This window comes from Carcharodon carcharias (genome assembly GCF_017639515.1).
Source record: "Carcharodon carcharias isolate sCarCar2 chromosome 27 unlocalized genomic scaffold, sCarCar2.pri SUPER_27_unloc_1, whole genome shotgun sequence".
Classification (NCBI taxonomy): domain Eukaryota; kingdom Metazoa; phylum Chordata; class Chondrichthyes; order Lamniformes; family Lamnidae; genus Carcharodon; species Carcharodon carcharias.
This window is the reverse complement of record NW_024470624.1, coordinates 7164932-7237020: the sequence shown is the minus strand read 5'-3', so window position 1 is coordinate 7237020 and position 72089 is coordinate 7164932. Positions and strand designations below refer to the sequence as shown.

Sequence of the window (72089 nt, the reverse complement as noted above, 5' to 3'; positions counted from 1 at the left end):
TCAGTCACCCACACATTCACGGACACACTCTTTCACTCACCCACACACTCAAACACACACTCTCTCACTCCCCCTCACACTCACGGACACACTCGTACACTCACCATCACACTCAAGGGCAGACTCTCTCACTCCCCCCCACGCACACATGCACACTCTGTCACTCCCCCTCACAGTCAAAGATACACTCTCTCATTCCCCCACAGACTCACAGAAAAACACTCTCACTCCCATCACACTCACAAACACACTCTCTCACTCCCCCTCACTCTCACAGACACACTCTCACATTCCCTCACACACTCACGGGCAGACTCTCTCACTCCCTCTCACACTCACAGACACACATCAATCACTCCCCCGCTCTCTCACAGACACATTCTCTCACTCCCCTCACACTCACAGACACACACTTTCACTCCCCTCAGACTCACAGACACACACTCTCACTCCCCTCATACTCACAGACACACTCTCTAACTCCTCCACTCACTCACATACACACTCTCTCACTCCCCCTCACACTCACAGACACATTCTCTCACTCCCCCTCACACTCACAGTCACACTCTCTCACTCCCCCTCACTCTCACAGACATACTGTCTCACTCTCCCCCACACACACATGCACACTCTGTCAATCCCCCTCACATTCAAAGACACACTCTCTCACTCCCCCTCAGACTCACAGACACACTCTCTCACTCCCCCTCTCTCTCACAGACACACTCTCTCACTCCCCTCACACTCACAGACACACACTTTCACTCCCCTCACACTCACAGACACACACTCTCACTCCCCTCACACTCACAGACACACTCTCTCAGTCCCCCTCACAATCACAGACACACACTATCACTCCCCTCACAATCACAGACACACTCTCTCAGTCCCCCTCACAATCAAAGACACACACTTTCACTCCCCTCACACTCACAGACACACTCTCTCAGTCCCCCTCACAATCACAGACACACACTCTCACTCCCCTCACAATCACAGACAGACTCTCTCACTTCCCCACACACTCACAGACACACTCTCTCACTCCCCCTCACACTCACAGACACACTCTCAAACACACAGACTCACTCTCTCGCTCCCCCTCACACTCACAGACACACTCTCTCACTCCCGCTCACACTCACGGACACACACTCTCACTTGCCCTCACTCTGACAGACACACTCACTCGTCATCTCACTCATAGACACACACTCTCACTTCCCCACACACTCACAGACACAGTCTCTCACTCCCCTCACACTCACAGACACACTCTCTCACTCCCCTCACACTCACAGACACACTCTCTCAGTCCCCCTCACAATCACAGACACACACTCTCACTCCCCTCACAATCACAGACAGACTCTCTCACTTCCCCACACACTCACAGACACACTCTTTCACACCCTCACATCTCACAGACAAACTATCTCACTCCCCCCCACAGACACACTCTCTTGCTACCCCTCACACTCACAGACACACTCTCTCAATCCCCCTCATGCTCACAGACACAGTCTCTCACTCACACTCACACGCACAGACACACTCTCACACTCCCCCTCACGCTCAGAGACATACTCTCTCACTCCCCCACACGCTCACAGACACATTACTCTCACTCCCCCACATCTCAAAGACACACATTCTCACTCCCCCTCACAGTCACAGACACACTCTCTAACTCCTCCACTCACTCACATACACACTCTCTCGCTCCTCCACACACTCACAGACACACTCTCTCACTCCCCCTCACACTCACAGACACACTCTCTTACTCCCCCTCACACTCACAGACACACTCTCTCACTCCCGCTCACACTCACGGACACACACTCTCACTTGCCCTCACTCTGACAGACACAATCTCTCACTCGCCATCTCACTCACAGACACACTCTCTCACTTCCCCACACACTCACAGACACAGTATCTCACTCACCCTCACACACACACACACTCTCTCACTCCCTCTCAAACTCACAGACACATTCTCTCACTCCCCCTCACACTCACAGTCACACTCTCTCACTCCCCCTCACTCTCACAGACATACTGTCTCACTCTCCCCCACACACACATGCACACTCTGTCACTCCCCCTCACACTCAAAGACACACTCTCTCACTACCCCTCAGACTCACAGACACACATCACTCACTCCCCCTCTCTCTCACAGACACACTCTCTCCCTCCCCTCGCACTCACAGACACACACTTTCACTACCCTCACATTCACAGACACACACTCTCACTCCCCTCACACTCACAGACACACTCTCTCAGTCCCCCTCACAATCACAGACACACACTCTCACTCCCCTCACACTCACAGACAGACTCTCTCACTTCCCGACACACTCACAGACACACTCTTTCACTCCCTCACATCTCACAGACACACTATCTCACTCCCCCTCACAGACACACTCTCTTGCTCCCCCTCACACTCACAGACACATTCTCTCACTCCCCCTCACACTCACAGACACACTCTCTCACTCCCCCTCACTCTCACAGACATACTGTCTCACTCTCCCCCACACACACATGCACACTCTGTCACTCCCCCTCACACTCAAAGACACACTCTCTCATTCCCCCTCAGACTCACAGACACACATCACTCACTCCCCCTCTCTCTCACAGACACACTCTCTCACTCCCCTCATAATCACAGACACACACTTTCACTCCCCTCACACTCACAGACACACTCTCTCAGTCCCCCTCACAATCACAGACACACACTCTCACTCCCCTCACAATCACAGACAGACTTTCTCACTTCCCCACACACTCACAGACACACTCTGTCACTCCCTCACATCTCACAGTCAAACTATCTCACTCCCCCTCACAGACACACTCTCTTGCTCCCCCTCACACTCACAGACACACTCTCTCACTCCCCCTCACACTCACAGACACACTCTCTCACACACACAGACTCACTCTCTCGCTCCCCCTCACACTCACAGACACACTCTCTCACTCCCGCTCACACTCACGGACACACACTCTCACTTGCCCTCACTCTGACAGACACACTCTCTCACTCGTCATCTCACTCATAGACACACTCTCTCACTTCCCCACACACTCACAGACACAGTCTCTCACTCACCCTCACACGCACAGACACACTCTCTTACTCCCCCTCACACTCAGAGACACACTCTCTCACTCACCCACACGCTCACAGACACACACTCTCACTTCCCCACATCTCACAGACATACATTCTCACTCCCCCTCACAGTCACAGACACACTCTCTAACTCCTCCACTCACTCACATACACAATCTCTCGCTTCTCCACACACTCACAGACACACTCTCTCACTCCCCCACACACTCACAGACACACACTCTCACTCCCCTTCACACTCACAGACACACTCTCTCACTCCACATTTGACTCACAGATACACATCACTCACTCCCCCTCTCTCTCACAGAAACACTCTCTCAATCCCCCCCCACACAAACATGCACACTCTGTCACTCCCCCTCACACTCAAAGACACACTCTCTTACACCCCCACAGACTCACAGACACACACTCTCACTCCCCTCACACTCACAGACACACTCTCTCACTCCCTCACATCTCACAGACACAATCTCTTAATCCCGCACACACTCACAGACACATTCTCTCACTCCCCCTCACTCTCACAGACACACACTTTCACTCCCCTCACACTCACAGACACACACTCTCACTCCCCTCACACTCACAGACACACTCTCTAACTCCTCAACTCACTCACATAAACAATGTCTCGCTCCTCCACACACTCACAGACACACTCTCTCACTCCCCCTCACTCTCACAGGCACACTCTCTTGCTCCCCCTAACAGTCAAAGACACACTCTCTCACTCCCGCTCACACTCACGGACACACACTCTCACTTGCCCTCACTCTGACAGACACACTCTCTCACTCGCCATCTCACTCACAGTCACATTCTCTCACTTCCCCACACACTCACAGACACAGTCTCTCACTCACCCTCACACTCACAGACAAACTCTCTCACTCCCTCACACACTCACGGGCAGATTCTCTCGCTCCCTCTCACACTCACAGACACATTCTCTCACTCCCCCTCACACTCACAGTCACACTCTCTCACTCCCCATCACTCTCACAGACATACTGTCTCACTCGCCCCCACACACACATGCACACTCTGTCACTCCCCCTCACACTCAAAGACACACTCTCTTACACCCCCACAGACTCACAGACACACACTCTCACTCCCCTCACACTCACAGACACACTCTCTCACTCCCTCACATCTCACAGACACACTCTCTCACTCCCGCACACACTCACAGACACATTCTCTCACTCCCCCTCACTCTCACAGACATACTGTCTCACTCTCCCCCACACACACATGCACACTCTGTCACTCCCCCTCACACTCAAAGACACACTCTCTCACTCCCCCTCAGACTCACAGACACACATCACTCACTCCCCCCACACTCACAGACTCACTCTCTCACTCCCCTTCACACTCACAGACACACTCTCTCACTCCCTCACACACTCACGGGCAGACTCTCTCACTCCCTCTCACACTCACAGACACACATCACTCACTCCCCCTCTCTCTCACAGACACATTCTCTCACTCCCCTCACACTCACAGACACACACTTTCACTCCCCTCACACTCACAGACACACACTCTCACTCCCCTCACACTCACAGACACACTCTCTAACTCCTCCACTCACTCACATAAACACTCTCTCGCTCCTCCACACACTCACAGACACACTCTCTCACTCCCCCTCACTCTCACAGGCACACTCTCTTGCTCCTCCTAACACTCAAAGACACACTCTCTCACTCCCGCTCACACTCACGGACACACACTCTCACTTGCCCTCACTCTGACAGACACACTCTCTCACTCGCCATCTCACTCACAGACACACTCTCTCACTTCCCCACACACTCACAGACACAGTCTCTCACTCACCCTTACACTCACAGACACACTCTCTCACTCCCTCACACACTCACGGGCAGATTCTCTCGCTCCCTCTCACACTCACAGACACATTCTCTCACTCCCCCTCACACTCACAGTCACACTCTCTCACTCCCCATCACTCTCACAGACATACTGTCTCACTCTCCCCCACACACACATGCACACTCTGTCACTCACCCTCACACTCAAAGACACACTCTCTCACTCCCCTTCAGACTCACAGACACACATCACTCACTGCCCCTCTCTCTCACAGACACACTCTCTCACTCCCCTCACACTCACAGACACACACTTTCACTCCCCTCACACTCACAGACACACACTCTCACTCCCCATCACTCTCACAGACATACTGTCTCACTCGCCCCCACACACACATGCACACTCTGTCACTCCCCCTCACACTCAAAGACACACTCTCTTACACCCCCACAGACTCACAGACACACACTCTCACTCCCCTCACACTCACAGACACACTCTCTCACTCCCTCACATCTCACAGACACACTCTCTCACTCCCGCACACACTCACAGACACATTCTCACACTCCCCCTCACTCTCACAGACATACTGTCTCACTCTCCCCCACACACACATGCACACTCTGTCACTCCCCCTCACACTCAAAGACACACTCTCTCACTCCCCCTCAGACTCACAGACACACATCACTCACTCCCCCCACACTCACAGACTCACTCTCTCACTCCCCTTCACACTCACAGACACACTCTCTCACTCCCTCACACACTCACGGGCAGACTCTCTCACTCCCTCTCACACTCACAGACACACATCACTCACTCCCCCTCTCTCTCACAGACACATTCTCACACTCCCCTCACACTCACAGACACACACTTTCACTCCCCTCACACTCACAGACACACACTCTCACTCCCCTCACACTCACAGACACACTCTCTAACTCCTCCACTCACTCACATAAACACTCTCTCGCTCCTCCACACACTCACAGACACACTCTCTCACTCCCCCTCACTCTCACAGGCACACTCTCTTGCTCCTCCTAACACTCAAAGACACACTCTCTCACTCCCGCTCACACTCACGGACACACACTCTCACTTGCCCTCACTCTGACAGACACACTCTCTCACTCGCCATCTCACTCACAGACACACTCTCTCACTTCCCCACACACTCACAGACACAGTCTCTCACTCACCCTTACACTCACAGACACACTCTCTCAGTCCCTCACACACTCACGGGCAGATTCTCTCGCTCCCTCTCACACTCACAGACACATTCTCTCACTCCCCCTCACACTCACAGTCACACTCTCTCACTCCCCATCACTCTCACAGACATACTGTCTCACTCTCCCCCACACACATGCACACTCTGTCACTCACCCTCACACTCAAAGACACACTCTCTCACTCCCCTTCAGACTCACAGACACACATCACTCACTGCCCCTCTCTCTCACAGACACACTCTCTCACTCCCCTCACACTCACAGACACACACTTTCACTCCCCTCACACTCACAGACACACACTCTCAGGCCCCCTCACAATCACAGACACACACTCTCACTGCCCTCACAATCACAGACAGACTTTCTCACTTCCCCACACACTCACAGACACACTCTGTCACTCCCTCACATCTCACAGTCAAACTATCTCATTCCCCCTCACAGACACACTCTCTTGCTCCCCCTCACACTCACAGACACACTCTCTCACGCCCCCTCACACTCACAGACACACTCTCTCACACACACAGACTCACTCTCTCGCTCCCCCTCACACTCACAGACACACTCTCTCACTCCCGCTCACACTCACGGACACACACTCTCACTTGCCCTCACTCTGACAGACACACTCTCTCACTCGTCATCTCACTCATAGACACACTCTCTCACTTCCCCACACACTCACAGACACAGTCTCTCACTCACCCTCACACGCACAGACACACTCTCTTACTCCCCCTCACACTCAGAGACACACTCTCTCACTCACCCACACGCTCACAGACACACACTCTCACTTCCCCACATCTCACAGACATACATTCTCACTCCCCCTCACAGTCACAGACACACTCTCTCACTCCACCTTTGACTCACAGATACACATCACTCACTCCCCCTCTCTCTCACAGACACACTCTCTCAATCCCCCCCACACACACATGCACACTCTGTCACTCCCCCTCACACTCAAAGACACACTCTCTTACACCCCCACAGACTCACAGACACACACTCTCACTCCCCTCACACTCACAGACACACTCTCTCACTCCCGCACACACTCACAGACACATTCTCTCACTCCCCCTCACTCTCACAGACATACTGTCTCACTCTCCCCCACACACACATGCACACTCTGTCACTCCCCCTCACACTCACAGACACACTCTCTCACTCCCGCTCACACTCACGGACACACACTCTCACTTGCCCTCACTCTGACAGACACACTCTCTCACTCGTCATCTCACTCATAGACACACTCTCTCACTTCCCCACACACTCACAGACACAGTCTCTCACTCACCCTCACACGCACAGACACACTCTCTTACTCCCCCTCACACTCAGAGACACACTCTCTCACTCACCCACACGCTCACAGACACACACTCTCACTTCCCCACATCTCACAGACATACATTCTCACTCCCCCTCACAGTCACAGAAACACTCTCTAACTCCTCCACTCACTCACATACACACTCTCTCGCTTCTCCACACACTCACAGACACACTCTCTCACTCCCCCACACACTCACAGACACACACTCTCACTCCCCTTCACACTCACAGACACACTCTCTCACTCCACCTTTGACTCACAGATACACATCACTCACTCCCCCTCTCTCTCACAGACACACTCTCTCAATCCCCCCCCACACACACATGCACACTCTGTCACTCCCCCTCACACTCAAAGACACACTCTCTTACACCCCCACAGACTCACAGACACACACTCTCACTCCCCTCACACTCACAGACACACTCTCTCACTCCCGCACACACTCACAGACACATTCTCTCACTCCCCCTCACTCTCACAGACATACTGTCTCACTCTCCCCCACACACACATGCACACTCTGTCACTCCCCCTCAAACTCAAAGACACACTCTCTCACTCCCCCTCAGACTCACAGACACACATCACTCACTCCCCCCACACTCACAGACACACTCTCTCACTCCCCTTCACACTCACAGACACACTCTCTCACTCCCTCACACACTCACGGGCAGACTCTCTCACTCCCTCTCACACTCACAGACACACATCACTCACTCCCCCTCTCTCTCACAGACACATTCTCTCACTCCCCTCACACTCACAGACACACACTCTCACTCCCCTCACACTCACAGACACACTCTCTAACTCCTCCACTCACTCACATAAACACTCTCTCGCTCCTCCACACACTCACAGACACACTCTCTCACTCCCCCTCACTCTCACAGGCACACTCTCTTGCTCCCCCTAACACTCAAAGACACACTCTCTCACTCCCGCTCACACTCACGGACACACACTCTCACTTGCCCTCACTCTGACAGACACACTCTCTCACTCGCCATCTCACTCACAGACACACTCTCTCACTTCCCCACACACTCACAGACACAGTCTCTCACTCACCCTCACACTCACAGACAAACTCTCTCACTCCCTCACACACTCACGGGCAGATTCTCTCGCTCCCTCTCACACTCACAGACACATTCTCTCACTCCCCCTCACACTCACAGTCACACTCTCTCACTCCCCATCACTCTCACAGACATACTGTCTCACTCGCCCCCACACACACATGCACACTCTGTCACTCCCCCTCACACTCAAAGACACACTCTCTTACACCCCCACAGACTCACAGACACACACTCTCACTCCCCTCACACTCACAGACACACTCTCTCACTCCCTCACATCTCACAGACACACTCTCTCACTCCCGCACACACTCACAGACACACTCTCTCAGTCCCTCACACACTCACGGGAAGATTCTCTCGCTCCCTCTCACACTCACAGACACATTCTCTCACTCCCCCTCACACTCAAAGACACACTCTCTCACTCCCCCTCAGACTCACAGACACACATCACTCACTCCCCCCACACTCACAGACACACTCTCTCACTCCCCTTCACACTCACAGACACACTCTCTCACTCCCTCACACACTCACGGGCAGACTTTCTCACTCCCTCTCACACTCACAGACACACATCACTCACTCCCCCTCTCTCTCACAGACACATTCTCTCACTCCCCTCACACTCACAGACACACACTTTCACTCCCCTCACACTCACAGACACACACTCTCACTCCCCTCACACTCACAGACACACTCTCTAACTCCTCCACTCACTCACATAAACACTCTCTCGCTCCTCCACACACTCACAGACACACTCTCTCACTCCCCCTCACTCTCACAGGCACACTCTCTTGCTCCTCCTAACACTCAAAGACACACTCTCTCACTCCCGCTCACACTCACGGACACACACTCTCACTTGCCCTCACTCTGACAGACACACTCTCTCACTCGCCATCTCACTCACAGACACACTCTCTCACTTCCCCACACACTCACAGACACAGTCTCTCACTCACCCTCACACTCACAGACACACTCTCTCACTCCCTCACACACTCACGGGCAGATTCTCTCGCTCCCTCTCACACTCACAGACACATTCTCTCACTCCCCCTCACACTCACAGTCACACTCTCTCACTCCCCATCACTCTCACAGACATACTGTCTCACTCTCCCCCACACACACATGCACACTCTGTCACTCCCCCTCACACTCACAGACACACACTCTCAGTCCCTCACACACTCACGGGCAGATTCTCTCGCTCCCTCTCACACTCACAGACACATTCTCTCACTCCCCCTCACACTCACAGTCACACTCTCTCACTCCCCATCACTCTCACAGACATACTGTCTCACTCTCCCCCACACACACATGCACACTCTGTCACTCCCCCTCACACTCAAAGACACACTCTCTCACTCCCCCTCAGACTCACAGACACACATCACTCACTCCCCCCACACTCACAGACACACTCTCTCACTCCCCTTCACACTCACAGACACACTCTCTCACTCCCTCACACACTCACGGGCAGACTTTCTCACTCCCTCTCACACTCACAGACACACATCACTCACTCCCCCTCTCTCTCACAGACACATTCTCTCACTCCCCTCACACTCACAGACACACACTTTCACTCCCCTCACACTCACAGACACACACTCTCACTCCCCTCACACTCACAGACACACTCTCTAACTCCTCCACTCACTCACATAAACACTCTCTCGCTCCTCCACACACTCACAGACACACTCTCTCACTCCCCCTCACTCTCACAGGCACACTCTCTTGCTCCTCCTAACACTCAAAGACACACTCTCTCACTCCCGCTCACACTCACGGACACACACTCTCACTTGCCCTCACTCTGACAGACACACTCTCTCACTCGCCATCTCACTCACAGACACACTCTCTCACTTCCCCACACACTCACAGACACAGTCTCTCACTCACCCTCACACTCACAGACACACTCTCTCACTCCCTCACACACTCACGGGCAGATTCTCTCGCTCCCTCTCACACTCACAGACACATTCTCTCACTCCCCCTCACACTCACAGTCACACTCTCTCACTCCCCATCACTCTCACAGACATACTGTCTCACTCTCCCCCACACACACATGCACACTCTGTCACTCCCCCTCTCACTCACAGACACACTCTCTCACTTCCCCTCACACTCACAGACACACTCTCTCACTCCCGCTCACACTCACGGACACACACTCTCACTTGCCCTCACTCTGACAGACACACTCTCTCACTCGTCATCTCACTCATAGACACACTCTCTCACTTCCCCACACACTCACAGACACAGTCTCTCACTCACCCTCACACGCACAGACACACTCTCTTACTCCCCCTCACACTCAGAGACACACTCTCTCACACACCCACGCGCTCACAGACACACACTCTCACTTCCCCACATCTCACAGACATACATTCTCACTCCCCCTCACAGTCACAGACACACTCTCTAACTCCTCCACTCACTCACATACACACTCTCTCGCTTCTCCACACACTCACGGACACACTCTCTCACTACCCCACACACTCACAGACACACACTCTCACTCCCCTTCACACTCACAGACACACTCTCTCACTCCACTTTGACTCACAGATACACATCACTCACTCCCCCTCTCTCTCACAGACACACTCTCTCAATCCCCCCCCACACACACATGCACACTCTGTCACTCCCCCTCACACTCAAAGACACACTCTCTTACACCCCCACAGACTCACAGACACACACTCTCACTCCCCTCACACTCACAGACACACTCTCTCACTCCCTCACATCTCACAGACACACTCTCTCACTCCCGCACACACTCACAGACACATTCTCTCACTCCCCCTCACTCTCACAGACATAATGTCTCACTCTCCCCCACACACACATGCACACTCTGTCACTCCCCCTCACACTCAAAGTCACAATCTCTCACTCCCCCTCAGACTCACAGACACACATCACTCACTCCCGCACACACTCACAGACACATTCTCTCACTCCCCCTCACACTCACAGACATAATGTCTCACTCTCCCCCACACACACATGCACACTCTGTCACTCCCCCTCACACTCAAAGACACAATCTCTCACTCCCCCTCAGACTCACAGACACACATCACTCACTCCCCCCACACTCACAGACACACTCTCTCACTCCCCTTCACACTCACAGACACACTCTCTCACTCCCTCACACACCCACGGGCAGACTCTCTCACTCCCTCTCACACTCACAGACACACATCACTCACAACCCCTCTCTCTCACAGACACATTCTCTCACTCCCGCTCACACTCACGGACACACACTCTCACTTGCCCTCACTCTGACAGGCACACTCTCTCACTCGCCATCTCACTCACAGACACACTCTCTCACTTCCCCACACACGCACAGACACAGTCTCTCACTCACCCTCACACTCACAGACACACTCTCTCACTTCCCCACACACGCACAGACACATTCTCTCACTCCCCCTCACACTCACAGTCACACTCTCTCACTCCCCCTCACTCTCACAGAAATACTGTCTCACTCTCCCACACACATGCACACTCTGTCACTCCCCCTCACACTCAAAGACACAATCTCTCACTCCCCCTCAGACTCACAGACACACATCACTCACTCCCGCACACACTCACAGACACATTCTCTCACTCCCCCTCACTCTCACAGACATAATGTCTCACTCTCCCCCACACACACATGCACACTCTGTCACTCCCCCTCACACTCAAAGACACAATCTCTCACTCCCCCTCAGACTCACAGACACACATCACTCACTCCCCCCACACTCACAGACACACTCTCTCACTCCCCCTCACACTCACAGTCACACTCTCTCACTCCCCCTCACTCTCACAGACATACTGTCTCACTCTCCCACACACATGCACACTCTGTCACTCCCCCTCACACTCAAAGACACACTCTCTCACTCCCCCTCAGACTCACAGACACACATCACTCACTCCGCCTCTCTCTCACAGACACACTCTCTCACTCCCCTCACACTCACAGACACACACTTTCACTCCCGTCACACTCACAGACACACACTCTCACTCCCCTCACACTCACAGACACACTATTTCAGTCCCCCTCACAATCACAGACACACACTCTCACTCCCCTCACAATCACAGACAGACTCTCTCACTTCCCCACACACTCGCAGACACAGTCTTTCACTCCCTCACATCTCACAGACAAACTATCTCACTCCCCCTCACAGACACACTCTCTTGCTACCCCTCACACTCACAGACACACTCTCTCACTCCCCCTCACGCTCACGGACACACTCTCTCACATCCCCTCACTCTGACAGGAAAGGTTTCTCACTCACCCTCACACTCACTGACACACTCTCTCACTCCCCCACACACTCACAGACACAGTCTCTCACTCACCCTCACACGCACAGACACACTCTCACACTCCCCCTCACGCTCAGAGACATACTCTCTCACTCCCCCACACACTCACAGACACATTACTCTCACTCCCCCACATCTCAAAGACACACATTCTCACTCCCCCTCACAGTCACAGACACACTCTCTAACTCCTCCACTCACTCACATACACACTCTCTCGCTCCTCCACACACTCACAGACACACTCTCTCACTCCCCCTCACACTCACAGACACACTCTCTTGCTCCCCCTCACACTCACAGACACACTCTCTCACTGCTGCTCACACTCACGGACACACACTCTCACTTGCCCTCACTCTGACAGACACACTCTCTCACTCGCCATCTCACTCACAGACACACTCTCTCACTTCCCCACACACTCACAGACACAGTCTCTCACTCACCCTCACACTCACAGACACACTCTCTCACTCCCTCTCACACTCACAGACACATTCTCTCACTCCCCCTCACACTCACAGTCACATTCTCTCACTCCCCCTCACTCTCACAGACATACTGTCTCACTCTCCCCCACACACACATGCACACTCTGTCACTCCCCCTCACACTCAAAGACACACTCTCTCACTCCCCCTCAGACTCACAGACACACATCACTCACTCCCCCTCTCTCTCTCACAGACACACTCTCTCACTCCCCTCACACTCACAGACACACTCTCTCAGTCCCCCTCACAATCACAAACACACTCTCTCACTCCCCTCACAATCACAGACAGACTCTCTCACTTCCCCACACACTCACAGACACACTCTTTCACTCCCTCACATCTCACAGACACACTATCTCACTCCCCCTCACAGACACACTCTCTTGCTCCCCCTCACACTCACAGACACACTCTCTCACTCCCCCTCACTCTCACAGACATACTGTCTCACTCTCCCCCACACACACATGCACACTCTGTCACTCCCCCTCACACTCAAAGACACAATCTCTCACTCCCCCTCAGACTCACAGACACACATCACTCACTCCCCCTCTCTCTCACAGACACACTCTCTCACTCCCCTCACACTCACAGACACACACTTTCACTCCCCTCACACTCACAGACACACACTCTCACTCCCCTCACACTCACAGACACACTCTCTCAGTCCCCCTCACAATCACAGACACACACTCTCACTCCCCTCACAATCACAGACAGACTCTCTCACTTCCCCACACACTCACAGACACACTCTTTCACTCCCGCTCACACTCACGGACACACACTCTCACTTGCCCTCACTCTGACAGACACACTCTCTCACTCGTCATCTCACTCATAGACACACACTCTCACTCCCCTCACACTCACAGACACACACTCTCACTCCCCTCACAATCACAGACAGTCTCTCTCACTTCCCCACACACTCACAGACACACTCTTTCACTCCCTCACATCTCACAGACAAACTATCTCACTCCCCCTCACAGACACACTCTCTTGCTCCCCCTCACACTCACAGACACACTCTCTCACTCACCCTCACGCTCACGGACACACTCTCTCACTCCCCATCACACTCACAGACACAGTCTCTCACTCACCCTCACACGCACAGACACACTCTCACACTCCCCCTCACGCTCAGAGACATACTCTCTCACTCCCCCACACGCTCACAGACACATTACTCTCACTCCCCCACATCTCAAAGACACACATTCTCACTCCCCCTCACATTCACAGACACACTCTCTAACTCCTCCACTCACTCACATACACACTCTCTCGCTCCTCCACACACTCACAGACACACTCTCTCACTCCCCCTCACACTCACAGACACACTCTCTCACACACACACTCACTCTCTCGCTCCCCCTCACACTCACAGACACACTCTCTTGCTCCCCCTCACACTCACAGACACACTCTCTTGCTCCCCCTCACACTCACAGACACACACTCTCACTCCTGCTCACACTCACGGACACACACTCTCACTTGCCCTCACTCTGACAGACACACTCTCTCACTCGTCATCTCACTCATAGACACACTCTCTCACTTCCCCACACACTCACAGACACAGTCTCACTCACCCTCACACGCACAGACACACTCTCTTACTCCTCCTTACACTCAGAGACACACTCTCTCACTCACCCACACGCTCACAGACACACACTCTCACTTCCCCACATCTCACAGACATACATTCTCACTCCCCCTCACAGTCACAGACACACTCTCTAACTCCTCCACTCACTCACAAATACACTCTCTCGCTTCTCCACACACTCACAGACACACTCTCTCACTCCACCTTTGACTCACAGATACACATCACTCACTCCCCCTCTCTCTCACAGACACACTCTCTCAATCCCCCCCACACACACATGCACACTCTGTCACTCCCCCTCACACTCAAAGACACACTCTCTTACACCCCCACAGACTCACAGACACACACTCTCACTCCCCTCACACTCACAGACACACTCTCTCACTCCCTCACATCTCACAGACACACTCTCTCACTCCCGCACACACTCACAGACACATTCTCTCACTCCCCCTCACTCTCACAGACATACTGTCTCACTCTCCCCCACACACACATGCACACTCTGTCACTCCCCCTCACACTCAAAGACACACTCTCTCACTCCCCCTCAGACTCACAGACACACATCACTCACTCCCCCCACACTCACAGACACACTCTCTCACTCCCCTTCACACTCACAGACACACTCTCTCACTCCCTCACACACTCACGGGCAGACTCTCTCACTCCCTCTCACACTCACAGACACATTCTCTCACTCCCCCTCACTCTCACAGACATACTGTCTCACTCTCCCCCACACACACATGCACACTCTGTCACTCCCCCTCACACTCAAAGACACACTCTCTCACTCCCCCTCAGACTCACAGACACACATCATTCACTCCCCCACTCTCTCACAGACACATTCTCTCACTCCCCTCACACTCACAGACACACTCTCTCAGTCCCCCTCACAATCACAGACAAACACTCTCACTCCCCTCACAATCACAGACAGACTCTCTCACTTCCCCACACACTCACAGACACACTCTGTCACTCCCTCACATCTCACAGACAAACTATCTCACTCCCCCTCACAGACACACTCTCTTGCTACCCCTCATACTCACAGACACACTCTCTCACTCCCCCTCACACTCACGGACACACTCCCTCACATCCCCTCACTCTGCCAGACACACTCTCTCACTCCCCCTCACACTCACTGACACACTCTCTCACTCCCCCACACACTCACAGACACAGTCTCTCACTCACCCTCACACGCACAGACACACTCTCACACTCCCCTCACGCTCAGAGACATACTCTCTCACTCCTCCACACGCTCACAGACACATTACTCTCACTCCCCCACATCTCAAAGACACACATTCTCACTCCCCCTCACAGTCACAGACACACTCTCTAACTCCTCCACTCACTCACATACACACTCTCTCGCTCCTCCACACACTCACAGACACACTCTCTCTCTCCCCCTCACACTCACAGACACACTCTCTCACTCCACCTTTGACTCACCGACACACATCACTCACTCCCCCTCTCTCTCACAGACACACTCTCTCACTCACGCTCACACTCACAGACACACTGTCGCACTCCCGCTCACTCTCACTGACAAACTATCTCAGTCCCCCTCACACTCACAGACACAATCTCTCAGTCCCCCTCACACTCACAGACACATTCTATCACTACTCCTCAAACTCACAGACAAACTCTCTCACTCCCCCTCACACTCACAAACACACTCTCTCACTCCCCCTCACTCTCACAGATGCAATCTCTGAGTCCCCCTCACACTCACAGACACACTCTCTCACTCCCCCCACACACACATGCACACTCTGTCACTCCCCCTCACACTCACAGACACACTATCTCACTCCTTCACAAACTCACTGACACACTCTCTCACACCCCCTCACTCTCACAGACACACTCTCTCACTCCCCCCACACACACACATGCACACTCTGTCACTCCCCCTCACACTCACAGATACACCCCCTCACACCCCCACAGACTCACAGACACACACTCTCACTCCCCTCACACACACAGACACACTCTCTCACTCCCTCACATCTCACAGACACACTCTCTCACTCCCAGACACACTCGCAGACACACTCTCTCACTACACCTCACACTCACAGACACACTCTCTCGCTCCCCCTATCTCTCACAGACACCCTCACTCACTCCCCCTCACACTCACAGACACACTCTCTCACTCCCCCACACACTCATTGGGCACACTCTCTCACTCCCCCTCACACTCACAGCACACTCTCTCCCTCCACCTCACACTCATGGGCACACTCTCTCACTCCTCCTCACACTCACAGCACACTCTCTCACTCCCCCTGACACTCATGGGCACACTCTCTCACTCTCCTCAGACTCACAGACACATGTTTTCACTCCACTCACACTCACAGGCACACTCTCACTCCCCCTCACACTCATGGGCACACACTCTCACTCTCCTCAGACACACAGACACACTCTCTCACTCCCCCTCACACTCACAGACACACTCTCTCACTCCCACTCACACTCATGGGCACACTCTCTCACTCCCCTCACACTCACAGACACACTCTCTCACTCCCCCACACACTCACGGGCACACTCTCTCACTTCCCATCACACTCACAGCACACTCTCTCCCTGCCCCTCACACTCATGGGCACACTCTCTCATTCCCCTCACACTCATGGGCACACTCTCTCACTCTCCTCAGACTCACAGACACACGGTTTCACTCCCCTCACACTCACAGGCACACTCTCTCACTCTCCCTCACACTCATGGGCACACTCTCTCAGTCCCCCTCATACTCACAGACAAAATCTCTTATTCCCCCTCACACTCACAGACACACTCTCTCACTCCCCCTCACACTCATGGGCACACTCTCTCATTCCCCTCACACTCAAAGCACACTCTCCCACTCCCCCTCACACTCACGGGCACACTCTCTCACTCCTCCTCACACTCACAGCACACTCTCACACTCCCCCTCACACTCACAGACACACTCTCTCACTCTCCTCAGACTCACAGACACACACTCTCACTCCCCTCACAATCACAAACACACTCTCTCACACTCCCTCCCACTCACAGAGACACGTTCTCACTCCCCCTCAAACTCACGGGCACACTATGTCACTCCCCCTCACATTCACGGACACACTCTCTCACTCACGCTCACACTCACAGACACACTGTCGCACTCCCGCTCACTCTCACTGACAAACTATCTCAGTCCCCCTCACACTCACAGACACAATCTCTCAGTCCCCCTCACACTCACAGACACAATCTCTCACTCCCCCTCACGCTCAGAGCACACTCTCTCCCTTCCCCTCACTCTCATGGGCACACTCTCTCACTCCCCTCACACTCAAAGCACACTCTCTCACTCCCCCTCACACTCATGGGCATACGCCCTCACTCCTCCTCACACTCACAGCACACTCTCTCACTCCCCCTCACGCTCATGGGCACACTCTCTCACTCTCCTCAGACTCACAGACACACTCTCTAACTCCCATCACACTCACAGACACACTCTCTCACTCCCACTCACAATCACAGACACACTCTCTCACTGCCCCACACACTCACAGACACACTCTCCCGCTCCCCCGACACTCACAGACACACACTCTCACTCCCCCTCATACTCACAGAGACACGCTCTCACTCCCCCTCAAACGCATGGGCACACTCTGTCACTCCCCCTCACACTCACGGGCACACTCTCTCACACCCCCTCTCACTCACAGAGACACATTCTCACACCCTCTCATACTCACGGGCACAATCTCTCACTCCCCCACACACTCACAGACGCAGTCTCTCACTCCCCCACACACTTACGGGCACACTCTGTCTCTTCCCCTGACACTCATGGACACACTCTCTCACTCCCACTCACACACGGGCACACACTCTTACTCCCCCTCACACTCACAGACACACTCTCCCACTCCCCACACACTCACAGACACACTCTCTCACTCCCGCACACACTCACAGACACACTCTCTCACTCCCCCACACACTCACAGACACAATCTCTCACTCGCCCTCACACTCAGAGACATACTCTCTCACTCCCCCACACACTCACAGGCACACACTCTCACTCCCCCTCACACTCACAGACACACTCTCTCACTCTCCTCAGACTCACAGACACACACTCTCACTCCCCTCACAATCACAAACACACTCTCTCACTCTCCCTCCCACTCACAGAGACACGTTCTCACTCCCCCTCAAACTCACGGTCACACTATGTCACTCCCCCTCACATTCACGGGCACACTCTCTCACGCCCCCTCTCAGTCAGAGAGACATATTCTCCCTCCCCCTCACACTCACGGGCACACTCTCTCACTCCCACTCACAATCACAAACAAACTCTCTCACTCTCCCTCCCACTCACAGAGACACGTTCTCACTCCCCCTCAAACTCACGGGCACACTATTTCACTCCCACTCACATTCACGGGCACACTCTCTCACTGCCCCATCACTCACAGACATACTCTCTCACTCCCCCACACACTCACAGACACACTCTCTCACTCCCCACACACTCACAGACACACTCTCTCACTCCCCCACACACTCACAGACACACTCTCTCACACCCCACACACTCACAGACACAATCTCTCACTCCCCCTCACACTCAGAGACATACTCTCTCAATCCCTCTCACACTCACAGACACACACTCACACTCCCCCACGTTCTCACAGACACACTCTCACACTCCCCCTCACACTCACAGACACACTCTCTCACTCCACCTCACACTCACAGACACACTCTCTCACTCCCCCACACACTCACAGACACAATCTCTCACTCCCCCTCACACTCAGAGACATACTCTCTCACTCCCTCTCACACTCACAGACACACACTCTCACTCCCCCACATTCTCACAGACACACTCTCTCACTCCCCCTCACACTCACAGACACACTCTCTCACTCCACCTCACACTCACAGACACACTCTCTCACTCCCCCTCACACTCACAGACACACTCTCTCACTCCCCCACACACTCACGGGCACACCCTCTCCCTCCCCCTCACACTCACAGCACACTCTCTCCCTCCCCCTCACACTCATGGGCACACTCCCTCACTCCTCCTCACACTCAAAGCGCACTCTCTCACTCCCCTTCACACTCATGGGCACACGCCCTCACTCCTCCTCTCACTCACAGCACACTCTCTCACTCCCCCTCACACTCATGGGCATGCGCCCTCACTCCTCCTCACACTCACAGCACACTCTCTCACTCTCCCTCACGCTCATGGGCACACTCTCTCACTCTCCTCAGACTCACAGACACACTCTCTCACTCCCCTCACACTCACAGACACACTCTCTCACTCCCACTCACAATCACAGACACACTATCTCACTGCCCCACACACTCACAGACACATTCTCCCGCTCCCCCGACACTCACAGACACAAACTCTCACTCCCCCTCATACTCACAAAGACACGCTCTCACTCCCCCTCAAACGCAAGGGCACACTCTGTCACTCCCCCTCACACTCACGGGCACAATCTCTCACTCCCCCAAACACTGACAGACGCACTCTCTCACTCCCCCACACACTCACGGGCACACTCTGTCTCTTCCCCTGACAATCATGGACACACTCTCTCACTCCCCCTGTCACACACAGACACACACTCTCACTCCCCCACGTTCTCACAGACACACTCTCTCACTCCCCCTCACACTCACAGACACACACTCTCACTCCCCCACGTTCTCACAGACACACTCTCTCACTCCCCCTCACACTCACAGACACACTCTCTCACTCCACCTCACACTCACAGACACACTCTCTCACTCCCCCACACACTCATGGGCACACTCTCTCACTCCCCCTCACACTCACAGACACACTCTCTCACTCCACCTCACACTCACAGACACACTCTCTCACTCCCCCTCACACTCACAGACACACTCTCTCACTCCCCCTCACACTCACAGACACACTCTCTCACTCCCCCACACACTCACGGGCACACTCTCTCCCTCCCCCTCACACTCACAGCACACTCTCTCCCTCCCCCTCACACTCATGGGCACACTCCCTCACTGCTCCTCACACTCACAGCACACTCTCTCACTCCCCCTCACACTCATGGGCACACTCTCTCACTCTCCTCAGACTCACAGACACACAGTTTCACTCCCCTCACACTCACAGGCACACTCTCTCACACCCCCTCACACTCACAGCACACGCTCTCACTCCCCTCACACTCACAGACACACTCTTTCACTCCCGCTCACACTCATGGGCACAGTCTCTCACTGCCCCTCACACTCACAGATACACACTCTCATTCCCCCTCACACTCACAGACACACTCTCTCACTCCCCACATACTCACAGACACACTCTCTCACTCCCCCACACACTCACAGACTCACACTCTCACTCCCCCACATTCTCACAGACACACACTCTCACTCCCCCTCACACTCACAGACACACTCTTACTCCCCCAGATTCTCACAGACACACTCTCTCACTCCCCCTCACACACTCACGGGCACACTCTCTCACTCCCCCTCACACTCATAGGCACATTCTTTCACTCCCCTCACACTCAAAGCACACTCTCTCACTCCCCCTCACACTCACGGGCACAATCTCTCACTCCCCCACACACTCACGGGTGCACTCTCTCACTCCCCCTCACAATCATGGGCACACTCTCTCACTCCCCCGTCACTCACAGCACACTCTCTCACTCCCCCATGCACTCACGGGCACACACTCTCACTCCTCCTCACACTCACAGACACACTCTCTCACTCCCCACACACTCACAGACACTCTCTCTCACTCCCCCACACACTCACAGACACACTCTCTCACTCCCCCACATTCTCACAGACACATACTCTCACTCCCCTCACACTCACAGACACACTCTCTCACTCCCCCTCACACTCACAGACACACAATCTCACTCCCCCACGTACTCACAGACACACCCTCTCACTCCCCCTCACACTCACAGACACACTCTCTCACTCCCCCACACACTCACAGACACACTCTCTCACTCCCCATCACACTCACAGACACAGTCTCTCACTCCCCCTCACACTCATGGGCACACTCTCTCATTCTCCTCAGACTCACAGACACACGGTTTCACTCCCCTCACACTCACAGACACACTGTCTCACTCCCCCTCACACTCACAGCACACTCTCTCACTGCCCCTCACACTCACAGACACACTCTCTCACTCCCCCTCACACTCACAGACACACACTCTCACTCCCCCTCACACTCACAGACACACTCTCTCACTCCCCCACACACTCACAGACACACTCTCTCACTCCCCATCACACTCACAGACACAGTCTCTCACTCCCCCTCGCACTCACAGACACATGATCTCACTTCCCCACACACTCACAGACACACACTCTCACTCCCCCACATTCTCACAGACACACTCTCTCACTCCCCCTCACACACTCACGGGCACACTCTCTCACTCCCCCTCACACTCACAGACACACTCACTCCCCCACACACTCACAGACACACACTCTCACTCCCCCACATTCTCACAGACACACACTCTCACTCCCCCTCACACTCACAGACACACTCTCTCACTCCCCCTCACACTCACAGGCACACTCTCTCACTCCCCAACACACTCACAGACACACACTCTCACTCCCCCACACACTCACAGACACATAATCTCACTCCCCCACGTACTCACAGACACACCCTCTCACTCCCCCTCACACTCACAGACACACGATCTCACTCCCCCACACACTCACAGACACACTCTCTCACTCCCCATCACACTCACAGACACAGTCTCTCACTCCCCCTCACACTCACAGACACATGATCTCACTTCCCCACACACTCACAGACACACTCTCTCACTCCCCATCACACTCACAGACACAGTCTCTCACTCCCCCTCACACTCACAGACACACTCTCTCACTCCCACTCACATTCACAGGTACACACTCTCACTCCTCCTCACACTCACAGACACACTCTCTCACTCCCCACACAGTCACAGACACACACTCTCACTCCCCCTCATTCTCACAGACACACACTCCCACTCCCCCTCACACTCACAGACACACTCTCTCACTCCCCCTCACACTCACAGGCACACACTCTCACTCCCCCACACACTCACAGACACACACTCTCACTCCCCCACATTCTCACAGACACACTCTCTCACTCCCCCTCACACACTCACGGGCACACTCTCTCACTCCCCCTCACACTCACAGACACACTCACTCCCCCACACAGTCACAGACACACACTCTCACTCCCCCACACACTCACAGACACACAATCTCACTCCCCAACGTACTCACAGACACACTCTCTCACTCCCCACACAGTCACAGACACACACTCTCACTCCCCCTCATTCTCACAGACACACACTCTCACTCCCCCTCACACTCACAGACACACTCTCTCACTCCCCCTCACACTCACAGGCACACTCTCTCACTCCCCCACACACTCACAGACACACACTCTCACTCCCCCACATTCTCACAGACACACTCTCTCACTCCCCCTCACACACTCACGGGCACACTCTCTCACTCCCCCTCACACTCACAGACACACTCACTCCCCCACACAGTCACAGACACACACTCTCACTCCCCCACACACTCACAGACACACTCTCTCACTCCCCATCACACTCACAGACACAATCTCTCACTCCCCCTCACACTCACAGACACACGATCTCACTCCCCCACACACTCACAGACACATTCTCTCACTCTCCCACGTGCTCACAGACACACTCTCTCACTCCCCCTCACACTCACGGGCACTCCCTGTCATTCCCCGACAACTCTCACCGATGCTCTCTCCCACTCACGATTGAGCTATTCACCAGCAAGCGGTGGAGAGAAGTTGCATGTGCGCACCCTCAGGTCGATAATGTTCTCAGGGCAAATTGAACTTATTTCTCCTGATGTATCAATTGCTGTAGTCGTTTGATATTTGGCATTCTTGCGTTTGTCCTGATGAGTGCAAGATGAAAAACTTCAGTAACAAGTCTCTCTTTTCAGCCATATGAATAGGACATCTGAATAAATTCGTACTTAAATTCCCATCCTTAAGTGACACTAATAACATGAAACTAGTTTTTTTTTTGTTGCAATTCTTCACATGCTATTTTTCCAGATGTGTATTCTTGTGCCGTTGGGCTCATAACATTCCTTACAGATGAAAACGGGAAACGTTTTCCTCCAGCAATGGGAGCTATGAAAATGAAAAGGGTTGTGAAAAGTACTTTGGCTGCTGAAACACCAGCTCTCGCAGAGAGGGAGAAAATGGGTACCTATTTGTCAAAGATTTTATGTAAGATTCTGCACAATCGGCATACTGGAAGGGGTACATCCACTGAACGTTACGCACGTAATCATTCATTGTGGGATAATCTACAGATTCAGAAAACTGCGAGGGAGAGCAGGTTGTGAAGTGATGTTGGCTGCATTGAAGGGAATGCTGGAAAGAAAGGGTATCTCTTAAATAGGGGAATGGCAAGTCATCGATCAGCTGGTTGTTTAAAAAAAAGACAGATCACATGTGCAAAGAAATTGTTAGGGGTTCCAGATGTGCAGAATATGGAAGTTTTTGATTTAATTTGTTTTGAAATTTTTGTTCTAAAAATAAACTCTATTTAAAGAGAGAGAAGGGGATTTGCTAGTTGTGTATTAATTGTATTTAATTATGAGTAGGTGGTAAGCATTAACTGGAAACTCACACGTGCCCCTACAAATAAACAGAGACTAAAACTATGGCTGTTGGGTTCGGAGGCGCATGCTTGTAGTGTCTAACTCTGTGAATAAATGCTCAAAAAAGCAGGTAAAGTTTGACTCTAGTTCTCTCCCTCGCCAGCTGCGGGGGGAAGGGGTGAGGTTTTCCAGCCCGACCCGCCCACTCTCGGGATTGTCCACTCCCACCGAAAGTCAGAGGGCTTTAGGCTGGCCCGCCACATCCCTCCCCCAACCCCATCCCCAACCCCGCTGGAGAATCCCGCCACGGCAGGGCTGGAAAATCCTGGTCTCGCTTTCTGGAATACGACATGGGGTGTGACGGGACGCCAGGGGTGAGTGCAGCTCCACCAGCGCTCGAGGAGCTCGACGCCAAACGGGACCGAAGCAGCCCCGCTTGGCCAACACCCCACCCAAGGCTTTGAACATCCGCCTCCCCTGCCACCGGTGTGCACCGTGGTAGCGGCATACACACAATATGCCAAGATAGGAAAGCAAGTAAGTGGTGAAGAGGGCATAAGGAGCCTGCGAAGGGACATAGGCAGCTTAAGCGAGTGGGCAAAACTTTGGCGGGTGGAATATAATGCGGGGAACTGTCGCTCACTTTGACAGAGAGACCAGAAGAGCAGAGTACCGTCCAAATAGAGAGAGAGGCTGCAGAGCTCTGAGGTGCGGAGGGATCTGGGCGTTCCTCTTCATGCGACGCTGGCATCATCGACAAGGCCAGCGTTTGTTGCCCATCCCTAATTGCCCCTTGAGACCTGAGTGGCTGGCTCAACCATTTCAGAAGGGGGCAGTTAAGAGTCAACCATAATCGCTGTGTTGGGGGCCGGGGGAGGTGGGGGTGCAGGTGGGGGGGTGGTGGCGGTTGGGGGGAAGGGGCCTGGAGTCACACGTAGGCCAGACCGGGTAAAGAGGAACATGAGCGAACCAGACGGGGTTTTACGGTCACCATCGATGAGTCTGAATTGAGTTTAGATTCCACCGGCTGCCATAGGTGGGATTTGAACCTATGTCCATTGGCCTGGGGCCTCTGGATTACTAGCTGTTACAACCACACCACCATCTCTCCGTACAAGAATCAGGTAAGGTTAGTATACAGGTACAACTAGTGATTAGGAAGGCAAATGAAATGTTGGTGTTTATGGCGAGGGGAATGGAACATATAAGTAGGGAGGTTAAGCTTTAGTTGCATAGGGCACCGGTGAGACCACATCTGGAGCACTGTGTACAGCACTGGTCTCATTGTTTAACGAAGGATGTAAATGTGTTGGAAACAGTTCAGAGAAGGTTTACCAGACTCACACCAGGGATGGGCAGCCTGTCTTAAGTGGGAAGGTTGGACAGGCCGGGCTTGTATCCGCTGGAGTTTAGAAGAGTGAGAGGTGATTGGATTGAAACCTTTAAGATCCTGTGGGGGTCTTGACAGGATGGATATGGGGAGGGTGTTTCCTCTTGTGGGAGAATCTGGAACGAGGGTGGTGGGGGGAAGGGGGGTCATGGTATAAAAATAAGGGGGTCGCCCATTTAGGACGGAGACGAGGAGAAATTTTTTCTCTCAGAGGGTGGCGAGTCTTTGGAAATCTCTTCCTCGAAAGGCGGTGGGAGAGGAGTCTCGGAATATTTTTAAGGCGGAGCGAGATAGATTATCGATAAGCAATGGGGGGGTGGGGTGAAAGGTTATCGGGGAGATTGGCGGGAATGTGGGGTGGAGGTGACAGTCAGATCAGCCGCCATCTTATTGAATGGCAGAGCAGGCCGGAGGGGGCCTAATCCTGCCTCCTAACTCGGGCGTTCCCACCTACTGCAGCAGACCTTCGAAAGTGAAGTAAAATCAGCCAGTCCGTCCCTCTCTCTCTCTCTCTCTCTCTCGTCGAGCAGGGAGGCGAGGTTAATCCCATTAAGACCCTGTGTGCGGCTGCTGCTGAGTGCGTCCCCAATGCCTCCAAGTGGTTGCACTCCCGACGGAATTGGCTGCCGTTTCTTAACCTAGGCCTGGAAATGACGGCCCTTGACGTTATTTCTCAAACATGGCACAGTCCACAGCGTTGGAGGTGGCTGGTGGAGGGAGGAAGGTGGGGGGTGGGGGGGGGGGGGGGCGGTGGTGAGAACAGATTACCCCCATAGTGGCAGAGACCACTCCCACCACCCCCGCCCCCCCCACCACCACCCCACCCACCCCCCCCCGCCCCCGGCTCACCCCTCAGTTACAGGGAGTGGGGGGGAGGGGGCGGGGGGAGATAGACAGAGGAGGGGCTGCTCTGCTTAGAGGTGAGCTCGTGAAGGGGGGAGGCCTGACAAAAGGCCCTTTGGAGTTGCGAGGGTTTTATTTTAATGGCCGGCGTGAGGTGGGATCGGGGTTGGGGGGGGAGGGTGGGTGGTGGGGGGGCGCTTCCATTTTGAGGGAGGGTCCGGGGAGCGGTGGGACCTCATAGCCCCCTCCCCCCACTATGATAGGGGAGGGGGCAGTCCATCCTGGGGCAGGGTGGGGGGGGTTCTGGCCCCAGACCCTCGTCCAGGTGTTGGACGGGTAAAAGATTTGGCCCACTTGAAGAACAGGCTGATGGGCCTCAGGAGGCCACTTGGGTATCACAGGGCACTCACAGCCTGGGCAAGAGCCCTCCCTCCGCCCTAACCCCTGACTGCCTCCATACCCAGCTCTCCCTCAATGTCTGACTATATCTCTGTCTTTCTCTCTCAGTCTCTCTCTCTCTCTCTCTTATCCCCTCTGTCTCCCTCTTTCTCGGCCTCTCTGTTTTTTGTCTGCCTCTCCCCTCTCCCTCTGTCCAACTATATCTCTCTCCCTTTCTTTCTCTCCATCCCTCTCTCTCTTTCTCTCTCCTGCTCTGTCACTCACTCTGTCTTGCTCTCTATCTTTCAGTTCTCTCTCTGTCTCTCCCTCACTGTCTCTCCCTCTCTGTCTTTCTCGCTCTCTTTCTCTCATTCCCTTTCCATCTCTCTCTCTCCCTGTCTTGCTCTGTTTCTCTCTGTCTCTCTCTCTCTCTGCCTGTCTCTCTCTCTCTCTGCCTCTCGCTCTCTGTTTCACTCTGCCTCAATCCCGCCCTCTCTCTCTTTCTATCTATCTCTCTCCCTCTCTGTCTCTCCCTCTCTGTCTTTCTCGCTCTCTTTCTCTCATTCCCTCTCCGTCTCTCTCTCTGCCTGTCTTGCTCTGTTTCTCTCTGTCTCTCTCTCTCTCTCTGCCTCTCTCTCTCTCTCTCTGTCCCTTGCTCTCTGTTTCACTCTGTCTCTCGCTCTCTGTTTCACTCTGCCTCAATCCTGCCCTCTCTCTCTTTCTATCTATCTCTCTCCCTCTCTGTCTCTCCCTGTGTCTTTCTCACTCTGGTTCTCTCATTCCCCCTCTATTTCTCTGTCTCTGGCTCTCTGTTTCACTCTGTCTCCGTCTTACCCTTTCTGTCTCTTTCTATCTATCTCTCTCCCTCTCTGTCTCTCTCTGTCTCTGTCTCACTCTCCATCTCTCTCTATCTGTCTCTGTCTCCCTCTCCATCTCCGTCTCTCTCGCTACCTCTGCCTCTCTTGCTTCCTTCCTGTTGTGCTCTGTCTATCACTATGTCACTCTCCATCTCTCAGGTGCCCTGGTGAAAATGCAAGAACCTTCCAGAACGGGAATCAGACCGCTTTGCTTGTCTCATCAAATAAACACAGCCTTGAGGGACCCAGCGGGTGGGGATGGGGGTGAGGTGGGGTGGGGTGAAGTGGGGGTGGGGCTGGTTTGGGTGGTGAGGGCAGAGAGGGAGACTCCTGCTCGATAGCATCACTCAGGAATATCCCCGTCTATTGAACTGATAATGCCATCCATCCAGGCGCAGCCTCTGTTATGTGTGACATGATGAGAGACCAGGACCCCTCCCTCACAGTCCCTCCCAGCCAGCTGCTGCTTCCTCAGTATGAGCTCAGTGCTTGACACTATCAGCCTCGTTCCCCTCCTCCTCAGTCAACAAGGGATCATTTTAAACCAGTTCCAAATCCACAGCACCGGGTGCTGGCATTTATTCCAGGCGAGAGAGGCTGACTGAGAGGATTGGGATTCGCTGGAGCTGTGCAAGTAGGTACAGAGCCGTGAAACGTGATGTGGAGGCAGCAGTGAATGCTGACTCTCCTTAGCTTTCATTCATTCCTCTCCCTTCCTTTTTAATTGTATCTCTATCTCATTCTGTCTCTCCCTGTCTTTCTGTCTCATTCTGTCTCTCTCTCTCCCTGTCTTTCTGTGTCATTCTGTCTCTCTCTGTGTCTCTGTCTCTCCCTGCCTTTCTGTCTCTCTCTGTTTCATTCCCTCTCTCTCTGTATCTCACCCCGTCTCTCTCTGTGCCTCTGTCTGTCTCCCTAGGTCACTCCCTATCTCTCTCTGTCTCTCTAAGTCATTCCCTGCCTCTCTGTGTCTCATTCTGCCCCTCTCTCTCTGTCTCATTCTGTCTCTGTGTCTCATGCCGTTTCTCTGCCTCTATCATTATGCATATGTCTCTCTCTCTGTCACTTAAATGATTTATCTCCCTGCTTCTCTCCTTGTTTTTTCCTTCACCTCTGCCCTCTCTGTCTGACTGCCAGCATCTTGCCTAATGCAGTCACTTAGTCACTTCAGCCCTCTCACACTGGGTCTGGCTGTGTCTGTGTGACCCATCTATATTATAAACATGTATGTGTGTGTATGCACATATGTGTGTGCATGCACGTATGTGTGTGCATGCACATAAATGTGTGTATGCACATATGTGTGTGCATGCACGTATGTGTGTGCATGCACATAAATGTGTGTATGCACGTATGTGTGTGCATGCATGTGTGTGTGATGCATGTGTGTGTGTGATGCATGTGTGTGTGATGCATGTGTGTGTGTGTGTGATACACGTGTGTGTGTAATGCACGTGTCTGTAATGCATATGTGTGAGCTATGCACATGTGTGTGAGTTATGCATGTATGTATGTTGTACACATGTCTGTACTGTACATGTGCATGTTTGTGTGTAATGTATGTGTATATATGATACATTCGATTGTGTGTGTTACGCACATGTGTGTGTGTATGTTATGAACTTGTATTTGTGTATTATGCACGTGTCTGTTCGTGTGTTATGCATGCATTTGTGTGCTATGCATGCGTCTGTGTTTGTTTGTGTGTTATGCATGCATCTCTGTGTGTGTGTGTGTGTGTTATGCACATGTCTGTGTGTGTGTTATGCACATGAGTGTGTCTGTGTTGTGTGCACATATGTTGGTGTGGACATGTGTGTGGTGTGCAGCAGTGCACATGTGTGTGGGTGCGAACATACATGCGTGTGCAGTACAAGTGTGTGCATGTCTGTACTGTACATGTGCGTGTTTGTGTGTAATGTATGTGTATATATGTTACAATCGATTGTGTGTGTAACACAATCGTGGGTGTGTGTGGTGCACGTGTATGTAGCTCATGTGTAGTATATGTGTGTTATGCACGTTTGTGTGTGTGTATGTCATGCACCTGTGTGTATCATGTAATTAATGTGTTATGCATATGTGTGTTCTTTATGTACATATGTGTACTGCATGTGTGTGTGTTATGCATGTTTGTGTGCATTATGCGTGTGTGTGTTCCAATCACTCAGGGAGATATCTATACACTGACTGGTGTATCTCAGTCCCCTCTCTCTCAGGGAGATATCTGTACACTGACTGGTGTCTCTCAGTCCCCTCTCTCTCCCTCAGGGAGATATCTGTACCCTGACTGGTGTCTCTCAGCCCCCTCTCTCACAGGGAGATATCTGTATACTGACTGGTGTCTCACAGCCCCCTCTCTCACAGGGAGATATCTGTACACTGACTGGTGCCTCTTGGTCTCCCTCTCTCTCTCAGGGAGATATCTGTACACTGACTGGTGTCTCTCAATCCCCTCTCTCTCAGGGAGATATCTGTACACTGACTGGTGTCTCTCAGTCCCTCTCTCTCTCAGGGAGATATCTGTACACTGACTTGTGTCTCTCAGTCCCCTCTCTCCCTCAGGGAGATATCTGTACACTCACTGGTGTCTCTCAGTCCCCCCTCTCTCTCAGGGAGATATCTGTACACTGACTGGTGTCTCTTAGTCCCCTCTCTCTCATCGAGATATCTGTACACTGACTGGTATCTCTTGGTCCCCTCTCCCTCAGGGAGATATCTGTACACTGACTGGTGTCTCTCAGTCCCCTCACTCTCAGGGAGATATCTGTACACTGACCGGTGTCTCTCAGTCCCCTCTCTCTCAGGGAGATATCTGTACACTGACTGGTGTCTCTCAGTCCCCTCTCTCTCAGGGAGATATCTGTACACTGACCGGTGTCTCTCAGTCCCCTCTCTCTCAGGGAGATATCTGTACACTGACTGGTGTCTCTCAGTCCCCTCTCTCTCAGGGAGATATCTGTACACTGACTGGTGTCTCTCAGTCCCCCTCTCAGGGAGATATCTGTACACTGACTGGTGTCTCTCAGTCCCCTCTCTCTCAGGGAGATATCTGTACACTGACTGGTGTCTCTCAGTCCCCTCTCCCTCAGGGAGATATCTGTACACTGACTGGTGTCTCTCAGTCTCGTCTCTCTCAGGGAGATATCTGTACACTGACTGGTGTCTCTCAGTCCCCTCTCTCAGGGAGATATCTGTACACTGACCAGTGTCTCTCAGTCCCCTCTCTCTCATGGAGATATCTATATACTGACTGGTGTCTCTCAGTCCTCCTCTCTCAGGGAGATATCTGTACACTGACTGGTGTCTCTCAGTCCCCTCTATCTCAGGGAGATATCTGTACACTGACTGGTGTCTCTCAGTCCCCTCTCTCTCAGGGAGATATCTGTACACTGACTGTGTCTCTCAGTCCCCACTCTCTCTCAGGGAGATATCTGTACACTGACTGGTGTCTCTCAGTCCCTCTCTCTCTCAGGGAGATATCTGTACACTGACTGTGTCTCTCAGTCCCCACTCTCTCTCAGGGAGATATCTGTACACTGACGGCTGACCCTGATCACTTTCTCCTACCTGTGTTGCCATTCCTTTGCCTGTTGCCTGCTTTCGCTCTCCACCTACCCCCCCCCCCCCACCCCCCCACCCCCCCACCACCGTGGTGGTTTGTGTGTGTCGTTCTCTAATTGTCGCTGGTCTCTCGCGCTCTCTCGTCTCCTCTCCTTTGCCTGTCACGCTCCCTGTCACCGCCGATCACGGTGACTCTGGGCTGGCGCTGGGTGTCAGGTACCCGCTCCCCCCACCCCTCCTCCCCACCAGTGCCCACAGCCCGTAAAACCGTGCACCGGCACGAGCACGGCCCCGGCGGCAGAGAACCCTGGGGGGGGGGTCTGTGCTTCGGCCGCAAGTGCCGGGTTGACCTATTGGGTCGGCTCAATTGCCTCAATTCGGGTGGGGTGGGCTCTTGGCTCTGTGTCAAGGTGGGGGCCGCAGGCTTCGATGCCCGGCCTGGGGGTCTTGACCACCCAGGCCGACGTTCCCCCCCCCACCAACAACACCCCCCCCCCCCACAACCCCGGGCTTCGCCCTGAGGGTCTGCGGCACCGCCGCCGGTGTTGTGGGGTGGGAGGGGGGTGGCGGGTGGGTGGGGGTCAGTCGGACTAGGCGGTAAGCTCGAGGCCCCCTGCTTGGTCCCCATTCTCCCCCGCCTGCCCACGATTCCAGGGTCCCCCCGCCAGACAGCATTCCGGAGCGGAGCGCGCCGAGCCGGTTTGGCCTCCGCGTTTGAAGGGAGGGGTCGGAGCGGTGGGAAGGTTCATTCAATGGGTCAATGGGTCATCAGGGTGAGGGGTGGGAGGCAGGGGGTAGTGGAGGAGGTGGGGAGTGGAGGGGGTGGGTTGTCCTGCGCTGAGAGGCTGAGTAAAACCGGGCTCGGATTCTCCGGGAATCGAGGAGAACGAGAGGCGACCTCGTTGGGACCCGCGCGGTTCTGAGGTGGGAGGGCGGGGGTTCGAGAGGGCGGACGCCCAGACATCGTTCCCCGGCTGGTCCCGGGGAATCTAAAACACCCGGGAATGGGGGGGGGGGGGGTGGTGGTGGTGGGGGGGTTGTGGGTGGGTGGTGATGGGCAGAGTCTCGGGATGAGGGGGCCGGACATTTTGGGGATCGACCGAGACGAGGAGGAATTTCTTCACTCGGAGGGTTTGGCGTGGCTCGATGGGCCGAAGGGTCTACTCTTGCCCCACCATCCCACCCGCGCCCTGTACACCCCACCCCCCCCCCACCCCCACACCCCCCGCGCTTGTGCTCATTGTGACTAACCAACGCCCCGCCAAACAATTAGCCGGCTCGTTCACCTCAGCGCTGCTCATGGGATCTTGCTGTGTGCAAACCGTGCGCTGCCTCCAGTCGGCGCTTTGAAGCCCATGGGCTGTGGACATGTTCAAGGTGTCAGCAGGGGACACGCGGGGGTGGGGGTGGTGGGTGGGGGGGACGAGGGCCGATGTCTGTCCAGCAGAGCGCGCAGCCCGACACAACAGAGACTTTGCCCATTCCATTGCACTATCAGTCAGTCCACTGAGTGACCGCATGTAGAACGAGATTTACTCTGTATCTAACCCCGTGCTGTACCTGTCCTGGGAGTGTTTGATGGAGACAGTGTAGAGGGAGATTTACTCTGTATCTAACCCCGAGCTGTACCTGTCCTGCGAGTGTTTGATGGGGGGAGTGTAGAGGGAGCTTTTCTCTGTATCTAACCCTGCTGCTCTACCTGTCCTGGGAGTGTTTGATGGGGACGGTGTAGAGGGACCTTTACTCTGTATCTAACCCCGTGCTGTACCTGCCCTGTGAGTGTTTAGAGGGAAACTGTAGAGGATAATTTAGACAGTTTTGCTCCCTGAATTTCTGCCTCTATCTTGCATTGGCTTTCCCATGCACCGTCACTGTCTGTTGCACCCTCTCTCTCTCACTCTCAAACCCTCTCTCTCACTCACTCTCACATCCTCTCTCACTCACTCTCGAAGCCTCTCTCACTCACTGCCGAACTCTCTCTCTCTCTCACTCACTCTCACACCCTCTCTCTCTCGCTCACTCTCACACCCTCTCTCTCTCGCTCACTCTCACACCCTCTCTCGCTCACTCTCACACCCTCTCTCTCTCATTCACTCTCACACCCTCTCTCTCTCGCTCACTCTCACACCCTCTCTCTCTCACTCACTCTCACACCCTCTCTCTCTCGCTCACTCTCACACCCTCTCTCTCTTGCTCACTCTCACACCCTCTCTCTCTCGCTCACTCTCACACCCTCTTTCTCCCCTGCTGTCCCTTCCTTTCCCTTCACCTCACATTCATTTCCTATTTCCCTGCCTCACTCTTTATCTCTCTCTTTGCCTCGCCATCTCCCCTGTCTCTGTCTTGCATGATTTGTCTCTGTGCCTATCTCTTTCTGTCTTCTGCTCACTTTGTGTTACCTTCTTTCTCTCTCTCTCTGTCTTGTACTTCCTTTCTCTCTCTCACTCTCTCATTCTGTCTCCTCCTTTCTTTCTCTCATTCTCTCCACCTTGCACTTTACATCTCCCTGTCATCTGCTTTCTTTCTCTCTCACTCTCTCTATCTCTCACTTGTTCTTCCTCTCTCTTTTTTTATTCATTCAATACCACTACACTATCACCACCGCTTTCTGTCTCGCCCTCTCCCTCCCACTCCGTCTCGTGCTTTCTCACTCTCTCTTTCTGTCTCATACTTTCTCTCCATCTCTCTGTCATGTGCTTTCTCTCTCACCCTCTCTCTCTCTCCCTGTCTTGTACTTTCTCTCTCTCTTTCTGTCTCGTGCTTTCTCTCCATATCTCTGTCTTGTGCTTTCTCTCTCTCTCTCTTTCTGTCTCGTGCTTTCTCTCCATCTCTGTCTTGTGCTTTCTCTCTCTCCCTCTCTTGTGTTTTCTCTCTCTATTTCTGTCTTGTGCTTTCTCTCCATCTCTCTGTCTTGTACTTTCTCTTTCTCCCTCTGTCTCTCTCTCTCCCTGTCTTGTGTTTTCTCTCTCTCTTTCTGTCACGTGCTCTCTCTCTCTCTCTGTCTTGTACTTTCTCTCTCTTTTTCTCTCTCTGCCTTGTACTTTCTCTCTCTCGTCTTGTTCTTTCTCTCTCTCTCTCTCTCTCTCTCTCTCCCCTTTGCTGTCCCCAATGGCCCCACAATGAGATAAGGTTGAATTTTTAGTCTAACCCTGCCCTGTCCTGCCCTGCCTCAGGCAAGATGCTTGTAGTGAGTTGCTGACAAGCAAATTTTGTTGTTGTCATCGCCATGGCTACAAGTAAAACACAGCACAACACTAGATGCCAGTTCCCCTAGATACAAGAGAAAAATAACTATTCCTGGTTTCCAGTCGGGAGGGAGTTGCTCCATGAGTCCTCAACATCGACTCTGGACCCCATGAAGTCTGATGGCATCAGGTCAACCACGGGCAAGGAAACCTCCTGCTGGTTACCACGTACCGCCCTCCCTCAGCTGGTGAATCAGTGCTCCTCCATGTTGAACATCACTTGGAGGAGGCACTGAAGGTTGAAAGAATGTACCCTGGGTGGGGGACTTCAATGTCCAGCACCAAGAGTGGCTCGGTAGCACCACTACTAACTTAGCTGGCCGAGTCCTAAAGGACATAGCTGCTAGACTGGGCCTGCGGCATGTGGTGAGGGAACCAACAAGAGGGAGAAACATACTTGACCTCATCCTCACCAACCTGCCTGCCGCAGATGCATCTGTCCATGACAGTATCGGTAGGAGTGACCACACACAGTCATTGTGGAAATGAAGTCTCGCCTTCACATTGAGGATAGTCTCCACCATGTGGCGTGGCACTACCATCGTGCTAAATGGGATAGACTTCGAACGGATCCAGCAACTCAAGACTGGGCATCCATGAGGCACTGTGGGCCATCAGCAGCAGCAGAATTGAACTCAAACACAATCTGTAACCTCATGGCCCAGCATATCTCCCACTCTACCATTACCATCAAGCCAGGGGATCAACCCTGGTTCAATGAAGATTGCAGGAGGACATGCCAGGAGCAGCACCAGGCATACCTAAAAATGAGTTGCCAACCTGGTGAAGCTATAACACAGGACTACATGCATGCCAAACAGCATAAGCAGCAAGTGATAGACAGAGCTAAGCAACCCCAAAACTAACGGATCAGATCTAAGCTCTGCAGTCCTGTCACATCCAGTCGTGAATGGTGGTGGACAATTAAACAACTCACTGCAGGAGCAGGCTCCACAAATATCCCCATCCTCAATGATGGAGGAGCCCAGCACAGCAGTGCAAAAGATAAGGCTGAAGCATTCGCTACAATCTTCAGCCAGAAGTGCCGAGTGGATGATCCATCTCGGCCTCCTCCGGAGGTCCCCAGCATCACAGATGCCAGTTTTCAGCCAGTTCGATTCACTCCATGTGATATCAAGAAATGGCTGAAGACACTGGATATTGAAAAGGCTATGGGCCCTGACAATATTCCGGCAATAGTACTGAAGACTTGTGCTCCAGAACTTGCCACGCCCCCAGCCAAGCTGTTCCCGTACAGCAACAGCACTGGCATCTACCCGGCTATGTGAGAAATTGCCCAGGTATGTCCTGTACACAAAAAGCAGGACAAATCCAACCCGGCCAGTTACCGTCCCATCAGTCTACTCTCCATCATCAGTAAAGTGATGGAAGAGGTCATCAACAGTGCTGTCAAGTGGCACTTGCTTAGCAATAACCTGCTCACTGATGCCCAGTTTGGGTTCTGCCAGGGCCACTCAGCTCCTGACCTCATCACAGCCTCGGTTCAAACATGGACAAAAGAGCTGAGCTCCCGAGGTGAGGTGGGAGTGACTGCCCTTGACATCAAGGCAGCATTTGGCTGAGTGTGGCATCAAGGAGCCCTGGCAAAACTGGAGTCAATGGGAATCAGGGGGAAAACTCTCCGCTGGTTGGAGTCATACCCAGCACAAAGGAAGATGGTTGTGGTTGTTGGAGGACAGTCATCTCAGCTCCAGGACATCAGTGCAGGAGTTCCTCAGGGTAGTGTCCTCGGCCCAACCATCTTCAGCTGCTTCACCCATGACCTTCACTCCCACAAGGGTGACTACACAATGTTCAGTTCCCCTTGTAACTCCTCAGCTGGGCCAAAATCCTGGGGAAGCTCTCTCCCTAACAGCACAGTGGGTGTACCTACACCACAGGGACTGCAGCGGCTCAAGAAGGCGGCTCACCCACTGCCACCTTCTCGAGGGGGCAATTAGGGGGATAGGGCAATAAATGCTGGGCCCGGCCCAGCGAGGCCCACATCCTGGTGAATGTTCAAAACAAGGAAAGAGGGAGGAGCCAAGCAGCAAGACAACAGCAACAGACTTGACAATTATGTGTGGTCATGCAGCCTTGATCAGTTTCAGCCATGGAATGTCGTGCAACAAAGATCTATAAGACCAGAAGAATGAGGAGCAGCAGTAGGCCATTCGGCCCCTCGAAGCTGCCTCCCCCCATTCGATAAGATCGTGGCTGACCTGATTGTGGCCTCAACTCCACTTTCCTGCCTGTCCCTCCCTCCACCTATAACCCTCGACTCCCCTCATCGATTGAAACTCTGTCTAACTCGGCCTCGGATACATTCAGTGACCCGGCCTCCACTGCTCTCTGGGGCGGGGGGGGGGGGAGAGAATCCCACAGACTGACCCCCCCCCTCCGAGAGAAGAAATTCCTCTTCATCTCCATCTTCAGTAGGAGACCCCACCCCCCCTTATTTTTAAACTGTGCCCCCCCTCGTTCTAGATTTCCTCCCCCCTCCCGATGAGGGGGAACCATCCTCTCAGCATCCACCCTGTCAAACCCCCTATCCCCTTTCATGATGTTAACCGTCTCAATAAGATCCCCTCTCGTTCTTCTAAACTCCAATGGTACCGGCCTAACCTGCTCAACCATTCCCCATAAGACAAACCCCCCTTCACCTTGGGAATCAGCCAAGTGAACCTTCTCTGAACGGCTTCCAGTGCAAGTGTGTCCCTCCTTAAGTAAGGAGACCAGAACTCAACGCAGTACTTCGGCTGCAGACTCGCCAACGCCCTGTCCAGTTGTAGCAAGACTTCCCTACTTTTATACTCCAACCCCACCCTTGCAATAAAGGTCAACACTCCATGTGCCTTCCACATTACTCGCTGTACCTGCATTCTGACTTTTTGTGATTCATGTACCAGGACACCCAGATCCCTCAGTACCTCAGAGTTCTGCAGTTTCTCTCCATTTCAGTAATGTTCTGCATTTCAATGCTGGCAACATCACGTTTTCCCACATTACACCCCATCTGGCAAAATGTGGCCCATTCACTATCTGTAACCCTTTGCAGACTCTTCGTGTCCTCACATCTTACTTTCCTGCCTATCTTTGTATCGTCAGCGCATTTGGCTACAGTACAGTCGGTCCCTTCATCCCAGTCATTAAGGAAAAAGATGCTTTGCTGAAGCTGGTGCATTCTGCATGGCAACGCCACCGCCAATCAGAGTCCACCTGCCGAGCAATCGGCACTCTCTTCCCATGAAGTATAAATTGTTGTTCCCTTTACGTTTGGCATTCTTGAGAATTGTCCTGATGAGTGCAAGACGAAAGGCTTCGACAAAAAGATGTATTTTTTCAGCAATACTCAAGTTCTGTGCTTACCAAATGCCCATTCGTTAATACAAGGTTGAGCTGATCCCAGACGGTGGCGGCACTGAGGTCGATGATCGGCACTAAGCTTAAGTGCCACTTTTGGCACTGGGCATCTCATACTCCCCTTTTACTATAAGGTCGAGGGTTCGAGTCCCCACTCCAGAGACTCGAGCCCCCTAACCCATGGCCGACACTCGCCGTGCCGGTACCGAGGGAGTGCTGCATGGTTGGAGGTGCTGTGACACCCCGGCGAATGAGCCATTAAACCCAGGGGCCCCGCCTGCCTTTATGGATGGACAGAAAAGATCCCACGGCTGCTTTTGGGAGAGGACCTTTGGGGAAGGATCTCCTCCCCCACACTGCCTACGCACCCCCCAAACCCCCAACCCTATCCGCCTACTCCCACTCCCCCGGGGCCCATATCTAATCCCTCGACCAGCCCAGCGAAAGGAGAATGACCTGGCCTCTCCCTCATTGCTGACGGTGGGATCTTGCTGTGCGTAAATTGGCCGCACCATTCGCTCGTACTATGCCGAGGGCCGCGTTTCGTAGGCTTCCCGTTGTCTGTGGAGAGCCCTGGGGATGTGACATATCGTATAAGTTAACCTGTTTGAATCTGGCATGATTCCCGGTGCCTTATGCTGGCGTGTCAATGGGACAGGCTGCTGATGGCAGGCTAGGGCAGGTTTAATCCCGGGACACCCTGGTCCATCACCCCCTACTCCTCAACCCCCTCCTATGGCACCACCCCATGCCCACGCAAAAGATGCAACACCTGCCCCTTCACTTCCTCTCTCCTCACCGTCCAAGGACCCAAACACTCCTTTCAAGTGAAGCAGCATTTCACTTGCATTTCCCCCAACTTAGTCTACTGCATTCGTTGCTCCCAATGCAGTCTCCTCTACATTGGAGAGACCAAACGTAAACTGGGCGACTGCTTTGCAGAACACCTGCGGTCTGTCCGCAAGAATGACCCAAACCTCCCTGTCGCTTGCCATTTTAACACTCCACCCTGCTCTCTTGCCCACATGTCTGTCCTTGGCTTGCTGCATTGTTCCAGTGAAGCCCAACGCAAACTGGAGGAACAACACCTCATCTTCCGACTAGGCACTTTACAGCCTTCCGGACTGAATATTGAATTCAATAACTTTAGGTCGTGAGCTCCCTCCCCCATCCCCACCCCCTTTCTGTTTCCCCCTTCCTTTTTTTTTCCAATAAATTATAAAGATTTTCCTTTTCCCACCTATTTCCATTATTTAAAAAAACCCCCCCACTAGAGCTATACCTTGAGTGCCCTACCATCCATTCTTAATTAGCACATTCGTTTAGATAATATCACCAACTTTAACTTTAACACCTATGTGTTCTATTGTACTATTGTCGTTGACGTCTTTTGATGATCTGCTTCTATCACTGCTTGTTTGTCCCTACAACCACACCCCCCCCCCACCTCTCTCTCTCTCTATCTCTCCGCCCCCCACACACACACACACCTTAAACCAGCTTATATTTCAACTCTTTCTTGGACTCGAACTCAAGTTCTGTCGAAGGGTCATGAAGACTCGAAACGTCAACTCTTTTCTTCTCCGCCGATGCTGCCAGACCTGCTGAGTTTTTCCAGGTAATTCTGTTTTTGTTTTGGATTTCCAGCATCCGCAGTTTTTTTGTTTTTAATAGAGGGCTTTCTGTACTGCAGTGAATTCTGGGATAGTGCAGCCACCATTGCTCCTATCCCTCTTCTCTCTATTTCGTTCTCTCCCTCTGCTCCTCTCTGCCTCTCTCACACACACAGGGCTGGACAATACTTCCCCACCCCACCCAATCCCCGCCCACCATTGGAACATATTTGAAGGCAGGGGAGCCTACTACAATATTTTTAAATTCATTCATTGAATGTGGGCTCCACTGGGTGGGCCTGCATTTATTGCCCCATCCCCTAATTGCCCCCTTGAGAAGGTGGTGGGCGAGCCGCCTCCTTGAGCCGCTGCAGTCCCTGTGGTGTAGGTACACCCACTGTGCTGTTAGGGAGGGGGTTCCCAAGGTTTTGACTCGGCGACAGTGAAGGGACGGCCGATATATTCCCAAGTCGGGATGGCGAGTGCGGCTCGGAGGGGAAATTCCAGGTGGGGGTGTTCCCCGTGCGTCTGCTGCCCTTGTCCTTCTAGATGGTAGAGGTTGTGGGTTTGGAAGGTGCTGTCGAAGGAGCCTCGGTGAGTTGCTGCAGTGCATCTTGTAGACGGTACACACACTGCTGCCACTGTGAGTCGGTGGTGGGGGGAGTGAATGTTTGTGGATGGGGTGCCGATCGAGCGGGGGCTGAATTGTCCTGGACGGTGTCGAGCTTCTCGAGTGTTGTGGGAGCCGCACTCATCCAGGCAAGTGAGGGGGAGTGTCCCATCACACTCCTGACTTGTAGATGGTGGACAGGCTTTGGGGGGAGTCAGGAGGTGAGTGACTCTCCGCAGGATTCCCAGCCTCTGACCTGCTCTTGTAGCCACAGTGTTTATATGGTTGGTCCGGTTCAGTTTCTGGTCAATGGTCACCCCCAGGATGTTGATAGTGATGGTAATGCCCATTGAACGTCAAGGGGCGATGGTTAGATTCTCTCTTGTTGGGGATGTTCATCGCCTGGCACTTGTGTGGCACGAATGATACTTGCCACTTGTCAGCCCAAAGCCTGGATACTGGTGCTTACTGCCTGGCTGTCAAATTGGAGGGTACATTTTGCCTAGTGTGACCCACATTGCACGGAACACCCAGCCTGCTAAGTAAAAGGGAGGCATGTGGATACTGTTCATCCCGGTATCAGTGGCTAAAAGGGAATAAGTCCCTCTCATCTGGTATGGTCTGGCCTCTGTGTGTGTGTGTGTGTGAGAGACACAAGAACACCAGGCGATTCGGCCCATCGAGCCTGGTCTGCCATTCAATACGATCGTGGCTGATCTTGGGGGGGTGGTGCGCTTCGACTCCATGTTCCCACCTGCTCCACGTATCCCTTGACACCCCCACCCCCCCACCGAGAGTGTCTGGAAATCTGTCCATCCAGGCCTCTTCAACAATGGAGCGTCCGCTACCCTTTGGGGTGGAGAATCCTAAAGATTCACAAACCCCTCCGAGTGAAGAAATTCCGCTTCATCTCAGTCCCCAAAATGTCCGGCCCCCTCTTCCCGAGACTCTGCCCCTCACCTCCCTCCCCCCATCCTGTGTTTTAGATTCCCCAGGACCAGCCAGGGAACAATCTTTGGACATCCGCCCTGTCGAACCCCCCACTTCAGAACCACGTAGGTCCCGACGAGGTCGCCTCTCGTTCTCCTCGATTCCCGGAGAATCCGAGCCCGGTTTTACTCAGCCTCTCGGCGCAGGACAACCCCCTCCCTGACCCTACTCTCCCCTCACCCCGGGGACCGATTGAGTGAACCTTCCCCCCGGCTCTGCCTCCGAGGCGAGTCCAGGACAAAGCAGCCCCGCTCGATTGGCACCCCATCCACCAACATTCACTCCCTCCACCTCCTTCAAATGGGGAGACCAAAACGGCACAGCGCGCTCTCCGCTCCGGACACAGTCTCACCAAAACCCTGTAACAACCTCAGCCAGACTTCGTTATTCCCGTGCTCCGACCCCCCCCTCCCCTCGCGATAAATGCCTCGGTGTTCGGCGGCTCCTGTACACGCACGCGTACACGGCGGGTATATCGGAACAGTTAGCTCCTGGCCGGCACTGCCCAGCTTGCACGTTTCCGTTTCATCTCCTGTGTGCAGGAGCGCGGGCGCAATGGACCCCGCTGTTCGGCAAGGGGAGGCCTGACCTCACCCTGTGTGCTAAGCCACGCCTCACCCACTGAGACCCGAGTGAGTGGACGAGTGAGTGAGAGGAACGCCTACCGACAGGCAGCAAGGCCAAACCACGCGGCTGGGAACGCCTTTCCCAGAGAGAGATGGATGGATGGTGGGGAAGGGGTATCGTTCAGGCAGGAAGGGGGGGGGGGGTGGTGGGGAAGGGGCAAGGGGGGAAGGGGGAGAGGTGAACGTGGGATGCCTTGACCCACCCCACCCCTCGCGAGAGTATGGGCCTCCACAGGCCTGGGGTACTCCCTCACACGCAAGCCCCGGCAAGAATGTTGGTGGGGCGTTCAACTGGGGAGTGGGGTGGACGCTGTTTGGCATGGATGGGTTGCCAAAGCTGGTCCATGGCCCTGTTCCAGCCCACCTCCCCCATCCCCTCCACATACACCTCACTGCGGCCTGAGGACTGGGGGGGGGGGGGTGCGGAGGGTAGCGGGGGGAGGGCTGGGCCCTGAGTAAGAGGAGGAGGTCAGGCTGATGGTGACTCCCTCCGTAACCTGGGGTAATGGGGGTGAGGGTTCGGGGGTCAGTGACCCTAGTGTATCACTGGACAGTCCTGGTCTCCTTACTTAAGGGGGACACACTCGCGCTGAGAGCCGTTTGGAGAAGGTTCGCTCTGCCGATTCCCGGAATGAAGGGGAGGGTTTGTCTCATGGGGAAAGGTTGAGCAGGTTGGGGGCCGGTACCCATTGGGGTTTAGAAGAACGAGAGGGGATCTTATTGAGACAGATAAGATCCTGAGGGGGGGAGAGGGGGTTTGACAGGGTGGATGCTGAGAGGGTGTTTCCCCCCCTCGTGGGGTGAATCTAGAACAAGGGGGGGCACAGTTTAAAAATAAGGTGGGGAGGGGGTCTCCCATTGAAGAGGGAGACTAAGAGGAATTTCTTCTCTCAGAGGTGGGGGGTGTCAGTCTGTGGAATTCTCTCCCACCCTCCCCAGAGAGCAGCGGAGGCCGGGTCACTGAAGATATCCGAGGTCGAGTTAGACAGAGTTTTCATCGACGAGGGGAGTCGAGGGTTATGAGTGGAGGGACAGGCAGCAAAGTGGAGTTGAGGCCACAATCAGATCAGCCATGGTCTTATAGAATGGGGTGAGCAGGCTCGGTGGTTGGGGATGGGGGGTGCCGAATGGCCTACACTTGCTCCTAAATCTTGTTGTCTTGTATCTGGGCTTTGGCCTCTGGGCCCTCCCAGCTGTCGTGTATGCGTGTGTGCATATGTGTGTGTGGAACTCAGTGCCAATTGAAGCAGCCCACCTCCTGCCACTCCCTCTACCGCCTGGTTCCCCCCCCCCCCAACTGCCGCCTGGTCAGGCTGGTATCAGCTAATTCCAGACAGACAGGGTGGGGGAGGGGGAAGGGAGGGGTGGGGTGGAACCCGGGACCCTCCCTGTTGGGCTCGGTATCACACTGGTGCTTAGGCTGCTGTTCAAGAGCGAGTTGTGCCCTGGAGTGCAGCCTGAATGAAATGCTGGGAGTTTGTTGAGCAGGGGGAATTTGAGACCTCATCCTGAAAACCTAACATTGTTTGTAGTTAACGATTAGCTGAAAGTACTGTTTAAATTCTGTATCTCATCCAGGGGGCCTAAGCAGGGAAACAGAAGCTATCCACAGGAGGGCAGCTGTAGATAGTTAATTTCAGAAACTAGCTTGAATCGTTTTTTTCTCTCTGTCTCTGAGGGGTAGCTGGTCTCTTTCATTTCAGGACATATAAATACAGGCGCACGGGTAAGGGACAGTATAGTGAGGGGGGATTGACATTGTTCTCTGCAGCAGAGAGTGAGGGCCCAGATGGCTGTGTTGCCTGCCTGGTGCCAGGGTTCAGGAAATCTGCTCAGGGCTGGAGAGGAACTTACAGGGGTTGGGGGGTGGGTGGGGTGGTCAGTGGAAGGATCCACTTGTCGCGGTCCATGTAGGTACCAACGACGAGGAAGGAGGGTTCTGTATAGTCAGTATGAGGAGATAGGCACCAAGTTAAGAAGCAGAACCTCAATGATAATGATAATTAAAAACAGAAAACGCTGGAAAAACTCAGCAGGCCAGGCAGCATCTGTGGAGAGAGAGACAGAGTTAATGTTTCAAAGCCGCATGACTCTTCTTCAGAGCTAAAGAGGTGTAGAAATGTGATGGGTTTTATACTGTTTAAGAGGGGATGGATCAAGATAGAAGGTCAGGGGTAGGATTGGGGCTAAGTAGAGATTGACAAAGATGTCATGGACACAGGACAGAGGGAGTGTTAACGGTAGCGTTAAAGACTAAAGAAGGTGCTGATAGTGTGTTATGACTGATGCAGTTGGTAAAGCTGAGTTATTTAAAAATCCCAGAGGGAAACTTTAAACAACTGTCATAACCTAGAATTTTAAGCGTTACAGTTGAGATGCAGCTCTAAATTCAGGTATCAGACCACCAGTTCTCAAGAGGTTGTGCATTAAACTAAATGAAACATAATTTACACATATATTTAAAAAAATATATACTACCATCATCACTTTTAACACATTCCCAAACTAATCTCCATTAAAGCAACAGCCACCCATAGACTTAACCAAACATCAGGCAAAGCATTTTTCACTTTACGAATTCAAAATGAGGTTCTTTCCACTTTGGTTCCTGTGGAGCCAGTTGGAGGCTTACAAGCTGCCTTTTGATCTCACATTGCCTCGGCTCTGCACACACACACAAACACAACACGGCTGAAGTTATATCTACCACAGCCCATTGAATGTAAATTCCCCTTGTATCACCAGCCTCTTTGAACTCCACCTCTTCTAGCAATAAAACCCCTTTCTTAGCACCAATTGTATGAATAATGTAAACATATTGCTTGGTCTCTGCTAGCTAGGTGCCAGATTTCACCCCATTTCTTGAATGCTCTATTCAAAAAATGCAAATGCAGGCCTATCTCTCCTACATCTCAAACCTAGTACACATCAAAGCACCCAGACTAGCTGGCTTTGATCCAATTAAAACACACGTGCAGACTAAACCCACTATTTTAAAAGAAAAACACTTTCCAATAATTTTATATACATTCATAGCTTTGTGACATAGTGGCACAAAGGTAAGATAGTAGGAATGTGTCAACAGCATTACATAGCGACCAGTGACAGGTGGCCCTGTTGGGGGGGAGGGGGGAAATAAAAAATTTATATTAAAATAAAAAAGACAAAAGAACGATCCCCATCCACCGCCACTCTCCTCCGTCTGGCTGAACTTGTTCTCACACTGAACAAGTTCTCCTAAAACTTGTCTCACTTCCTCCAAGCAAGAGGTCCAGCTATGGATACCTGCATGGGCTTCAGCTATGCCTGTCTCTTTATGGGGCATGCGGAACATTCCTTGTTCCTGTCCTACTCCGGCCCCATCCCACAACTCTTTCCTCGGTACATCGATCACTGTATCGGTGCTGCTTCATGCTCTCGTCTGGACCTGGAAAAAAATGATCGATTTTGCTTCCAATTTCCACCCTTCTCCCACCTTCACATGGTCCACCACTGACACTCCCCTTCCCTTCCTTGACCCCTCTGTCTACGTTTCTGGTGAAAGACTGTCCACCCATGTTCATTACAAGCCCACCAATTCCCAGTCAAGCTACCTCGACTACAGCTCCTCACACCCCGCTTCCTGTAGGTACTCTGTCCCATTCTCTCAGTCCCTTCACCTCCGTCTCATCTGCTCCAATGATGCCACTTTCCAAAATGGCGCTTCTGGCATTTCTTCCTTAACTGAGGTTCCCCTCCCACGCTGTGGTTGACAGGGCCATCAGCCGTGTCGGGCCCATCTCCCGCGTATTCGCCCTCACACCTTCCTCTCCCTCCCAGAACCATGATAGGGTCCCCCTTGTCCTCACTTATCACCCCACCAGCCTCCACATTCAAAGGATCATCTTCTGCCATTTCCTGCAACTCCAGCACGATGCCACTACCAAACACATCTTCCCCTCATCCCCTGTCAGCTTTTGCAGGGATCATTCCCTGCAGTACACCCTGGTCCACTCCTCCATCAGCCCCAATGTCTCACCTCCCTCCTATGGCACCTTCCCATGCAACCGCAGAAGGTGCAATACCTGCCCCTTTACTTCCTCTCTCCTCACCGTCCAAGGGCCCAAACATTCCTTTCAAGTGAAGCAGCATTTCACTTGCACTTCCCTCAATTTAGTCTATAGCATTCGCTGCTCCCAATGCTGCCTCCTCTACTTTGGGGTGACCACTTTGCAGAACACCTTTGGTTTGTCCACAAGCATGACCCAGACCTCCCTGTCGCTTGCCATTTCAATACCCCACCCTGCTCTCATGCCCACATGTCTGTCCTTGGCCTGCTGCAATGTTCCAGTGAAGCCCAATGCTGGAGGAACAGCACCTCATCTTCCGACTAGGTACTTCACAGCTTTCCGGACTTAACAGTTGAGTTCAACAACTTCACACCATGAACTCTCTCCTCAATCTGGGCTCCTCTTTTAATCCAATTGATTTTTTTATTTTACTTTTTATTTATTCACTTATTTTATTTTTCCCCAAACTCCCCTCCCCTACAGGGCCATCTGTCATTGGTTTCTATGTTGTGCTTTCATACAGCGCTGACCCTTGTTCTGCTATCAACACGTTCTGCTATCTTACCTTTATGCCGCTATTAGCACCTTCTTCAGTCTTTAACACTACTATTAACAATCCCTCTGCCCTGTGTACACATCTTTGTCAAATTTCTCCTTCGCTCCCAATTATCCCTGACCCTTCTGTCTTGCTCCACCACCCCACCCCGCCTTAAACAGTATAAAACCCATTACATTTCTAATCTTTAGCTCCAAAGAGTCACACGGATCCGAAACATGAACTCTGTTTCTCTCTCCCCCGACGCTGCTGCTAGAGTTTTTCCAGCATTTTTGGTTTTAGTCCAGGCTTCCAACAGTCAGCAGTATTTTTGCTTTGTATCTCAAAGGTCTCTCCATTATTAACTGAGCCAGGACAATTTAAAAAAAAAAAATATTGATTCATGGGAAGCACTTATTGCCCATCCCTAATTGCCCTTGTTCATTGCTGTGGGCCTGGAGTCACATGTAGGCCAGACCAGGTGAGGATAGTAGATCTCCTTAGTGAACCAGATGGGCTTTCACAGCAATCAGCAATGGTTTCATCACCCCCACCTCCAGATTTTTATTGAATTCGAAACTCACCCTCTGCCATGGGTGGGATTTGAACCTGGGTCTACCCAGAGACTTTAACCCTGGATTACTAGGCAGTGATAATACCACTACACCACCGCCTCCTTGGTAAGGTTAGAGAGATGAATTGTGGTTCAGAAACTGGCATAGGGTCTGGTTGATGGGGCACTGGCGCCAGTGCTGGGGAAATTGGGGGTCTGTACCATCGTGGGCTGTGCTGGGGCTGGTGTTCCAGCGAGCGCGATAACTAGGGAGGTAGAGAGGGTTTTGAACGAAGCAGTGGGGGCAAGGGATCAAACTTGGGCAGATGTGGTAAATCAAAGAGACAAGGCAAGAGAGAAAGGTGCTAATATGGGGAATGATAAACAGAAAGGGACAGAGGGTAAAAAAATCAAAGAGTAAATTAGCAGGTAAGGCTGGAGGCCACAAAACTAACAAAAGGCTCTGTATCTGTATCGAAACAAAACACATGGGGGGGGGAGAATTTCCTCCTCTTCGGGGTGGCAGAGCAGGAGCGGGAGTGGGCGCGATCGGCTGGGCGCTGCCATTTTACATGGTGGGTCAATTAAGGCGCACCCAGAAGCGCTGGGCTCTCTCTGTGCGGGCCAGGGGGTGGGGGCGGTAAAAAAGTTTTTCCTCACATCCCCCCTAAACCTCCTGCCCCTCACCTTCAACTTATGCCCCCTCGTGACTGACCCTTCAACCAAGGGGAACAGCTGCTCCCTATCCACCCTGCCCGTGCCCCTCATAATCTTGTACACCTCGATCAGGTCGCCTCCCTCAGTCTTCTCTGCTCCAACGAAAACAACCCAAGTCTATCCAATCTCTCTTCATAACTTAAACGTTTCGTCCCAGGCAACATCCTGGTGAATCTTCTCTGCACCCCCTCCAGGGTAGAGATGAGAAATGATAAAGGGAAGAAATCACTTGTGGGGGTGTTGTACAGCTCCCCTAACAGTAACCACGTGGCAGGGCAGTGCATAAAGGAAGAAATAATAGGATCTTGTCAGAAGGGTACGGTGATAATCATGGGGGAGTTTAATCTATATATCTACCGGGAAAATCTGATGGGCAAAGGTAGTGTAACTGCAGAGTTCATAGAATGTTTTCGGGATAGCTTTTGGAGCCAGAGAGCAGGTTATAGGAGACCTGGTATTGTGCAATGAGATAGGATTAATTGATGACCTCCTAGTCACCTCCTAATGCATCCCCAGGTAACAGTCATTATATGGTTGAACTTTACATTGAGTTTGAGGCAGAGAAGAGTGGGTCCAAGACTAGTATTTCAAACTTAAATAAGGGTAATAATGAGGGCATGAAAGCAGAGCTAGCTAAAGTGAACTGATGTTAAGGGATAGGTCAATTGAGATGCAGTGGTGGACATTTTAAGGGGATCTTTCAGAATTCACAGGATAGATGGATTCCAACAAGAAAGAAATATTCCAAGGGGAGGGCCCACCATCCGTGATTAACTAAAAAGGTTAAGAACAGTATCAAACTTCAAGAAAAAGCATATAATTGTGCAAAGACAGGTGGCTGGTCAGAAGATTGAATAGAATATAAAAATGAGCAAAGAGTGACTGAAAGATTGATGAAGGAAAAATCAGAGTACTAGAGAAAACTAGCTAGAAATATAAAAAGATAGTAAGAGTTTCTATAGATACTGAAAGATAAATTAACAAAGTGAGCATTGGTCCTACAGAAAGTGAGTCTGGGAAGTTAATGAGGAAAATTAAGTGGATGGGAGGTGAATTGAACAAGTAACATCCCAGAAATAGCTGTAAATCAGGAAATGGAAGAGAGGGAGGAACTCAGGAAAATTACAGTCACCAGAGAAGTGGTACTGAGTAAATTATTGGAGCTGTGGGCTGACAGGTGCCCAGCTACTGATGGACTTCATCCTAGGGTCTTAAAAGAAGTGGCTAGTGAGATAGCTAACACGTTGGTTTTAATTTTCCAAAATTCCCTAGGTTTGGAGAAGATTCTATTAGGTTGGAAAATAGTCAATCTAACTCCTTTATTCAAAAAGGGAGGGAGACAGAAAGCAGGAAACTATAGGCCAGTTGACTTAACATCTGTCATAGGGAAAATGTTAAAAGCTATTAGTGAAGATGTTATAGCAGGGCACTTAGAAAAAAATCAAGGCCATCAGGCAGAGTCAACATGGTTTTGTGAAAGGGAAATCATGTTTAATCAATTTTTTGGGGTTCTTTGAAGCAGTCACATGTGGATAAAGGGGAACCAGTTGATGTACTGTACTTAGATTTCCAGAAGGCATTCGATAAAGTGTCATAAAAAAGGTTATTGTGGAAAATAAAAGCTCATGGTGTCAGTGGTAACATAGTGGCATGGATAGAAGGTTGGCTCGCTAACAGGAAGCAGGGAGTAGGCATAAAAGGGTCATTCTCTGGTTGGCAGGATGTGATGAGTGGTGTGCTACAGGGATCAGTTCTGGGGCCTCAGCATTTTACTATTTGTATAAATGGCTTGGATGAAGGGGCCGAAGGAATGGGTGCTAAATTTGATGATGACACAAAGATAGGTAGGAAAGTAAGTTGTGAAGAGGACATAACGAGGCTGCAAAGGGATATAGACAGGTTAGGTGAGTGAGCAAAGATCTGGCAAATAGAGTAGAATGTGGTAAAATGTGAAATTGTCCGTTTTGGCAGGAAGAATAAAAAAGCATATTATCTAAATGGTGAGAGATCGCAGAGCTCTGAGGTGCAGAGGGATCTGGGTGTCCTAGTGCATGAATCACAAAAGGTTAGTGTGCAGGTACAGCAGGTAATAAGGAAAGTGAACAGAATAATTTATTGTGAGGGGAATTGAATACATAAGTAGGGAGGTTATGCTTCAGTTATACAGGGCATTGGTGAGAGCACATCTGGAGCACTGTGTGCAGTACTGGTCTCCTTATTTAAGAAAGGATGTAAATGTGTTGGAAGCAGTTCAGGGAAGGTTGACCAGACTCACACCAGGGATGGGCAGCCTGTCCTATGAGGGAAGGTTGGACAGGCCGGGCTTGTATCCGTTGGAGTTTAGAAGAGTGAGAGGAGACTTGATTGAAACCTTTAAGATCCTGAGGAGTCTTGACAGGGCAGATGTGGAGAGGAGGGGGTCGGTGGGGTCATGGTTACAATTGGATCAGCCACGATCTTCTTGAATAGCGGAGCCGGCTGGAGGGGCTGAGGGGCCATGTTCCCATGTTTTTTCCCATATAAGCCCGTGGCCTAGCCGGGACTATTCTCCGAGTCACGCTGTGTAGGACATCGAATAGATTCAGGAGACGAGCAGAGATAACGAGGTCGGTCCCGGGGGCATTGGGCGCAGGGGGTCTCTGAGGGTGATTGATGTCGAGCCTGGATTTGCCTGGACAAAGGTCAAAGACGGCCATTCGGCCCATCTCCCCAGCGCCACCTCTTTCAAAGAACAGTCCAGATGGTCCCAAACCATCCCCGCTCCTTCCCCACAGCCCCTGCAATCCTTCTCCCATTAGCTTTTGAATTAGCAGCGATTGAATCAGCTTTCCCCGACTCTTTCAGGCGTCTCCCTCTCTCCTCGTCGTAACAATAGAGGCTTTGCAGCTCCGCTGTGACTCTCTTCAATCTGCGCCTTGTTATCAACTCCTTGCTGGGCAAGTTGACAGAGTTTCCCTCTTAAGGACTCTCTCAAGAGCCCTCCAAGTCTTGAATGCCCTTCTGTCAAGGCCTTCACTTCGGCTCCCGGCCCAACAGCCTCGAGGCCGCCCACATTACAGATCAGCTGGAGTAGGAGGTGGGGCCTGTGTAGCATCAAAACAGGGGTAGGGCCCTCATCCCCCATCTTCCTTTCAGGCTCCAGCCACTGGAGAGTCTCCGCACCCCCCCCGACCCTCTAACTGTCCCCATCAAACACTCCCAGGACAGGTACAGCATGGGGTTAGATACAGAGTAAAGCTCCCTCTACACTGTCCCCATCAAACACTCCCAGGACAGGTACAGCACGGGGTTAGATACAGAGTAAAGCTCCCTCTACACTGTCCCCATCAAACACTCCCAGGACAGGTACAGCACGGGGTTAGATACAGAGTAAAGCTCCCTCTACACAGATACAGCACGGCATTAGATACAGATTAAAGCTCCCTGTACACAGGTACAGCACAGGGTTAGATACAGAGTAAAGCTTCCTGTACACAGGTACAGCACAGGGTTAGATACAGAGTAAAGCTCCCTGTACACAGGTACAGCACGGGGTTAGATACAGCGTAAATCTCCCTGTACACAGGTACAGCACGGGGTTAGATACAGAGTAAAGCTCCCTGTTCACAGGTACAGCATGCACGCGAAAGGGAGAGGGAACAGCTACTGAGTGACGATTTATTTTCCTGTATGCTGTCCTGAAATGTAGGGGAGATGAGAAACAGGATGGAAGATTTGCTGTTGATCCAGCGTCTTTCATGATCTTAGGCAATGGGATAGGTCAATGGGTACACCTGGAATCCAGTGTGAGCACAGCAAGATCCAACGGACAGAAATGTGCTTTGTCTGTTGGCTTTTTTTCGTGATGTTGGATGAGGAGATATATATTTGCCACAGGGAGAGTTGGGGGGCGGGGGGGGGGGGCGGTGGGGGTGGGGGGGGCAGGGGGTGAGAATGTTTTATGCCCACCTGAGCAGGAACAAGGGTTTAAAGCATTAATCAGAAGGCGGTACCTCTGACAGTGCGGCACTCCCTCAGTCCTGGCACCGGGAGCATCGTGGCCCCGGGTTACAGGGGCTCAGGTCTCCCCAGCCGGGTAACGACAGGCCTTTTGCCCCCGAATCGGTTTTGGTCATCGGCTCCTGGGCACAGACAATGCCCAAGGCGACAGCCTGCAGCCCCCCCCCGCCCCCCGCCCCCCACCACCCCTGCCCAACGGGCACCAGGAGGGCGATAGAGGCTGTGGCTCAGGAGGAGGCCATTCGAGTCCTTTGGCCTGTTACCATAAGAATGGGCCATTCAGCACCCCCCTCGAGCCTGTTACACAGGAACAGGAGGAGGCCATTCAGCGCCCCCCTCGAGCCTGTTACATGGGAACAGGAGGAGGCCATTCAGCCCCCTCGAACCTGTTACACAGGAACAGGAGGAGGCCATTCAGCCCCTCTTGAGCCTGTGACACAGGAACAGGAGGAGGCCCATTCAGTTCCCCTCGAGCCTGTGACACAGGGAACAGGAGGAGGCCATTCAGCCCCTCTTGAGCCTGTGACACAGGAACAGAAGGAGACTCATTCAGTTCCCTTCAAGCCTGTGACACAGGAACAGGAGGAGGCCATTCAGCCCTTGTTGAGCCTGTGACACAGGGAACAGGAGGAGGCCATTCAGCCCCCTCGAGCCCCTTACCATAGGAACAGGAGGAGGCCATTCAGCCCTTGTCGAGCCTGTGACACATGGGAACAGGAGGAGGCCGATTCAGCCCCCCTCGAGCCTGTGACACAGGGAACAGGAGGAGGCCCATCCAGCAACACCAACCCCCCCACCCCGGAGCCTGTGACACAGCCAGTTCCGACTCAGCAGGCGACGCGTTCATTTGACCTTTTCTCGCCTGCTGTTCCAGAGCGTCGGAGAGCTCGGGCGGGCAAGCAGAGCCGCGCGCGCCAAGGAGCAACACCGGCGGATCCCCCCCCCCACCACGCCCTGCCCGCCACGCGCCTGTGACCTCGATCTCCAGCCCGCCCAGGGTCCTACGAAGGAGGAGGAGGAAGAGGAGGAGGAGGAGGAGGGGGAGGAGGAGGAGGAGAGGAAGCGAAAGATGGCGGAGGGAGCGGGGAGTCTGATGGAGCTGGAGGAATCCTTCCGCCGGTTTGCCATCCACGGAGACACCAAGGCCACCGGCCAGGACATGACGGGCAAGAACTTCGCCAAGCTCTGCAAGGACTGCAAGGTGATCGACGGCAAGGCCGTGACAGGCACTGACGTCGACATCGTCTTCACCAAAGTCAAGTGAGTGTCCTTACACCACCCCCCCCCCCCACCACTCCACCCCCTCCCCCCACCTCACCTCCACCCCAAGCCCGCAACCACGGCGCCGGTCGCTCGAGCTCAAAGTCACATCAGGGCATCAGAAATAGGGGTGGGAGGAGGCCATTCGGCCCCTCGAAACTGCTGCTCCCCCACCCCACCCCACCCTCCACTCCGCTTCCCCTCCCTCCCCTCTCACCCGCAACCCCCCCACCCCCCATAACCCTCGACTCCCCTCGTCGATCGAAACTCTGTCTCACTCGGCCTCGGATATATTCAGTGACCCGGCCTCCGCCGCTCTCTGTGGGGGGGGGGGGGGGGGGGGGGGGGGGGGGAGAGAATCCCACAAACTGACCCCCCCACCCCACACCGAGAGAAGAAATTCCTCCTCGTCTCCCTCTTCAATGGGAGACCCCCTCCCCGCCTTATTTTTAAACTGTGCCCCTCCCCTCGTTCTAGACTCCCCCTCACGAGGGGGAAACACCCTCTCAGCATCCACCCTGTCAAACCCCCTCTCCCCCCCCCAACCCTCAGGATCTTATCTGTCTCAATAAGATCCCCTCTCGTTCTTCTAAACCCCAATGAGTACCGGCCCCGACCTGCTCAACCTTTCCCCATGAGACAAACCTCCCCCACCTTCATCCCGGGACGGCCGAGCGAACCTTCTCTGAAAAATTCCACGATTTATTGATTTGAATTTGAATTTAAATTCCACCAGCTGCCGAGGGTGGGATTTGAACCTGTGTTTCACCCCCCGAGAGCATTAGCCCGGGGTCTCTGGCTTAGTCCAGTGACATCACTTTGAGGCCACCTTCTCCCCAATAACTCCCGAAGGTGCGGGCAGCAGTGGGGCTGCAAGTGACCCCCACCGCTGGTTTTGAAGGGGTAAAGTACAAGAGAAAGTGGATGGGGTTACACAGGGAACAGGAGGAGGCCATTCAGCCCCCTCGAGCCTGTTACACAGGAACAGGAGGAGGCCATTCAGCCCCCTCAAGCCTGTTACACAGGAACAGGTGGAGGCCATTCAGCCCCCTCAAGCCTGTTACACAGGAACAGGTGGAGGCCATTCAGCCCCCTCGAGCCTGCTACACAGGAACAGGTGGAGGCCATTCAGGCCCCTCGAGCCTGTTACGTCACACCATAAGGTAAGGAGACCAGAACTCTGCGCAGTACTTTGGCTGCAGACTCGCCAACGCCCTGTCCAGTTGTAGCAAGACTTCCCTACTTTTAAACTCCACCCCCCTCACAGGGGTGCAAGATTGCAGTGATTGCAGGCACTACCCACCCCCCTCCCCCAACCTGCACCCCCCACCCCCACAGCCTCCCACACCGCACCTCGCGAACACGCCAGGAGAGCTTCCCATCAAAAAGCCTTTGGGCATGAAAGCCTCGGCGCGTCCCTTTTGGCAAGCTTTTTGCGGCTTGGGAGGCGTTCCCCGAGGCAAGCTTCCGCAGCGCCGTCGCCGTGCAGGTAGACGTGCACAGCAAGATCCCACAGCCCGCTGACGGACGCGTCGCCCCGTCTGTTACTTTGTGACGTTGGCTGAGGGTTACGTAGCCGGCCTGGGACTCCCGGTGGAGGTGTGAGGGCGGGTGGATTGGGGGGGGGGGGGGCAGAGGGCAGCACCCCACCCACCCACCGCCCCCCCACCGCCACTCACCAACCTCCACCTCCCCAAAGTACCCACCCCGCCGCCTAACCCCATGCCACCCCATTTCCCACGCCACACTGCTGGCCTTCCAATATTGGGTTCCTTGGAGGAAACAGCAGGGGGGGGGTGGGGGATGTGCTCCCTTCCCAGCAAGCCAGCCCGAGAGGCCTAGTTATGCCCCACCCACGGTTAACTGGTAAGCCCTTGTTACTCGCTGATGGTGGGTTTGATACAATCATATCTCCGGCCAGGGCCTTTCAGGGGGCAGTTCAAAACCAGCCATGTAGGACCAACCCAGGTGTCACATCAACCCGGGCCAAGAAAGAATGGCAGGTTCACACCCCAAAAGGACATCAGCGAATGAAGAAGATACCACTGTGTTGAATGGGCCCTCAGGGAGATATCTGTGCACTGACCGGTGTCTCTCAGTCCCCCTCTCAGGGAGATATCTCTACACTGACTGGTGTCTCTCATTCCCCTCTCTCTCAGGGAGATATCTGTACACTGACTGGTGTCTCTCAGTCCCCCTCTCAGGGAGATATCTCTACACTGACTGGTGTCTCTCAGTCTCCTCTCTCTCAGGGAGATATCTGTACACTGACTGGTGTCTCTCAGTCTCGTCTCTCTCAGGGAGATATCTGTACACTGACTGGTGTCTCTCAGTCCCCTCTCCCTCAGGGAGATAACTGTACACTGACGGGTGTCTCTCAGTCCCCCTCTCAGGGAAATATCTCTACACTGACTGGTGTCTCTCAGTCCCCCTCTCAGGGAGATATCTCTACACTGACTGGTGTCTCTCAGTCTCCTCTCTCTCAGGGAGATATCTGTACACTGACTGGTGTCTCTCAGTCCCCCTCTCAGGGAGATATCTCTACACTGACTGGTGTCTCTCAGTCTCCTCTCTCTCAGGGAGATATCTGTACACTGACTGGTGTCTCTCAGTCTCCTCTCTCTCAGGGAGATATCTGTACACTGACTGGTGTCTCTCAGTCCCCTCTCCCTCAGGGAGATAACTGTACACTGACGGGTGTCTCTCAGTCCCCCTCTCAGGGAAATATCTCTACACTGACTGGTGTCTCTCAGTCCCCTCTCTCTCAGGGAGATAACTGTACACTGACGGGTGTCTCTCAGTCCCCCTCTCAGGGAAATATCTCTACACTGACTGGTGTCTCTCAGTCCCCTCTCTCTCAGGGAGATAACTGTACACTAACTGGTGTCTCTCAGTCTCCTCTCTCTCAGGGAGATATCTGTACACTGACTGGTGTCTCTCAGTCCCCTCTCTTTCTCAGGGAGATATCTCTACACTGACCGGTGTCTCTCAGTCCCCTCTCTCTCAGGGAGACATCTGTACAGTGACTGGTGTCCCTCAGTCCCCCTCTCTCTCAGGGAGATATCTGTACACTGACTGGTGTCTCTCAGTCCCCTCTCTCTCAGGGAGATATCTGTACACTGACTGGTGTCTCTCAGTCCCCTCTCTCTCAGGAAGATATCTGTACACTGACTGGTGTCTCTCAGTCCCCTCCCTCCCTCAGGGAGATATCTGAACACTGACTGGTGTCTCTCAGTCCCCTCTCCCACAGGGAGATATCTGTACACTGACTGGTGTCTCTCAGTCCCCTCTCTCTCAGGAAGATATCTGTACACTGACTGGTGTCTCTCAGTCCCCTCTCTCTCAGGGAGATATCTGTACACTGACTGGTGTCTCTCAGTCTCGTCTCTCTCAGGGAGATATCTGTACACTGACTGGTGTCTCTCAGTCCCCTCTCCCTCAGGAGATATCTGTACACTGACTGGTGTCTCTCAGTCCCCTCTCTCTCAGGGAGATATCTGTACACTGACTGGTGTCTCTCAGTCTCGTCTCTCTCAGGGAGATATCTGTACACTGACTGGTGTCTCTCAGTCCTCTCTCCCTCAGGGAGATATCTGTACACTGACTGGTGTCTCTCAGTCCCCTCTCCCTCAGGGAGATATCTGTACACTGACTGGCAGCAGCACCCTGCACACAACATTCAGCAGGCGTCCCCTCTCTTTCTCTGCAGGGCCAAGGCTGCTCGGGTCATCACGTTTGAGGAGTTCCAGCAGGCGCTGAAGGAACTGGCTAAGAAGAGGTTCAAGGAGCTGCCGGAGGGCGAGTCCCAGGAGGCTGTGTACGCGCTCGTCGCTGGGAAGGAACCAACGCTGGTGGGGATCACGGTGGGTATGGAGGTGCATCCGGCGGCATGGGGTGGTGGGGGGGGTGGGGATGAGCGGTGAGGGCCCCACCAGCTCCTCCACCCCCAAACCCATCCCTAATTGCCCCTCGAACTGAAGCTTCCTGCTCGGTTACTTTTGGAGGCGGGGGGGGGGGTGGGGGGCTGTTGGGTGGGGGTGTCAGTTCAGAGCCAACCGCGTCGCAGTTCGTTGGGGGTGGGGTGTGGGGAAGGGAGCGGGGCGGGTTGCGGGGAGAGGTGGCGTCTGGAGTCACGTGTAGGCCAGACCGGGGTAAGGACGGCAGATTTTCCCCTTCCCTAAAGGGGGTTGGGGGGGGTGGGGGGTGGTTGCAGGGGGTGGTCAGTGCACCTGATGGGCCCTTACATGACACATTTAGTCTCCGCGGGCCAGACCCGCTTCACAATTCCGGACTTTGTCGATTGAGTTTGAATCCCGCTGGATGCCCCATCGCTGGTGAGATTGGAACCCGTGACCCCCACCGCCCCACCGCCCCCCACCCCCCAACCCCCTCCCACCCCCCCCCTTTCAAGAGCATAAACCTGGGTACCTCTGGGTTACTCGTCCAGTGGCGTCACCGCCAAACCCAATCCGTGGGCAGCGAGCTCCCCGCAAAGCAGCTATGGAACGCCCAGGTTATCGCTTTCCTTCGGCGAGTTGGGTTGGGGCTTCAGCGTTGGCGCCAAGGACAGGGGGCAGGGCGCCAAGGACAGGGGGCAGGGCGCCCCTTCCACCCCCCCCCCGCACTGCCCGTCAGGCCCCACACCAACCCACCCCACCGGCCCCACCGCCATGCTCCCTTTCCAAAGGGCTCCCCGGTTGACCTTTTACCTCAACCTGAGAGGACCCCATCGGCCGCGCCTCGTCCCGCCAGCGCTGGAGCCCGGGAGCTCAAGGCTTTGGGGGAAGGGTGACTCAAATCCACCCCCACCAACCCCCACCTGGCCTTCCGACTCTGAGGCAAGGCCGCTGCCTTGGTTGACCCGTCTCGGGTGTCGGCTGAGGAGGGAGGGGGTGGAGGTCACAGGTCGGCCAGTGCGCCACCACGTCCGAGGGCTGAGCGCCCAGGGAGGGGGGTGGGTTTGGCGGCCAGAGTTAGGGGGCTTTCGAAACCTCCTTTCGCCTGCTGAAGAGTGGCCCAAGTCCAGCCCGGCGAGAGGCGACAGGGGTCGCAAATCCCTCGGACCCTCCATTGCCAACGGTCCTGAGTGGATAGTTGCCTGGCGGGGCCTTGCTGAAAAGAGAGGCGAGCTGTTGAAGCACGTGCCACCTAGGAGGGCAGGAGTAGAGGCCACTCGGCCCCTCCGGCCTGCCCCGCCGTTCAGAAAGATGGCGGCTGGGCTGAACGTGACCTCGGCTCCACATTCCCGCCGACCCCCGATAACCTTTCACCCCCCCCCCCCACCTCGCTTACCTAGGACCTATCCCGCTCCGCCTCGAAAACATTCAAAGGCTCCGCCTCCTTTCGAGGAAGAGAGTCCCGAAAGGCTCACCCGACCCTCTGAGCGAAAAGATTTCCCCCTCGTCGTCTCCGTCCAAAAAGATGGGCGACCACCCCCCGCCGCCCCCCCCCCCCACCTTAATCCCAACAAGAGGAAAGGTCCCCTCTCCGCGTCCACCCTGTCGCGGCCCCTCGGGATCTTAAGGCTTCAATCGAGTCGCCCCCCCCTTGCTCTTCCGAGTTCCGCTTTGTCCCGCGTGAGGAAAGAGGCGCCGATCGATTGGCAAGTCGAACCTGATTGGCTGAGGTGTTGCCGCTGGAGAACGCTCCAGGGAACTGTTGAGCCCCCCCCCCACCCCACCCCCACCCCCCCCCCCCCCCCTTGCTTTTGCTTTTTGTTTGATCCTCTATAACACACAAAAGCCTGGCCACGCTCCTGCTGCCTGCGGAGCATACGTCCCCACGCAGGTACATGCACTCCCTTTGAAATTGGGCATTCTTGCAGCTGTCCCGATGAGCGCCAGACGAGAAGCTTCGACAGCCCGTCTCCCATTTTGTCCCTCCGCAACACCCAAGCGCCCGAATGAGCGGGCGATTCAACGCCAGCTCGGCCTCCCCCGGCCACCCCTGGGAGGGCTGCTTTACCCCGCCAGGCGGGCATAAACGACGGCAGGAGGTCAAAGGCCGGGGATGGGGTGGATGGCCCTGGGATTATGGAACAACCCCCCCCCACCCCCCACCCCCACACCCCCACCCCCCAAACCCTGCCCCTCCTTACTCGCCATCCTTTCCTTGGGTCAAAGGGAACAGCTCCCAAGGGCCCCCGCGATTGTGGGAATGGGAGAGAGAGAGAGAGAGAGAATGCCCTGTAGATGGGCTCCTTCTCCCTCCAGCCCCGGGCAGCCCATCTCTGGCCCGCTGAGGGCCTCAGGCCCGGCCTGGCTGAAATATACCAGGCTGAGAGGGTTAAAAAAAAATACACACGTGTATGTTTTTTTATTTGTTCTTGGGTTGAGAGGAAGTGGGCCTCTCTGACAGGCCCCAACATTTGTTGCCCCCATCCCCCTAATTGCCCCCTGGAGAATGTGGTGGTGGGTGAGCCGCCTTCTCGAGCCGCTGCAGTCCCTGTGGTGTAGATACACCCACCGTGCTGTTAGGGAGGGAGTTCCCAGGATTTTTGACCCGGCGACAGTGAAGGGACGGCCGATATATTCCCAAGTCGGGATGGTCAGTGCGGCTCGGAGGGGGAACTTCCGGGTGGTGGTGTTCCCCGTGCGTCTGCTGCCCTCGTCCTTCCAGACGGTAGCGGTCGTGGGTTTGGAAGGTGCTGTCGAAGGAACCTCGGTGAGTTGCTGCAGTGCATCTTGTAGATGGTACACACGCTGCTGCCGCTGTGCGTCGGTGGTGGGGGGAGTGAATGTTGGTGGATGGGGTGCCGATCGAGCGGGGGCAGCTTTGTCCTGGACGGTGTCGAACTTCTCGAGTGTTGTGGGAGCCGCACTCATCCAGGCAAGAGGGGGGAGTGTCTCATCACACTCCTGACTTGTGCCTTGTAGATGGTGGACAGGCTTTGGGGGGGAATCAGGAGGTGAGTTGGTCTCCGCAGCTTCTGACCCGCTCTTGTAGCCCCAGTGTTTATATGGCTGGTCCAGTTCAGTTTCTGGCCAGTGGTGACCCTGGATGTGGACAAGGTGCATAGTTTGAACTTCTATTTCCTCAAAACTGGAGAGCTGAAGGGTGATCTAACTTAGGGGTTTAAGGTGATTGAAGGACTCAATAAGGTGGAGAGAGAGAGAGAGGAACTATTTCCTCTGGTGTGTGAAAGTGCAGGTGAAGACAGCTGAACATTAAAATTTGAACCAGGAACCCATTCTGGAAACAAAGGGTTGTGGAAATCTGGAACTCTCTCCCTCAACATGCTGTTGAGACAAGGGGGCGTGGGGGGGTGTGAATTGAAGATTTCGAAGCAGACACTGAGACAATTTTGCTGGGTGAGGGTCTTAAGGGATATAGAAGGTAGATGGAGTTAAGCTACAGATCGACCATGAACACGGTGAAAGGCTCGAGAGGTTGAATGGCCTCCTCCTGTTTCCTGTGTAACAGGTTCGGAGGGGGCTGAATGGCCTTTTCCTGTTCCTTTGTAACAGGCTCAAAGGGGCTGAATGGCCTCCTTCTGTTCCTGGGTAACAGGCTCGAGGGGGCTAAATGGCCTCCTCCTGTCCCTGTGTAACAGGCTCGATGGGGCTGAATGGCCTCCTCCTGTTCCCTGTCTAACAGGCTCGAGGGGGAGGGCTGAATGGCCTCTCCTGTTCTGGCGTAACAGGCTCGAGGGGGCTGAATGACCTCCTCCTGTGTAACAGGCTCGAGGGGGCTGAATGGCCTCCTCCTGTTCCTGTGTAACAGGCTCGAGGGGGCTGAATGGCCTCCTTCTGTTCCTGTGTAACAGGCCTGAGGGGGCTGAATAGCCTCCTCCTGTTCCCTGTGTCACAGGCTCGAGGGGGCTGAATGGCCTCATCCTGTTCCTGTGTAACAGGCTCGAGGGGGCTGAATGGCCTCCTCCTGTTCCTGTGTAACAGGCTCGAGAGGGGCTGAATGGTCTCCTCCTGTTCCTGTGTAACAGACTCGAGGGGGTTGAATGGCCTCCTCCTGTTCCTGTGTAACAGGCTCAAGGGGCTGAATGGCCTCCTCCTGTTCCTGTGTAACAGGCTCAAGGGGCTGAATGGCCTCCTCCTGTTCCCTGTGTAACCCCATCCACTTTCTCTTGTACTTTACCCCTTCAAAACCAGCGGTGGGGGCCACTTGCAGCCCCACTGCTGCCCGCACCTTCGGGAGTTATTGGGGAGAAGGTGGCCTCAAAGTGATGTCACTGGACTAACAAGCCAGAGACCCCGGGCTAATGCTCTTGGGGGGTGAAACACAGGTTCAAATCCCACCCTCGGCAGCTGGTGGAATTTAAATTCAAATCCATAAATCATGGAATTTTTCAGAGAAGGTTCGCTCGGCCGATTCCCGGGATGAAGGTGGGGGGTGTGGGGGGGTTTGTCTCATGGGGAAAGGTTGAGCAGGTTGGGGGCCGGTACTCATTGGGGTTTAGAAGAACGAGAGGGGATCTTATTGAGACAGATAAGATCCTGAGGGGGGGTTGGGGGGGTGTAGAGAGGGGGTTTGACAGGGTGGATGCTGAGAGGGTGTTTCCCCCTCGTGGGGGGGGGAATCTAGAACGAGGGGAGGGGGCACAGTTTAAAAATGTGTGGGAGTGGGGTCTCCCATTGAAGAGGGAGACGAGGAGGAATTTCTTCCCCCGGGGGGCGAGGGTTGGGGGGGGGGGGGGGGGGGAGGTCAGTCTGTGGGATTCTCTCCCCCCCCCCCGACACAGAGAGCGGCGGAGGCCGGGTCACTGAATATATCCGAGGCCGAGTTAGACAGAGTTTCGATCGACGAGGGGAGTCGAGGGTTATGGGGGGACGGTGGGAGGGGAGGAGAGGGCAGGTGAGGGAGGGAGAGAGGGAAGGGAGACGAGGGGAGGGCAGGTGAGGGAGGGAGAGAGGGGAGGGAGGGAGGGGAGGGGATGGGGGCAGGTGAGGGAGGGAGAGAGGGAAGGGAGACGAGGGGAGGGCAGGTGAGGGAGGGAGAGAGGGGAGGGCAGGTGAGAGAGAGGGAGGGGAGGGCAGGTGAGGGAGGGAGAGAGGGGAGGGCAGGTGAGAGAGAGGGAGGGGAGGGCAGGTGAGGGAGGGGAGATGAGGGAGGGGGAGGGAGGGAGGGAGGGGAGGGGATGGGGCAGGTGAGGGAGGGAGAGAGGGGAGGGGAGGTGAGGGAGGACAGGTGAGAGAGGGGAGGGCGAAGGAGGGGAGGGGAGTGAGGGGGAGGAGAGGGCAGGTGAGGGAGGGTGAGGGAGGAGGGACAGGCAGGAAAGTGGAGTCGAGGCCCCAATCAGCTCAGGTGCCAACTTATCGAATGGGGGGGTGGGGGGGGGGAGGTGGAAACAGGCTCGATGGGCTGAATGGCCACGTTTGAAGGGGGCAGCGTAGAGGGAGCTCCTGATTCTTGAGCCCTGGTGGGTTCTTGACGTGGGCGCAACCCTCGCGGCCATTCCCCCCCTGCTGCCCCCACCCCAAATACACCACTGCCTCCCCGGGGTGGGGGGGGGAGGGTGAGGAGGAGGGCGCCCCCTAGCTCACGGGCTGGGTTTACTGCGCTCGACAGGCAAGGGAGGGGCGCGGAAGCCGGGGCCTCGCCCCTCCCTGATGGCTCGGACGAGGCTAACGTGTGTTTTTCTCCCCCCCCCACTCCAGAAGGCGGCCAAGGCCGGGGCCGTGGACCGGCTGACGGACACCTCCAAGTTCACCGGGTCGCACAAGGAGCGTTTCGACCAGAGCGGCCGTGGCCGAGGCAAGGCCGGCCGGGAGAACCTGGTGGAGCACACGGGCTTCGTGGCCGCCTACAAGGGCAAGGGGACCTACGATCAGAAGGTCAAAGGCTCCAAGTGATCGGGCGGGGCCTTCCCCTCCCCTCCCATCTCCCACCAACACCTTCCAGGCACCACCACCACCCCCCCCAACTTCCTGGCACCACCACCACCCCCCCCAACTTCCTGGCACCACCACCACCCCCCCCAACTTCCTGGCACCACCACCACCCCCCCCAACTTCCTGGCACCACCACACCCCCAACTTCCTGGCACCACCACCACCCCCCTCAACTTCCTGGCACCACCACCACCTCCCTCACCCTCCTGACACCACCACCTCTCCCACCTTCCTGGCACCACCACTGCCCCATCTTCCTGGCACCACCACCCCCCCCAACTTCCTGGCACCACCACCCCCCCCCCAACTTCCTGGCACCACCACCACCCCCCTCAACTTCCTGGCACTACCACCACCCCCCTCAACTTCCTGGCACCACCACCGCCCCCACCTTTCTGGCACCACCACCGTCCCACCTTCCTGGCACCACCACCTCCCTCACCCTCCTGACACCACCACCTCTCCCACCTTCCTGGCACCACCACTGCCCCATCTTCCTGGCACCACTACCCCCCCCAACTTCCTGGCACCACCACCCCCCCCAACTTCCTGGCACCACCACTGCCCCACCTTCCTGGCACCACCACCCCCCCCCCCCAACTTCCTGGCACCACCACTGCCCCATCTTCCTGGCACCACCACCCCCCCAAACTTCCTGGCACCACCACTGCCCCATCTTCCTGGCACCACCACCTCTCCCACCTTCCTGGCACCACCACCCCCCCCCAACTTCCTGGCACCACCACTGCCCCATCTTCCTGGCACCACCACCACTGCCCCATCTTCCTGGCACCACCACTGCCCCACCTTCCTGGCACCACCACTGCCCCATCTTCCTGGCACCACCACCACCCCCCAACCCCATCTTCCTGGCACCACTACCTCTTCCACCTTCCTGGCACCACCACCACCACCCCACACCCCCCCCGACGCTCCTGCCGCCACTGACGCCAGACTAACCGCTCAAAGCATCCGCCGTCCGCTCTCCGTAAACGCCGGGTCCGCTTGAAAGACCGGCCAACGCTCCTCGGGCAACAAGGCGATGGGGAAGTCGGGGCTGACGTCAAGTGTCTCGTCCGATGGCGTTCGTTGTTCCTCGGGCTGGCGTGGGCGAGACGGGCCGAGTGGCCTCTCCTCCTGGGCTGCGGCTCTGATGGGCCGGAAGCCGCTTCCCGGCATTAATCCCGAAGGCGCGTCAGCAGACCTTCTCCGCCCCACCCCCTCCATCACCCCCTCCCCCTGCCACCGGCATCTCTCTCTGTCGCCCCCTTCTCAGTTCCGAACCCTGCCCCTTCACCCCTCCCCCCTCCCCCCTCCACCCACCGTCTCGCTCTGTCTTCATCCTGACTAAGCAAGGCCCCCGTACGCCGCACTCACCTGAGACAGGACAGGTCCTCACCTGCCCCCACCACCCCCTTTTCTGCCCCTGGGTTTCGTGTCGAAGGCAGGGAGGGGACACGATGGCCATCGCTTCCCCTCCCCCACCACTCCCGGCAGCCGGACTCAGCCGCGTCCGAGGTCAGTCACCTCACACCAACAGGTCACTCGGTTGTTGAGCGGAATAGACATGTCCATCCTGGGGTAGTATAGGGGGAGCTTTACTCTGTATCTAACCCTGTGCTGTACCTGTCCTGGGAGAGTTTGATGGGGACAGAGTAGAGGGAGATTTACTCTGTATCTAACCCCGTGCTGTACCTGTCCTGGGAGTGTTTGATGGGGACAGTGTGGAGGGAGTTTTACTCTGTATCTAACCCCGTGCTGTACCTGTCCTGGGAGTGTTTGATGGGGACGGTATAGAGGGAGATTTACTCTGTATCTAACCCCGTGCTGTACCTGTCCTGGGAGTGTTTGATGGGGACGGTATAGAGGGAGATTTACTCTGTATCTAACCCCGTGCTGTACCTGTCCTGGGAGTGTTTGATGGGGACGGTATAGAGGGAGATTTACTCTGTATCTAACCCCGTGCTGTACCTGTCCTGGGAGTGTTTGATGGGGACGGTATAGAGGGAGATTTACTCTGTATCTAACCCCGTGCTGTACCTGTCCTGGGAGTGTTTGATGGGGACGGTATAGAGGGAGATTTACTCTGTATCTAACCCCGTGCTGTACCTGTCCTGGGAGTGTTTGATGGGGACAGTGTAGAGGGAGATTTACTCTGTATCTAACCCCTTGCTGTACCTGTCCTGGGAGTGTTTGATGGGGACAGTGTAGAGGGAGCTTTACTCTGTATCTAACCCCGTGCTGTACCTGTCCTGGGAGTGTTTGATGGGGACAGTGTAGAGGGAGATTTACTCTGTATCTAACCCCGTGCTGTACCTGTCCTGGGAGTGTTTGATGGGGACAACGTAGAAGGAGCTCTACTATGCATCTAACCCTATGCTGTGTCCGTCGCTACAATGCTGACAAGGTCATTTTGACATGTGCCATTTCTATTTCCTGGAAAACATCATCGTCCTGGGATTTCTTTCGGTGCACTTTTGGGAATTTCCTGCCTTGCAAATTCAGACAAAATGGGGTAGGGAGTGGATTGGTTTGGGGGTGGGGTGGAGGAAGCGGTGATGGAGTGTGGAGCGCGGGGCAGTAGCCTTCTCCTTTTAAATCCAAAGCCGGGTGCTTGAAACCGACAAAGCAGGACTGTTCCTGCGCATCTGAGTCACCCAACGCTTCAGGCGACCGACTCTCATTGGCCTCATTCCTGGAGATTTAATCACCCGGTGGCCCACCTGGGGTTCGCCAATCCCTTTGGAAGAGTTACAGGTTAATCACCGGGGACCCAGAAACCCAGGAGGAAAAGTTGCCACTCTTTTTAAAAAGTACACCCCCAAAATTGCTGCATGCTTTTGTTCAGGGCTAACAAATATCTCACATGGTGGCAGCGGGACAATGGCCAGTCTTGACCAGGTGGCTGACAGGCCGTCTGGTGGTGTACTGTGGAGTCTATTCACTTTGCCACCAGCACCATGAAGGAAGTCCGCCACCTCGATGGATGTGTTGGGCCATCTGACAGTGGGGTGGTTGGGGTGGTGGTGGTGCGGGAGGGGGGGTCGTGACTTCTGGCTGCTCAGAGGCAGGAGGAGGCCAGGCGAGGGAACATCCGTGAGTTGAGCTCCAGCCCGAGCCGGCAATCCTACTCTCTCCTCCGGAAATCCCACCCAGTCAACCGGCCCTGTCCCACCACAATGCTTTTATTTTTCTAAATCAAAGATAAATTAAAGACGTTGAGAGAGAGTCAGGGCAAGTAACTCGTAACTCTTTCTCAGGTTTGATTTACTAGGTTTTATTCTGCCCTCCCTGTCGCAGTGTGTCCAAGGAATTAACCTTCCAACATTCACTCCCCCCACCACCGACGCACAGTAGCAGCAGTGTGTACACCATCTACAAGATGCACCGCAGCAACTCACCGAGGCTCCTTCGACAGCACCTTCCAAACCCACGACCGCTACCGTCTAGAAGTACGAGGGCAGCAGACGCACGGGGAACACCCCCACCTTGAAGTTCCCCTCCGAGCCGCACTCGCCATCCCGATTTGGGAATATATCGGCCGTTCCTTCACTGTCGCCGGGTCAAAATCCTGGGAACTCCTTTCCTAACAGCACGGTGGGTGTACCTACACCACAAGGACTGCAGCGGCTCAAGAAGGCAGCTCACCCACCACCACCTTCTCGAGGGGGCAATTAGGGGGATGGGGCAATAACGCTGGGCCCGGTCCAGCGACGCCCACACTCACCGCACCCCCCCCCACCCCCCCCCCCAAACCGTGCAAGAATGATAACTGAGGCTGCAGGGCGGACCCTGCCGACACTCCGGCCGGGATCTTCCGGTCCCGTCCCGTGGTCGGGAATCAGGGGGATTTCCGGCTGCGAGGCGGGAGGGACCCGGAACGCCACCGCCGCCTCCATCTTGACGGGGTAGGCCTGTCTGTCTGAAATACCCCTCCCCCTGAGCATGGTGGGAGGGGAGGGGGGGGGGCTGTGCCCATCGGGCAGGTGGTTCGGCCCATCTGGTTTGTGCGTGTGTTTTCCACACGCCGGCCTCTCCTGCTGCCCCTCACCCCATCACCTTAACCCTTTCGCACCGCCCCCCCCCACCCCCACCCCCCCCTTCCTGGGGACCTACCCCCTGGGCCTTCACCCACCGCTGGTGAAGTTCCACAGTCCCGCCGTTCTCTGGGTAAAGCAGTTGCTCCTGGGTTCCCGGCCGGACTTGTCTGGGGCTACCTTCTGCCTGCGGTGGAGTCTGGTCGATCGAGACCCTCCGTTCTAAAGACCTTTCGCCTCCTCTTCTCCCTCCGGAGGGGAGAGCCACCGCCCCCCTTCAGCCTTCCCCGGTACCCGTACCCTCTTGGTCCTGGGAACTTCCTGGCACACCTTTCTCGCGCCCTTTTTTGTTGGAGGAAAGGGGCTGGACTCTGGCCGGGGGTGGGGGGAGGTGGGGCAAAGGAGGGGTAGATGCTGGGTGGAGGAGGAGGGGGAGATGGAGGGTGGAGGAGGGGTAGATGGGGGTGAATGAGGGGGAGATGGAGGGTGGAGGAGGGGGAGATGGAGGATGGAGGAGGTGGAGATGGAGGGTGGAGGAGGTGGAGATGGAGGGTGGAGGAGGGGGAGATGGAGGATGGAGGTGGGGAGATGGAGGGTGGAGGAGGGGGAGATGGAGGGTCGAGGAGGGGGAGATGCGGGCGGAGGAGGGGGAGATGCTGGGTGGAGGAGGAGTGGGAGATGGAGGGTTGGAGGAGGGGAGATGGAGGATGGAGGAGGGGGAGATGCGGGCGGAGGAAGGGGCGATGCTGGGTGGAGGAGGAAGGGGAGATGGAGGGTGGGGGAGGGGGAGATGCGGGCGGAGGAGGGGGAGATGCGGGCGGAGGAGGGGGAGATGCTGGGTGGAGGAGGAGGGGGAGATGGAGGGTGGAGGAGGGGGAGATGGGGGGGTGCAGGAGGGGGAGATGCGGGCGGAGGAGGGGGAGATGCTGGGTGAAGGAGGAGGGGGAGATGGAGGGTTGGAGGAGGGGGAGATGGAGGGTGGAGGAGGGGGAGATGCGGGCGGAGGAGGGGGAGATGGAGGAGGGGGAGATGGGGTGGAGGAGGGGGAGATGCGGGCAGAGGAGGGGGAGATGCTGGGTGAAGGAGGAGGGGGAGATGCGGGCAGAGGGGGGGAGATGCTGGGTGGAGGAGGAGGGGGAGATGGAGGGTGGAGGAGGGGGAGATGCGGGCAGAGGAGGGGGAGATGCTGGGTGGAGGAGGAGGGGGAGATGGAGGGTGGAGGAGGGGGAGATGGGGGTGGAGGAGGGGGAGATGCGGGCGGAGGTGGGGGAGATGCTAGGTGGAGGAGGAGGGGGAGATGGAGGGTTGGAGGAGGGGGAGATGGAGGGTGGAGGAGGGGGAGATGGAGGAGGGGGAGATGGGGTGGAGGAGGGGGAGATGGAAGGTTGGAGGAGGGGGAGATGGAGGGTGGAGGAGGGGGAGATGCGGGCAGAGGGGTGGAGATGCTGGGTGGAGGAGGAGGGGGAGATGGAGGGTGGAGGAGGGGGAGATGGAGGGTGGAGGAGGGGGAGATGGAGGATGGAGGAGGGAGAGATGCGGGCAGAGGAGGGGGGGATGCTGGGTGGAGGAGGAGGGGGAGATGGAGGGTGGAGGAGGGGGAGATGGGGGGTGGAGGAGGGAGAGATGCGGGCAGAGGAGGGGGAGATGCTGGGTGGAGGAGGTGGGGGAGATGGAGGGTGGAGCAGGGGGAGATGGAGGGTGGAGGAGGGGGAGATGGAGGATGGAGGGGGGGAGATGGAGGGTGGAGGAGGGGGAGATGGAGGGTGGAGGAGGGGGAGATGGAGGATGGTGGAGGGGGAGATGGAGGGTGGAGGGGGAGATGCGGGCGGAGGTGGGGGAGATGCTGGGTGGAGGAGGAGGGGGAGATGGAGGGTGGGAGAGGGGGAGATGCGGGCGGAGGAGGGGGAGATGCGGGCGGAGGAGGGGGAGATGCTGGGTGGAGGAGGAGGGGGAGATGGAGGGTGGAAGAGGGGGAGATGGGGGGGTGCAGGAGGGGGAGATGCGGGCGGAGGAGGGGGAGATGCTGGGTGAAGGAGGAGGGGGAGATGGAGGGTTGGAGGAGGGGGAGATGGAGGGTGGAGGAGGGGGAGATGCGGGCGGAGGAGGGGGAGATGGAGGAGGGGGAGATGGGGTGGAGGAGGGGGAGATGCGGGCAGAGGAGGGGGAGATGCTGGGTGAAGGAGGAGGGGGAGATGTGGGCAGAGGGGGGGAGATGCTGGGTGGAGGAGGAGGGGGAGATGGAGGGTGGAGGAGGGAGAGATGCGGGCAGAGGAGGGGGAGATGCTGGGTGGAGGAGGAGGGGGAGATGGAGGGTGGAGGAGGGGGAGATGGGGGTGGAGGAGGGGGAGATGCGGGCGGAGGAGGGGGAGATGCTAGGTGGAGGAGGAGGGGGAGATGGAGGGTTGGAGGAGGGGGAGATGGAGGGTGGAGGAGGGGGAGATGGGGTGGAGGAGGGGGAGATGCGGGCAGAGGGGTGGAGATGCTGGGTGGAGGAGGAGGGGGAGATGGAGGGTGGAGGAGGGAGAGATGCGGGCAGAGGAGGGGGAGATGCTGGGTGGAGGAGGAGGGGGAGATGGAGGGTGGAGGAGGGGGAGATGGGGGGTGGAGGAGGGGGAGATGCAGGTGGAGGAGGGGGAGATGCTGGGTGGAGGAGGAGGGGCAGATGGAGGGTGGAGGAGGGAGAGATGCGGGCAGAGGAGGGGGTGATGCTGGGTGGAGGAGGGGGAGATGGAGGGTGGAGGAGGGGGAGATGGGGGGTGGAGGAGGGAGAGATGCGGGCAGAGGAGGGGGAGATGCTGGGTGGAGGAGGAGGGGGAGATGGAGGGTGGAGGAGGGGGAGATGGAGGGTGGAGGATGGGGAGATGGAGGATGGGGGGGAGATGGAGGGTGGAGGAGGGGGAGATGGAGGGTGGAGGAGGGGGAGGTGGAGGATGGAGGAGGGGGAGATGGAGGGTGGAGGGGGAGATGCGGGCGGAGGTGGGGGAGATGCTGGGTGGAGGAGGAGTGGGAGATGGAGGGTGGAGGAGGGGGACATGGTGGAGGGGGAGATGGGGTGGAGGAGGGGGAGATGCTGGGTGAAGGAGGAGGGGTAGATGGAGGGTGGAGGAGGGGGAGATGCGGGCGGAGGAGGGGGAGATGCTGGGTGGAGGAGGAGGGGGAGATGGAGGGTTGGAGGCGCGGAGATGGAGGATGGAGGAGGGGGAGATGCAGGCGGAGGAGGGGGAGATGCTGGGTGGAGGAGGAAGGGGAGATGGAGGGTTGGAGGAGGGGGAGATGGAGGGTGGTGGAGGGGGAGATGGAGGAGGGGGAAGGGGAGATGCTGGGTGGAGGAGGGAGAGATGGAGGGTTGGAGGAGGGGGAGATGGGGGTGGAGGAGGGGGAGACGCGGGCGGAGGAGGGGGAGTTGCTGGGTGGAGGAGGAGGGGGAGATGGAGGGTTGGAGGAGGGGGAGATGGAGGGTGGAGGAGGGGGAGATGCGGGCGGAGGAGGGGGAGATGCTGGGTGACGGAGGAGGGGGAGATGGAGGGTGGAGGAGGGGGAGATGGAGGAGGGGGAGATGGGGTGGAGGAGGGGGAGAGGCGGGCAGAGGAGGGGGAGATGCTGGGTGAAGGAGGAGGGGGAGATGCGGGCACAGGAGGGGAGATGCTGGGTGGAGGAGGAGGGGGCGATGGAGAGTGGAGGAGGGGGAGATGCGGGCAGAGGAGGGGGAGATGCTGGGTGGAGGAGGAGGCGGAGATGGAGGGTGGAGGAGGGGGAGATGGAGGGTGGAGGAGGAGGGGAGATGGAAGGTGGAGGAGGGGGAAATGGAGGGTGGAGGAGGGGGGAGATGGAGGAGGGGGAGATGGGGTGGAGATGCTGGGTGGAGGAGGGGGAGATGGGGGCAGAGCAGGGGAAGATGGGGTTTGAGGAGGGAGAGATGGGGGTTGGGGTAGGGGTAGATGGGAGTGAAGGAGGGGGTGATGCGGGGTGGAGGAGGGGGAGGGGCAGAGAAGGGGGAGATGGGGTTTGAGGAGGGAGAGATGGGGTTTGAGATGGGGGTTGGGGTAGGGGTAGATGGGGGTGAAGGAGGGGGCGATGCGGGGTGGAGGTGATGTGGGGTGGAGGAGGGGGAGATGGGGTTGGAGGGGGGAGATGGAGTGTGGAAGAGGGGGAGATGGAGTGCAGATGCTGGGTGGAGGAGGGGGAGATGCTGGGTGGAGGAGGAGGGAGAGATGGGGGTTGGGGTAGGGGTAGATGGGGGTGAAAGAGGGGGCGATGGGGTGAAGGAGGGTGAGATGAGGCTGGAGGAGGGGGAGATGCGGGCGGCAAAAGTGGAGATGAGGGCAGAGGAGGGGTAGGTGGGGGTGGAAGGGGGTGAGGGGCGGCGAAAATGACAAACACTTAACCCCTTTTCTCCTTCCCCCCCACCTTACCCCACTCAACAACTGAAGCCTCCCCCTCTTCCTCACTCAACCCAAACTCCACCCAAATTTTAACCCTGGATGGGGGGGTAAGAGAAGTTCTGAGGCATTACAATGGGGTCACACCGG

General features: G+C 55.1%; 1 protein-coding gene across 1 annotated transcript; it reads left to right on the top strand.

Moving 5' to 3' along the window:
• The first annotated feature begins 29048 nt into the window (after positions 1-29048).
• On the top strand, positions 29049-63572 carry LOC121273740 (tubulin polymerization-promoting protein family member 3-like). The gene is made up of 4 exons (XM_041180898.1): positions 29049-29191; positions 53293-53678; positions 57388-57541; positions 63290-63572. Exons 2-4 carry the CDS (start codon positions 53488-53490, stop codon positions 63482-63484), a joined length of 540 nt encoding a protein of 179 aa, XP_041036832.1. The 5' UTR covers positions 29049-29191; positions 53293-53487; the 3' UTR covers positions 63485-63572.
• Positions 63573-72089: the final 8517 nt, after the last annotated feature.

Bases quoted from the DNA above. Each gene is read 5' to 3' on its own strand.
- LOC121273740 (XM_041180898.1), top strand. From the start codon at position 53,488: ATGGCGGAGGGAGCGGGGAGTCTGATGGAGCTGGAGGAATCCTTCCGC. The intron at 53,679-57,387 runs GTGAGTGTCCTT...CTTTCTCTGCAG, and splicing joins ATCGTCTTCACCAAAGTCAA to GGCCAAGGCTGCTCGGGTCA. The intron at 57,542-63,289 runs GTGGGTATGGAG...CCCCCACTCCAG, and splicing joins CAACGCTGGTGGGGATCACG to AAGGCGGCCAAGGCCGGGGC.